The sequence below is a fragment of the Periplaneta americana genome, chromosome 9 (genome assembly GCF_040183065.1).
Source record: "Periplaneta americana isolate PAMFEO1 chromosome 9, P.americana_PAMFEO1_priV1, whole genome shotgun sequence".
In the NCBI taxonomy this organism is placed as follows: domain Eukaryota; kingdom Metazoa; phylum Arthropoda; class Insecta; order Blattodea; family Blattidae; genus Periplaneta; species Periplaneta americana.
The window spans coordinates 88,837,479-88,898,426 of NC_091125.1; the positions used below are offsets into that span (position 1 = coordinate 88,837,479).

At 35.3% G+C, this 60,948-nt stretch overlaps 3 protein-coding genes across 3 annotated transcripts; all 3 read right to left on the minus strand.

The window, feature by feature from the left end:
* Positions 1-18,078: 18,078 nt before the first annotated feature.
* LOC138705675 (uncharacterized) lies at positions 18,079-23,052 on the minus strand. Its single transcript, XM_069834255.1, has 2 exons — positions 22,804-23,052; positions 18,079-19,152 (listed from the first exon to the last, which is right to left on the minus strand). The coding sequence occupies exons 1-2, from the start codon at positions 23,035-23,037 to the stop codon at positions 18,949-18,951; spliced, it is 438 nt and encodes a 145-aa protein (XP_069690356.1). The 5' UTR covers positions 23,038-23,052; the 3' UTR covers positions 18,079-18,948.
* A 14,083-nt stretch (positions 23,053-37,135) lies between these two features.
* Positions 37,136-44,430, minus strand: LOC138705676 (uncharacterized). Its single transcript, XM_069834256.1, has 4 exons — positions 44,366-44,430; positions 44,165-44,220; positions 40,768-40,935; positions 37,136-37,471 (listed from the first exon to the last, which is right to left on the minus strand). The coding sequence occupies exons 2-4, from the start codon at positions 44,207-44,209 to the stop codon at positions 37,280-37,282; spliced, it is 405 nt and encodes a 134-aa protein (XP_069690357.1). The 5' UTR covers positions 44,210-44,220; positions 44,366-44,430; the 3' UTR covers positions 37,136-37,279.
* A 4,462-nt stretch (positions 44,431-48,892) lies between these two features.
* Positions 48,893-54,420, minus strand: LOC138705677 (uncharacterized). Its single transcript, XM_069834258.1, has 3 exons — positions 54,333-54,420; positions 51,793-51,960; positions 48,893-49,219 (listed from the first exon to the last, which is right to left on the minus strand). Exons 1-3 carry the CDS (start codon positions 54,375-54,377, stop codon positions 49,037-49,039), a joined length of 396 nt encoding a protein of 131 aa, XP_069690359.1. The 5' UTR covers positions 54,378-54,420; the 3' UTR covers positions 48,893-49,036.
* Positions 54,421-60,948: the final 6,528 nt, after the last annotated feature.

The window sequence follows — 60,948 nt, forward strand, 5'->3', positions numbered from 1 at the left end:
TAACACATTATCGATTTTTAAGATCTTAGAATGTGAATAAAAAAAGATTTTTCCGGGCTGAGAGGTCTTTCAGTCCGGACAATTCTCATTTTATTATTAATATGTTAGAAATTAGCGATAACTCTTCATTCTGAAATAGGTTTCTTACTTTATCTTCATTGCTACGAACAAGAATGGAAAATTATGATACAGCCACAGTCTAGTATATACAATCATGAAGCTCAATGCGTAGTAAATATGCATCCATAGATAGTTGCTAACCACTAGGATCGCTACTATCGCCTCATTATAGACAATGCGAAATAGTACCTGCACAGTCTACTGTTTCTAGTACCCTCATAAATTCAAGCTTCTTGACTGTATATACTAGACTGTGATACAACTTCGTAAAGATTCTCTTTCTGGCACGAGCGTCAAGTTTATGAAACGAGGCGAAGCCGAATTTCACAAAAACACGAGGACCAAAAAGATAACTTTACGAACCTGTATCATACAATGTTTTTTCTACGAAAGCGCAAATTTACATTAAATAAACATTTCAAGTTGGACAGGTTATAAGATCAGGATTTCAGGGCCGTCTAAACTTAGAACCATTAAGAAATAATTTTCCATAAAATTACAGTCTGTTTAATTCGTGATCACGATTTCATGGCCGTCTGAACCTGCCATAAAATGAACAAAGGGGTTAGAAAAAGTTGAATGCTTCACCTTGTTGCAAAGAGTACTACAAGTGGAACTTTAGAAAAATGCGGGCTAGAATGTCAAAATTAATGTTAAATGTGTTACTTATTTGTGCTACGTATAATATTTACGTCATGAAAGATCGAGATAATGCATTAATTTCTTATTGAACGAAGTTTGTACATTGAATATTGTATTTTCTTTGACAGGACGTAAAATGATTAGCAATTCATATCGTATTCACTGTATATTCAATAACTGAAAATGTACGATGTTGCAAGGCGTAGTACATACTGATTTAAATGGTACACTTAATTGTTACGACATAATGGGTTTCACCCGTTGGATTACATGTTTTTTTTTTACAGTGATGAGGCGCATTTCCACTCACGTCACCAGCAGATAAGAGACACCAAAACAAAGGGAAAACACTATATCAGTGGTACTCATTACGCGGCCCGCGGGCCGCATGCAACTCTCGAAGACATTTATTGGGCTCTTGAACTAATATTATTATTAATATTATTTTTCTGAGAATTATTTTTTTAAATTTCTGTAATAATGTACAACAGAAGAAAACTTTGGTTACCCTGCACCATTATTGACAATGAAGGTGTTCAACAACGACACGTATTTGTTTTCTTTGAAAAAGTTAGTGTCATGTCTATGTGCTTAGGGCTATTATGTCTTGATATAATAATGGGTTATAAACGTTTTTATCTTCATAGATATTACATTAGCGTGCATTCAAATTCGTATAAGAGGTATCCAAAACATTCTCAATCAAGGACAAATAAACTGAAAATTTTAAGAATGTCCATAATATCTGAACAGAAAGTAATGTATTCCCCTGTACGTAAAAAAAGAATTGACAACAAAGTATCGTACCACGAAGCAGAAATTAAGCCATTTATAAATGTGGAATTGTTAATGAGTGCCTTCTAGCTGTATATGACACTTTATTTTGACAATTTACAAATTCAAAACAGAGTACAGGTGAAATAAAACAACAATAAACCTGCTTATATTGATATGATTTTGGAGAACAGTAGCAAAGTCCGCCTTTCAACTTCAAAATATCAGTAATTATGTAAGTTTTACTTCTGTTACATTATATTTCTTTACGTGTTTATTTAACGATGCTATATCAACTACGAGGTTATTTAGCGTCGATGGGAGTGGTGATAGCGAGATGGTATTTCACGAGATGAGGTCGAGGATTCGCCGTAGATTATCTGACATTTACCTTATAGTTTGGGAAAACCTCGGAAAAAAACAAAGTAATTAACCCAAGAGGGAATCGAACCCGCGCCCGAGCTCAACTCCGGATCGCAAGCACGCGCGCCTTAACCGACGACGGTGGCTTACTTTATATTGAAATAGTAATAATAATAATAATAATAATTATTATTATTATTATTATTTTATTTTTTTTAATTATTATTTAAATCCGCTCATTTTGTTAAACTTCAGTACTGTGAAACGTATTGTGGCTCTCGGCAAATTACTATTTCTCACTTTAGGCTCTCCTCTAATTATTTCTAGTGAGTACGACTGCTCTATATGAACATGCGTCCTACTGTACCGCGTTTCAGAGTTATCATTCTAGTTCTGTTACTATAATGGTAGAAATGTTTACCCTTACAGGAGATTTATATATATATATATATATATATATATATATATATATATTTGCTTATCTAAGTACAAAGTAGTGTTAGGTATTGTAGTATATTTATTAAGAGAGAAACGTTTTCGGCATTATGTTGTCATCTTCAGATCCATAATTACACACAAAAAATTGATCATATATATATATATATATATATATATATATATATTTGCTTATCTAAGTACAAAGTAGTGTTAGGTACTGTAGTATATTTATTAATAGAGAAACGTTTTCGGCATTATGATGTCATCTTCAGATCTATAATTACACACAAAAAATTGATCATTCTAAATACATGGTTTGTCCTGAATCAATAAGTAATGCAGAAAAAGTACAAATTCATACTGTACTTTGAACTGCATGCTTTATCAAAACACAATTTTGCAATTCATTGCTCTGCTCCATATGGCGAATGTCAGTGTTTCTTCATGGCACCATGACATTTCTTAAAGAATTTTTGGAAATCTCCTGATTGCTCAAGGTTTGTGGCCCCCAAGCCCACCAGACTTATAGCCTCTAGATTTCCTTTTATGAATGTATCTAAAAGGCATTGTGTATCAAAATAAATCACGTACTTTGCAAGAACTTAAGCACTACACACAAGAGAGATTGTCTCCACAAACATACACTCCTGAGCAAGGTGTCATCCAACATGGTGAAAAGAGCTCGCACTTGCTAGAGGTCGACATTTCCTGCACGTGTTGTAAAAGATATTATTCTTTTGCAATACTATAATCAATTTCGTATTTAAATACACGTATCATTCGTTCTGATGTACATAGGCTATCGCAAGTAATTTCTGTGAAACAGTATACTTAATTATATTTTTAGTGAAAATAAAAGAGGGAGAAAACGTTGTTCATTTTGTTCATTTGTCAGCGATTGACGGTTTGATCTGAGATAGTGTTAGAAATGATAGTGGTTATAATGATAATGATTTCGTATGAGGTAGAACAGAGAACAGAGATTCATTTGAAACTCACCAGTTCAAAAAACTTCGTACATATATGTCTAAGCCTCACTTTCATTACCGTCCATGTCCTGTAACAAAAATTCGTATTAATATTTATTTCGATCACATGGCAAATCTTTGGACTCATTTCGCGGTCACCAATCCCACAGACGGTAGATAACCACATAGTTTAAACAGCGTCGTTAAATAACCGATTAAAAAAACGAAATTGAAAAGAATATGATACTTGCACTCACTCAATTTATGATGACTAGAGTAAACACGGGACGGTGGAATTTTTATGTGATTGTAAAGGAGTAGGGCGAACCCTTAGCGCTACGTACAACAGAGAGAACTTTTATTCTGGCCCCAGCTAGGTGCATTCCCAATCCACAGCGGCTGACTACACTGAGGCTCGCTGTATATCCAGGTTTAGAGCAGGCAACCCCACTCATCCCTAAAACAGCGTCTTCCGTACGTTACCAACTGCCGATCAGGAAATGCTATGGAATAATAATGGGTGGTATAGTGTTGATGTATAATGCGGGGAAACGGGAAAACCCCTAGAAAAATCCCAACTGTCACTTTTTCCGCCACAAATAGGCCCTCTAGTTTCGTAGTCAGACATGTTCGACTGATAACTTATTTCATATCCTTCTTTAACTACAGTATTTATTCAGATACAACGAATGAGGGTACGGCGCTAATTCAGAAATAGTTGATTAGAAAATGTAATAGAGAAGTTACTAATACTTGGCAGTTACCTTATACTCATCGTGGATTCTGGGTTAATGAACATGATGTACATAAGAACGAATTGTAGTCAAATAAAATGCAGTCTCGGTTCTCGGGGTGATGTTTGTATCCATGGTATGCATGTCAGTGACGCTATAATGAACGCCATTCTTGTTTCTTTGTTAGCCTACTAATAATGGAACATTCAGGACACAGGTTATCTGAAGGCACTCATTCTGAATGCATGCATTAACGTAACACCCATGCTCAAGTGTGTAGGGCCCTATATCGTGATTGGCGGGAACGCATGGCCATGTGCGTTGAAGTGGACGTTGCTCATGTCGAACACATATTGTACTTAGGCAGTGTACAGTGGTATAGAGAACAGAACTTGTTATATGTGTGGGGATTTATGCGCCACCCTGTAGAATTTCTCTATAAACTCGGTTTTTCAGTCACCTTCGGTGGTCTAGGGTTACCGTGCTATTTGACCCGAGTTTCGCGAGTTCAAATCCGATAGAAGGCCATGGATTTTAAGGGGAGAGGATTTTTTAATTTTTTTTTTCCTATTTGATGCATATTTTTAATTTTCATATGTAGAAATATCATTGTTGCAACAACTTAAATTCGAGATTAATAATTAAAAAAAAATTTTTTGGGCACAAATTTTGTAAAAGACTACCAAGATTCATAATTCACTAAAATAGGTATGTCTCAGCAATATTTTTAAAGATAAATTCAAAATTTCTCTGACAATTTTATCCTGAAAGTATGTTCTTCAAAATGTCTGAAGCATAATTTTGATATTAGTTTCCGTAATTTTACTGTAATTACATTTTACGAATGAAATGTGAAGGCATATTTTTAAAGTGCAACAAAAATAACAATTTTCTATTACTTTGTAAAATTTACTAATAGATTAAAGGATGTGTGTTCCAAATATCATACATGTACCTTTGATAATTCCAAAGGTATATAACCTTTTCTATGAGAATAAAACAAAAATTTAAACTGCAATCAGAGCTTAGTGTCTTTTAAAAACTTTGTTTATCAGAATTTAAAAAATGGCGTCACAACAGGTAATAAGACTATAAATGCGCATAAAATGTTAAGTAATACATTTTTCATATATAAAAATATATATATATATATATAAATCCATTTATTAATTCACTGGTTTTCCACCATATTTAACCATCCTTTCCCCTTGATAGAGTCGCAGCAGTTGACAAGGGCATAAATGCGCATTAAGTTATAGGTAATATATTTTATACACATCAAAGTATAATTTAAAGCGATGTTTTTTAATTCACATAAAAAACCATCCTCTCCCCTTAAGAGCGATAAAACCATTATTTTGGTTTACTTCAGAAACTAAGTAATGCTGGGAGTCTCGTGTTATAGATTTATTGCACGTAAACTAACCCTGAAAGAATTTTTTTATTTCTTCTCACCTGTGTCGAAATTTGAAACTATCAGTGGTCTAAGATGGTGTGTACATGTCCCAATCTCCATTTGTCATTTCATTTGAATAAAATCGGATAGTAATCATAGATATTGCTGCATGGGCGGAGGGGGGTATTATATCGATAGGACCAACTGTAGTAGGGAAATAAATTCTCTCGAGTGATAGAGTGCTAATGCTGTATCTGTGTATTGTGCGAGAGAAGAAAGTGTAAGGAAGATAGACGGAAGATTTTACACATGTTAACCTCAACATAATAATATATCGAAGCAAAAAAACTGTACAACCATTCTCTTCTCGTAAGAGATTTATTTTGTAATAATAATAATAATAATAATAATAATAATGATAATAACAATAATAATAATAACTTAATAGCTATTATTTATTGTAACATAACATTAATATTGAAGCGACGCTGATATAACCTCTGCAGTTGCGAGCGTCGTTAAATAAAATATAACATTTAATATTGAAGTTATATCACATGACACTCCGAGATGAAATGAACTCTGTATGTACTGTATGTTGTTTGTTATCCCATGCCATAAGAGTATACGGAGTTATTACTTAGGAAAGTGAAGATAAAAAATATACAACTTTACAAATTTTTGTAAATAATTTATTTCATTTTAGATAGGAATATATTTTATAATTTTAACCTTTTATAAATTTACACACTTTTAAATTATTATATAATAAATCCCTGGACAAAATAAGTAAATTCATGATACAGACATAAATAATTGTAGTGTAAGCAAGATCAATATTTCTTATCAAATTAGTATTCGTAATGAAAACATATTCGGTAGAACCTGGAGATGTCGTAATGGCGAGAACTGAAGGAACTGAATTGTTGAGAAACTCCTGAAAAATATCAAGAGTAAGTATGTATCACCATAATGATACTCATTTTTGTTTATGTACTACTTTTATACAAAAATATAATTTAGACTATATTTTGTCCTTACAGTCAAATTCGAAACACATTCGTGAAAAAGATGGGTGATGTGAAGAAGGAAATTGGCTGAAGGCCTAATGCATGATAGTTTAAATACGATTGGTCTGATTACCTGGTTGGGTTTTTTCCGAGGTTTTGGCGAATTCTCGGACTTCACCTCACCTCACTACATCTCGCCAAAAAAGTGTAGAATGTTGTAGAAAAATGCACAATTGTAAAAATTGTAAAAAATTTGTAAAAATTTTAATTGTAATCTTGTAAAATTTTGACTTGTTCCACATCTTAAAGCTTCATTACTAATGTAAGATCTATGGAATACAATAAATGAAATGAAAATAAAATGAACATGAAAGAGGATGAGAATGACTATGAGGAGGATGAATGTGATGATGAGGAGGAGGATGATAATGAATGATGGTGCTTAGGATTAGAAGGATGATGATGGTGATAGGAGGAGGATGAGGATGATGAGGTGAGGTTCAGGAGGAGGATAATGATAATATTTAGGAGGATGAGAATTATGAGGATGATAATGGTGGTGGTGATGATGAGGATTAGTGAGAGTGATGAGGAAGAGTAAGGTAATGAGGAAAGATGATGAAGAAGATGAAGACGAGATTCAGGAGGATGATAATATGCAGAATGATAACGAGGATGGGGATTAGAATGAGGATGATGAGGTGAGATTCAGGAGGATGGTGATGGATTTCAGGAAGATAAGGATATGATGATGATGATTAAGGCTCAGGATGATGGTGAAGAGGATGATAATGAGGGTGAGTTTGAGAGGGATAAGAATTAGAATGGTGATGAGGATTATGATGAGGGTGAGGATGAAGATGAGGTTCAGGAGGATGATCGTGAGTAGGAGGATGAGGATGAGATTCGGGAGGATGATGAGTGTGAGGTTCAGAAGACGATTATGAGTATTAAGTTCAGGAAGGTGTTGAGGAGGAGAATGATTAGTATGAAGTTCAGGAGGAGGATGAGTTATGAGATTCAGGAAGATGATGAGGATAAGGCTCAGAACGGTGATGATGGGTATGAGGTTCAGCAGGATGATGAGGATGATGAAGATTAGGATTAGGAGAATAATGATGCTGTTAATGAACTGTGAGGGTTAGAGTTAGAGTGATGAGAATGAGGAGCAAAATGGTGAAGAGAACGAGAATAAAACTAGGAAGAGAATGAATATGAGAACGACGTTGATGAGAGTTTTAGATTCAATTTAAAACATGAAGAATTGACAGAGGATTTATGAAATCTATTAGATTGCGTGAAATATATTCTACGTATGCAATTTTTAGGTGAAGTAGGGATGGATTTAAGAATTACATATGTAAGTTATACTACCAAAGACGAGGCACGTTAAGGGGACACTCAACTATATTTTGGAACTTTTTTCCTATTTGACCAATCTTTTTCAAATTTGGAGAAAAAGATTAATATATACATGGAAAGTAACATGCAAAATCTCAGTTCATTAGATCCAATACTTTTCAAAATAAAAAATATTTCAATTTTTAATCAATCATTAATTGAAGTATCACTTTTAATTATCATTTTTTATTTTTTGGCTTTGTGCATTTGACTGTGACTTCTCAATGAATAGGGGAATAATTCTGCGTATTGATTTAGTTCTGTTACGTAAATTAGTGTAGAAATTTAATTTTTCATTTCTATGACACTTTTTCTCCAATTTTTAAGTTGAGTGCCCCCTTAAATGGCACAATGGAGTGAGACGATCCGTGTTGAAAACCACGAGGCACAAAGTTCATCTTACACTTCTGTGAAAGCAAAGTAAACCTTTCCTGTAAAAATGTTAGACCTACAGGTTTCTTTCTTGTAGGTCGAATATAGGCGTTTTACGTCAAAACAAAAGCTGTGGAAGATGCCAGAGGATAACATGACATAAGCCGAAATAAGACAAATGCGAAGCCTACATGGTTTGGGTTGTCGGAGATGAACTTTCTGATCCCCATGTAAATGGCTTGTGTGTGGCACCTTTACGCCACCTTCACTGTATATTTACACAACAATTAAAGGGTGTATATTCAGTGTTCGGCGTGACCGTAAAGCTGTATGTGGAATCGATCTGGGTGATCGATGGCGCTCACACAACGGTGGTTAGTTTGATTACCGCCTTCCTTGTGACAGTCATTTGACTTACACGCCCACTAAGTGTGTTCAAGGGTTCCCTTCCAGTACCCGAACTGAAAGGGATTTCTTTCATGTGTTAAACCGAGGATAAACTGAAAGGTTCATCACAGCCAATACATGAGGCTTTGAAAAGTATGAACTACTAAGTTATTATTATAGACGCCTAAAAGACATTCTGAGATGAGTTCGATTCCACTACATTCTTAAAAGATTTGTGAACAAACGAACTTTAGAGCAGATTTTCTCGGAATACTCCACTTTTCAAATTCTTATGCCGTCATTATTATGAGCTGACCAATTCTGACCAAGAGAATCTGTAGGGCTTATTCCGTCGGTATTAATGTACCTATAAGATTTCTGTTGAAGCTAATTTAGATCCGGAGCAGGTACTCTAATATCCTCCTAAGTTTTCACATGTATTGAACCTGTTAACATTTTGACAATAAACATGATATATTGACCTTATAAATTTAGAATTTGCATCATGGAAGATTCACAGATAACACTGGTCAACAATAATTTTTTTTTAATGTACCATTTCTTCTGTTTCTTATGTAATGTAATCTCCTGGTTCCAAAAATGAAGTCAGAATTTTTCTACCGTTCACAATTTTTTTTTGTAATTTTATAAAAATTGATTTATTTTTATTGCTATATACAGTCCGTAACATGTTAATGGAAAGAAAATATTTCAAATATTTGATTTTATTGCTTTAACAATAGACCTATAATTTTATATCATTGTTGCCTGTGAAGTCAGAATTCATAAAAATAAATTTTATTCCTCATAAGACTGTGAGAGTTAGTATTAATTCTCAGCTGTGTTGGAACTTACATTCATGAAACAAGTTTCATAACCTGTGTTTTCTTTGTCCTTATTTTAAGTGTGGTAAAAGTATCTTATAAAGTGAAACATACTTCGAAATACTGTGTAAATGGCATAAACAATTTTTGTTGAGTTTGTGATTAGCTAACTTTGAATTTTATTACACTAGTTAAAAGAGCTTACGAGTGTTCTTTTGATTGCAAAATAGATGAGGACATGAACTGGACCCCTGAAATCTGTTGTGCTGCATGTGATTCTATTAAGTGGTTGGCTAAAAGGATCCCGGCATATGGCTTTTCCAGTTCCATTGATATGCCGGGAACCTAAAGATCATTCAGCACTGTTACTTTCTAGAAACCACAAATCAGAAGATTACAGAGAACTTGTCAGCGAGCTGATTCAGAACTATAACGTGATGGAGTGTCATATCTCTCAAAATAACTTCTTCAATTCTCATCTATTTTTTTCTTTCCTCAAAACCTTCGAGTAGTGAGAGACGAACTGGGGTGCGTTTTCACCAGGAATTTTCTGAAATGGAAAGGAACTACCAGGACAAATGGAGCCCAAATATTCTGTCAGACTACTGCTGGACAGTCAAAAGAGATGTTTATCCAGCGGAATATAGCCTGAAAGGTATTTCACACACATTTTAGGTAAATGAACGTATCAATACTAGAAAAGTCTGAAGTAGCCTAAATTTCATGTAATTACTCAAAAACCTTGCATGATAGAAAATTTTTTAAAAAAGATCTGAAATCAGCACGAAAAATGCTATAAGAATCACCTATTCTTCCTCTTTTAACAAAAAATATGTTTAATTCTGTAGACCAGAGTAATAGAACCTCCAAGTACCTTTTACTCAATAGGGGAGCCTCAAGATCTTGACTTCTGGAATATAAATTCTGATATTTAAAATAATGAAGATTTTTCACAACTATTCCTAAAATCACTGGATAAATAATAATAATAATAATAATAATAATAATAATAATAATAATAATAATAATAATAATAATAATAATGTTATTGAAAATACAATAGCGGTATGCAGTCTTAATCACAAGAATTCCGAAGGAACACCAGAGGCTTCACATGCAACTAAATAGTGAAAAGCTGTAAATTCTCAAATTAAAGAAGTGCATTTCCGAAATGTTTGCATTTGTATACACGAAACCATAAATATAGTCTAAATCTAAGTCTAAATTCGAAAAATTGTTACAGTAAACAAGGAAATAATTAAATCATCAGTGGATCGATAAAGATAAGAATTTTAGTGGCAAATCTCAGGATCATATATTTGATTATACATATTGATTACACACTTTTAACACTTTGTAGCACATAAGAATTTAGTTATAACAACTACTTTCAGGTGTTAAAATGAAAACTAAGTGGTAAAAGGTAGAAGAAACTATAGGAAACTAAAAAACGAACTAAGAAGAGATACTGATAAGGCGAAGAAAGACTGGATGAAACAGAAATGTAAACAAATAGAGGATTTAGAGAGAAAAGGAAGATACGATTTAATGTACCCCTAAGTAAAATGACGGACTTCACGAATACTTACTTACAAATGGCTTTTAGAAAACCCGCAGGTTCATTGCTGCCCTCACATAAGCCCGCTATCGGTCCCTATCCTGAACTAGATTAATCCAGTCTCTATCATCATATCCTACCTCCCTCAAATCCATTTTCATATCATCCTCCCATCTACGTGTCGGCCTCCCAAAAAGGTATTTTTCCCTCGGGCCTCCCAGCCAACACCCTATATACATTTCTGAATTCGCCCATATGTGCTTCATGTCCTGCCCATCTCAAACGTCTGGATTTAATGTTCCTAATTATGTCAGGTGAAGAATACAATGCGTGCAGTTCTGTGTTGTGTAATTTTCTCCATTTTCCTGTAACTTCATCCCTTTTAGCCACATATATTTTCCTAAGCACTTTATTCTCAAACACCCTTAACCTCTGTTCCTCTTTCAAAGTGAGAGTCCAAGTTTCACAACCATACAGAACAACCTGTAATATAACTGTATTATAACTTCTAACTTTCAGGTTTTTTGAGAGCAGACTAGATGACAAAACCAGACATTTCCCATATTTATTCTGCGTTTAATTTCTCCCCGAGTGTCGTTTATATTTGTTACTGTTGCTCCAAAATATGTAAATTTTTTCACCTCTTCAAAGGATAAATTTTCAATTTTTGTATTTCCATTTCGTACTATGTTCTGGTCACGAGTCATAAGAACAGGAAATCTATGTGGTTGAAAGAAGACGAAATTGGCAATGAAATAACAGACAAACAAGGAATACTGGACAGATGGACAAATATGTAGAATAGCTCTATGAGGCGGAGAATCGTAGGAGATTCTCTTGTGAAAGCATTCTGAAATAAAATTATTCTAGTCGAGCAGAGATAAAATCCATTTCTGATGTGCGTACAGCTATGAAGTAGCTTAAATTTAATACCACCGAGAGTAGAATCAAAAGAGGCGATGATTACGGACTTCAATTTTGAAGTATACGAGAAAGACGAGTAAATTTTCGTTTACACTCTCTTATTCAAGGACAATTTCCTTCTTTATGTGTCGTAAATCTCAAGATGCTAGTCTTACTACTTGCTGATGACTTATCATGGACACAACATACGATTGCGGCAGTGATTTTGTTTAATCTACGATGACTCTTTGCGTATACTTCGAAAAATTTTGTAACAATCTTTTCTGACATGGTATGTTCTTTGTTTATTCACGTTTGAAGTTAGTAATACAGTTGGCACTTAATCGGTTAAGAGGTCAGAGTATTGATTCTTCTCTGTGTCACTCATAAGTGACATATATATTCTTGAAATTGAGCTAATTTTGAACACGATTCACCGCACAGGGGGTGGAGAGGCGGTGTAGATAACCGTTGGATGGCTAGAGACGGTCACTTCATGTGTCCTTTGTAATGCATTTCTGGTAAATTTATTCATCTTTATGTAAATTAGCAATTAATTACAGAGGAAAATCCTAAACACTAAAGAAAATATTGTGTAGAGAATTTGGTTGACCAATTGCGTAGCTCAATGGTGTCACGAAATCAGCAAGGCAACTTATGCTTTGAAGTCCCGGGAATGTCGCGTGCTCCTCCGTAAAAGATTGCATATGCTGTACACAGCGTTCAGACAGGGTTGTAGAAAGTATTACCACAGTCTAGTACTTATATACAGTCACGAAGCTCAATACGTAGTAAATATGCATCCATAGATAGTTGCTAATCACTTCGATCGCTACTATCGCCTCGTTACAGACAATGCGAAATAGCACCGGCACAGTCTATTGTTCCTAGCGCCCTCACAACTCAAGCTTCATGACTGTATATACTAGGCTGTGATATTACAGTAAGGAAGAACTTGTAGGGGAAATCACAGTCATACCAAATGAGACAATTTATAAGTGCCTGCGATATGCCATGCACAATAATGATCAGCAGCAGTAAATAAATTGTAACGAATTTATAGGTATAACAACTTCTACAAAAGACAAAGATATAAGGCACAAACATTATTTGAAAATTGGAATATTTATGAAATATGATTATGTTTTCTGACTATTTATATATAAATTAACAGTACTTCACTTCTTCTAAGGGAAAACAGTATGTGCTGTACTTGAATTATATTGTCATCGCTAGGGCTCGAAGTTGATGAAATGTCATCTTTTTTCTAAGACATCACAGACAATGCAGGATGCAATATAAACTCGTTTCACTTAAACACGAACTAAAATAGCCCACTTTTATTTTGGATTTTTCTGTATTTTATTGTCTATTGGTCATTTTTTAGAAAAATATTCTACTTTTTGGTACATTTTTGCCCTTTTCTGCTTATGAACGGACATTCTTTACAGTGTAGTCGTACCTATAGCCTATTCGAGGACCTACTGCAGATTGCTTACACAATTCGAATTCGTCTTGCAGGAATTTTACCTATGGTTGCATCAATCTTGACTCCTGATCATGTGTGTTACGTGCTTCTCCCATTAAACACAACAGAACAAATACTGCAGCCGCAGTGTCCGCAGTCAGCATATTGCATCTCTCAAGTGAAGCCGTAAAAATGCCGAAAGTAAAACAAAGCAAAATTTTTTGCTACAGTTAGTGACTGAGTTTGGTGACGATGTATTTTCCACAGATGGAAGTCTACTATTTTTTTCTATTTTACCATTGCAATTATGGTCTTTTTTAATTTTAATGTTATATTTTTAGAAATGTAATATAATTTTATAAGTCATTTTTCTGTGATTTCTAGGTCATCAAGCATTGGACATAGTCATCAAGCATTGGAAGACAGAAACAAATACTGGTTCGTAAATACATATTACAAATTAAAAACAAAAAGTAGTTATTTGCTAAACTTTTATTTTATTGCTGGTTTGTTGCAATTGCAATCTGTACTTATAATATAGAAACACATTTTTTTTAATTACAAGAGTTCACATTTCTCACTTGAAGTACCTGCTGCAGACGTTTGACGTTTATTTTTAGATATAACATTATCTATATCAGGAAATATTACGTTACCAGTTGCAATCTTTAAAATTGAACATAAATGATAGTCTATCAATCGACTCTTTCATGAAAGAAAAATACTGTTACATCTATACGTACTGCCGAACATTGATATTATTTCTGAGACATTTTTTATTTTATTATTTAAAATGAAAAGTAAAACTTAAAATAATTGAGGATATCGTGATGATTTCAATGTCCTTTACTCTTTAGCATGAGGTCGAGTGATGCACTGTATTAAATTTCTATTCCCCTATGACGTCTAGCATAATACTGCTGGAAGGAGAGGGATATCAGGGGTAGAGAGCTGCAGAATCGGGCTTACAACCGGTTTTCATTCTTATTCTAATCCTTCGTTTTCCCTCCTTCCTTAACCTTTCTCCTCTCCCCCCTTCTCTAACTCGTCATTCTCCTCTCAGTCATCAGTGTTGAGTACTTTGAAAACGCAAATAAAAGAGACGACTCTAGTAGAAGGTCGGAAGGCGGAAACTTGGCAACATGTGCATCAGGCATCAGTCTTCTTAGCGCGTGGTGTATACGATTTAAGTCTTGCTTTCGCGTATTGAAGGGCATTGACAATTTATGCTGAGTCTTTCTTTTGAAGTTTTGGCATGAAATCAGCCAAGTATGGATTTCTAAAATGGTCCTCGGAAACATTTGAAACAGCTGACGATATACTGTAGAACCAGAAAGAAACGATTTTTTTGGAGTTATCCAAGACTCTGATACTTTTAGCGCTCTTCTTTTAGCTTTGAAGTTGATACATCCAGCCTTCTGAACATATCAGCTTATGCCTCTTTCAAGGTATTCTCAAAGTCACGTTGCTCACTTTGTATTGTTTACTTGAAAAGGAAAGAAACCAACAATCAAGATATTTATTATGACACTTTGAATCGAGGAGGACTTTACTGTTCCTTCAAATTTTGTACTTTACATTGCAACAATTGAAGGGCTGAGAGCCATAGTGGGCCAAATCCATTTTCAGAGTTTTGAAGCTTATCTCATCTTTTCATTGCCTGCTCAACAGATAACGTCATTTGTATGTATGTATATATGTATGTATGTATTTATGCATGCATGTATGTGTGCGTGCGTACTGTATGTATTATGTATGTATGATGTATGTATATGTAATGTCATTAATTTTTCAGGGGATTATTTTTTTTAGATATTTCAAACAAAAAGGTTTAATACAATTTTGTTAGTTTTCACTTTTCGAGATAAAAAATGGTTTTATACGAAACATTTCATAGCGTGTGTGGGAAAGCAATTGATTTAATTCCCAATTTGCTCAATCACTTTAAGAGAGCGGTGTGTATTATGATAATAGCCCTAAATGATTGAAAGAATTTTAGTTTTGTCCTTTAAATATGCAGAAATTTAATCCGAACAAACGTAGTTTTTTTAATTTCTTTGCAGAACGAAAAGTAAGTGTGTGTTTGTGTTTTTTTCTTCATCCGCACGCTCCATTACATCACATAACGCTACATGCTTTCTTATACAATTTTATACAGTCTTATAATTTATCAAAGTTAATCTTTTTAACGAATTGTACATAATCCTTGAGATATTGTGTGTGTGCGTGTGCGCGTGCGTTCTTTGATAACGTCGTCTTATATCATATGCATGAAGTAGTCTACACAAAATATACCACTCGAGCTTTCATTTACTTTGGATAAATTCAGAGCAATGCAGCAGCTCGTGAATTTATCACCGTATAGATAGCATTCACCTACTATAAAATCAGGCCAAGTTTATGCGAATTGGGGAAAAACTAAAGAACTTTGAGAAATGCACACCCACCATCATTGCCGACTATTTTCATAGCACTGTCTGATATCAAACTGCAGTCAGCTTTGGTGACCGATCGCCCGACGGTCTTCTGTCTTTACACGACCAAATTGAACGTAATTACTGGTTCGAATTTCAACTAAAGTAATCTCTATGTTGATTTTTGCCTGATGTTGAACCAAACTTGTGGCACAGTGTGTATGTGGAGCGTCCAGATCACAGGTGTTACAATCGCATAATACGGCATTTTCTTATCGCCCCGATAGAATCGACTGACAAAAGTTCTTTATGCTTATTCGAAGCTTTCCGCTCGGCTATATCATTACGCGGCGAGATCGATATGTAAGAACTTGCAATGTCCGTTATTTAACTTTTGTTGCTGAGGTGTTCGAAATAAGAAATATTTTTTTTTTCGAATGGATAAACTCTTTGATACCGACGAAAACCTACAAGATTTTCTTACGATAACGTAATACCCAGAGGATCGACTTGAAATTCTGACGAGTACAGGTGTAATGTGTGGTTGATAGAAGAGTGTTTTAGCAAGTTTTCTGGGGGGTTCTTCAGTTTCTCCTTCCTTCCATTCTAACTTCATTAACAAAACGTTCTGTGTCATGTCACAACTCGTACAAAACCAATTCCTGTAGTATTCCTACAGAAAATGTTTCTATGATCAAGTAACCGGACTTACCGCCGACGCCTGAATCATCAGATAAACTTACAAAATAAAGATGACTCCTCTTCCATTGGTTGTGGTTCAAGTGGAAGCAAAACCATAGAATTCGGATTCGAGTCGGAAATCAGATGTTTATCTTTTTTTTCCATCGGAACTAAGTGCTGGTCCTCTATTTCTCCAGTGTTGCACTAAGCGGCGATCGTACACCATGCTCATCATGTGACTGAAGAGACCCCATACTTCTAATGTCTAATCGTAGTCCATGACGATGGCAGAGGACAAAATGTCTCCATCGTTAAGAATAGATTATGGTGATGGTTGTAACTAGTTATGGTTTATTTAATGACGCTCGCAATTGCCGAGGTTATATCAGCTTCGCACACTTAAATGCCATCGATCTCGCCTGGGATCGAACCCGCAATCTCGAGCACAGAAGACCAGCACTATACCGACTGCGCTACCCAGACCGACTGGTGATTGTATTATTATTATTATTATTATTATTATTATTATTATTATTATTATTATTATTTCATCTTAAGATGGTGAAGGGATTAGAAAGGATAGATTAATACAAAAAAGAAAAGTTGAGATTAGTATGTTACATTTTCATGTAATTCAGTACATTACATTCCATAATTAAACAAATTTACATAGAACCTACAAGACTTTGCGACGTTAGAAATATTTATCGGTAAATTGGCGACTTAATATTTGTATTTGTGTGTAATTTCATATTCTAGAAATTAACTCTTCAAACGAAGGAAACAAGAATTTCAGACTCAAGACAATAAAACATTTCACTTATATCATCCATTATCTAAAATTTATATAGTATATATAGACTATATGACAAACAGCAACAATCTACTCATTCGTATTATAGGACTCTTTTAAGGGTGAGTTTTCGCAAAAATTACGGAAATTTCCGATTTTTGGAACAAAAATTGCTGAAATCAATATTTTAGATATTTTAAATTTATCACACTATTCATTAAACTAAATGAGTTATTCATAAGATTAATATTTTACTAACTGAAAAAAAAATCATTTTTATGAAACCTAATGCTGATTTTTATACACAGAAAATATTTTCAAATTGATCTCATGGCTGTGAAAGTATAGATGACACAGACTCAATGCAAAGAACTGACTTACAGTGTTACATGATGTTACCAAACGTTCAAAAATAAAATTGTTGAAATTTTACTTTTACAAGGTTTTCAACTTAAGAAAAAGAGGGAAATCGATATCTTAAATCGGGAAGCGGAAAATCACACAAATTGTATAAATTTCAGGAAATCCCGAAAAAAAATGGGAAATCTGGCAACCCTAAACTCTTCTAAATAATTTCTAATAGGTCTAAAACTAATTATGAAATAATTATCATATGTGTGCTTGAACAAACGCATGCTTACATGCATACTTGCATGCATTCGTGTATTACACTCATGCATGCATGCATGCATACATATACTCATGCATGCATGCATGCATCGATGCATACACTCACGAATGCATGCACCTATACATACACTCATAAATACGCTCATCATATATATATATATATATATATATATATATATATACTACATATGCATGTTTCTTTTTGTGCAATTGATTTAGGATAGTCCTATACGTTGCCTTGACAAATGGGTTCTATTGATGAATAATTACATGAACAGAAATTAACACATACTTTAAGTAAAATTATTTATTGTCTCGTTCATTGTTGTAGTGAGGTGATGTCTTTTTAGCGTTTGCATCAGTTTCATCAGGATTCATGGAATGTATAAACCGTAACACGTGTAGACAAAATGACGACAAATTGTTATGCATCCAAGGTGTCTGTTTGCCAGGGACTTAACGTTGCCACAATAAAATTATATTTGTGGTAAATCAGTGGTCCCAAGGCTAAGCGTTTCATACTTGACAATAGAACAAGAGACTCCCATGAGTGAAAAGGAAAGTAGGAGATATTATAGGGGCCACCCGAAAATAACCGATCTCTCCGCTATCGCTTGACTTTCAATCTATTTAGATGCGTGATTTCTGCTCCACTGTTTGAATTCTCAAAACATTTGAACAGGGAGAAAGTGAAATATAACGTGAAAGAAAATAGTGTGTACTTATTTAAAAAAAACTGTAGGTATTAGAAGCTAGTGCTGAACGATGTAAAACAGAGATATAAAAGTTACATGCTCTATTGCAATCTAACATGCGGGAGGAGTCATTGAGCAAGTAAGTTGTGCTTAGTTCTAGTTCCTTAGAGACAACTTCAGTAAGGGAAGAGTTTATATACACATTGTCTTATTTATCTGAACTGCATCATACTTCCGTCTGCTGCTAAAAGTAATATAATTTTTAGCCGATTAAATGAGCCATCCAAAATGGCCATATTAGAGTAACCTTGAATGGGTAATACAGGACTGATGTCATGAGGTTAAGATTTGAAGCTCTGCAAACCTTAGCATTAACTTCACCACTTCTTGTTGGCTAGGTAATCAACAATCAGGTCGATGATGTAGATGAAACCATTAGTTATGGCGATGCCCCCGGTCCACATCGCCATCTCGATAGTGCTGGCTGTATCCTTCATGTTATTCGCGTTTCTGAACACGTCGATGAAGATAGATCCCCCTGATATGGAGTACGTGCCACACAGGACGCCGAATAACATATTCTGTAACAAATATAAAGTGGTTCTTTGAGGTCTCGGCTGTTAAAAATAGTGATTTGCAAAACTTTTATACAAGATTAGATAGAATGATCTCCCCGGTTTGAATTGGCCGCCATGCAGGTTTCTTGATAGTTGCGCTTGAGTGGTAAGTCTATATATCTTTGGGCAGCAGAAGCCATGCCATTTCAGTTACCGTCATGGCGTGGACAGACGAACATCATGCATTTTGTTGTTGAACGTTTTTAAAGAATGGTGACTGTGATTGCAACGCTGTGAAAATTTCGTACCCATTTTAGAGTAGGTCGACACGAAAGAATTCCTGAGAAGAGAACCCTACTGATGTGGGTGAGAAATGTCAGACAAAAGGTTAAATTTTCAAACAGAAGTCGTCCGGTAGTAGATGTCGCACTTTCGGGCTCCCGAGAATATCGCAGCAGTGAGGCATGCTGTTACCACATCTCCACCACGACGTTCAGCCATTAACATGCTCTGGCATTGGGAATAACTGACCGAAGTGTGAGACAAATCTTACACCTTGACATCAAGTTCCATCCCTACAAAGTTATGGTGGTTCAGGAACTTCGGCAACGTGACTGGCTCAACCGCCAAGATGCTTGCAGACCATATTGAAAATTGTTCCAGGCGATACTGCTGTGCTCAGTAATGACTAAGCTCATTTTCATTTGTCGGGCTGCATCATCAAACAAAACATTCATATTGGTCCCCAAAAACCCTCAAGAAATGCATCAGCGACCTCTTCACAGTGATCTTGTTACTGTTTGATGTCCTGTTGCACAATTTGGGATAATAGAGCTATACTTTCTTTTGGAAGAAGGACGCACAGTCACTGTTTGAAGAGCGCATAGCTCGTGAGGGCAAGCATTTGGACAATATTATTTTTAAAACAAAGTAATGTCAAATTCTCAAACATTCTTCTGAAAGAGGTCCAAATAAAATGTTTAATAGGATCTATGTTGCTCTTGTTATTTATGTTTCTAATCGGGGAGATCTCTCTGCCGGATCCTGTATATTTAATTGTATCACAGCCAAATATTCATATAATTTTATCAAACTTGGGACACATATTTACAAAGGAGCAGAGAAGCTATATTTAGGTCTAGAATTATATTTAAATAGTTTGCATGGTTTCAAGTATGAATAAAACAAATATTAAAATTTACAAAATGTAACAGTTAGGAACAAGTAGGGGACAGTCGGGTAGTATCGGTCATCGGGTAATATCGGACAGTGAGTTTCTTTATCTACCACGCGATGATAGTACCTGATTGACATGGTTACGTTTCTGTGATGTCGCACAAAAACGTAACCATGTCATTCAGGTATTACCATATGGTGGTAGATGAAAGAAACGCACTGTCCGATACTACCCGACTCTCCCCTACCTCTTCAAATATTGTTTTAAGACACTTAGCTCTATAGCAACAAGATAATGTCATACATGTCTATGAAATCATTTAATAATGAGATGCCATAATAAAATGTGATCAAATATAGAAAATGCCTAGAGTAAATATATATTAATTTTGAAGTTGGAAGGTAATCTTTGCAAATACGCGTATGTTTTACATAATGGTACTTAGTGGTACATTATAAGCTACAATTGTCAATGAAAAATTTCAAGCCTAACCGGAACTCGAATTCGGACCACCTGCTTGACAAGCTGAAGGTCTAGACCACGTCACCGCAGCAGGTGACCTACTTGAATTTGTTTTATAAATCAAAGTTCTTCATAATTAAAAATAATATCATTGAATTTCGGTTTTGTAAATTACTTTCTATGTTATGGTTACCTATGAACCAACTGCTTTCACTTCCAATTATCGATATATTCAGGAAGACTCTGTTCCTTTATAAACTGACATTACTACAGCCACGAGGTCGCCATTACGTGCGTCTTGGCTATCGACTATTACAACAATCGATAGTCATTCCTCGCCAACTCATACATAAACCATACATAATTTTTATTACGGATGTCTGTATGTTTAATCTAAAATATGTTCTTTTAAATTTTATTTCCTTTTGTATTCATCATCATCATCGCTCTTGAAGGTGTTCTTGGTGACTCCAAGTATTTCTTGGTCATCGCAAATGTCTTTGTCCTGCTGGCTGGTATCGGCAAGCTTGTTTGAGATCCTTTCTGCACTCGTTTATTTAATGATCTTTCCAGTTTTTGTTGATGTAATTCAATTTCTTCTATTGTATTCTGAACTTATATGGTTTTCCGTATATCTGTATTTTTCTGTTTACCGAACCTATTAGGCCTAAAGCCCAGCATAGATCCCAAGCACCTCATTTTTGCAGCTTCCAGTTCTTTTGCCTCTATTTTATTTATGACCCAATTTTTGCTTGCATGTACCCATAGTTACAACAACTAATACGAACTCGTAATTTTGTGCTAGTTGAAATGTTTCAACCGAAATGTTGAATTATTCCGCTAATTCTATTAAATTTATGTAATTTTAAATCAGTGTCTCTAGAATCATTTACTGATTTTAGATTTTTCAAATAGGCTATATGAAGCTAAGTGATATATCTGAAAATCAGTTATTTTGAAAATTGTGTTTGGTACCTAATTCTACAAGATATATTTAGCGCCTGTTAAAATCTAGTATTTCGCTTAATCGAAGTTTTCACCCCTTTTATCGGTACTACCTAATATACGTCGGCGGCAGCTATTAGTGCAGACTTTATACATATTACGTCATGAACGTTTTATCCCAGCTGGCACAGCTGGTGTAGAATATTTATTAGGGAAGTGCAGACTTGCATCCTAAGTTCAATTACTGTAACACTTTCGGTATGTCATCTGTAGATGAGAATTTTAGGTGCTAAAAGTTAATATTGTTTCTCGCTATAGTTTATAAATATAAAAGCCATGCCCCCACTTCTTTGAGATGTCATTCAGTATTTTCCCTTTGGTACCGGTAAAAGTCTCTAGGGGAGAGTCGGGTAGTATCGGACATCGGGTAATATCGGACAGTGAGTTTCTTTCATCTACCACACGATGATAGTACCTGATTGACATGGTTACGTTTCTGTGATGTCGCATAGAGAAACGTAACCATGTCATTCAGGTACTACCATATGGTGGTAGATGAAAGAAACGCACTGTCCGATAGTGCCCGACTCTTCCCTAATCCTCTTAACCCCACTTACAAATTAGCGCACGGTTTACAAGATCCATTGCGCAGTCCTTCTGACTCTGTTGTGTAGTCTATTATTACATATCGGGTTCTTGTGAACTAAGCTTAAAACTCTCCTCAAGGGCACCACTTCTATTCATCTACACTCAGTGTCATTTTTAACTTTTAGCACCTAAAATTCCGGGCTCTTCTTCTGGTATATTAGGTAGGCCACAACCGCTTAACCTAAATTCATTCCATTTGCCACATTTCATCTCTATGGTAGAATTTGTTGTTTAGTCAACTGACCGAAGACAGGTCTGAACCTCACAGGTGATACCAAGAAGGCAACACATATGATGCAACTAGGCCAGGAAATAATGGAGTAGGGTGACCAGTTTCATTCCCCCTAGTTGAATTTGTAGTTTCGCGTATTAACTGTTTTTCGCTCCATGGGAAACATATTCCGCAGTATGAACCCTTAATTGTAAGATAAGTCTGTACTCACAACATAGGTGTGAGGGGGGATGTCGACAATGTGCGAGACCCATAGGATGCACGTGATGAAGAAGCATGCGGTGAGTCCAATGATCTGCGTCATGAGCTTGCCGAACATGGTACCGGCCTCACTGCGCGTCACGCCGTTGTCTTCGTTGACGTCTAAGATGCCAGTCGGTAGGTAGTCGTCGGGGAAGAAGTCGATGCGGTTCATGCCCACACGGATCTGCACTTCGGAGAACATGCCGCCCACCGCGATGCATAGTACCTGCGTACGGTAGTAACTGTGCTCAAACTGCACTTTCTGCACAGCCATGGCCGTTACTTACTCTACAGCCATACCTACTACAGTCCGCATTTCACGAGAAGATCCGCGCAAGGAATGCGAGTTTTTCCCCCCACTCTTTTAACCTATCCCCCACACGGAACCGGCTGGCCATTGACTGAGACTTGTTTGTCCCAGCCGACCAATGACACCACTCCCATCCACCTGCTCCTTCAAGAACGCTGAGTTACTGGCTTACTCTCTCCTCTTACCCCGCAAGTACCATACTCCCCTCGCAGGGATCTTCTCGTGAAATTTGGACAGTATTTACTGTAAAGCCATAGCTAGTACTTCATATACACCCATAACTAATACTTAACTGTACAGCCATACGCACTACTTTGAGACGGTTCCTCGTATAGGATAAGGAGATTTTCATTAGATTAGTATTTCGTGTTAATATTCTCATATGGATAGGATGCGCGGACGTGTAAGTTAGTTTCAAAATCTGAGACGGAAGTAACAGGTGGACAGGAAGGCCGAACCCAAGCTAGGGGGACAGGAAACATGTGTCCAGGCGTGGAGTTGACTGATGAGGGAATGTATGGACTTTGCCTGCGGGTGGTCAGTCAGATGACGCCAAGCCAGGTTCCAAAAGAGATGATCTGGTATATGTCAGAGAATAGGACGCCGGAAGTAGGAGATGTTCTAGTTAACGAACAATTTTTGAAGAACGCGTCTTAAGTGACGTAAGTGTAATCATGGCCAATCAGGATTCTTAATAGAGACACGTGATATATAGATAGGAGGGCGAAATTCTATGTTTGGTGGTTGAAAGTAGAGGATAGATTTGGCAGATAGACAGAAGGCATATACAACTCGTACGGAGAAGTTGCACTCCACATATTCTCGGCAAACCTAACTCGGCAGTATAACAATTTACGGACTTAGAATTTTTTAGTGGGTGTAGTAAGAAGTCGTGTGTTGCATTATCATTATAAGTCTGAATTCTTTCCTCTCATCACGTTATCAACTGTCCGTTATATTACTGGTGTTTTATAGTACAAATTATATAATTACGTGAAGTCAGAAATTAGTATATCAACTTGCGGGAATTGAGAGCGAGATATTATACACTTGGACGCGCATTTCTGCTAATCTGAAACGAACACTTAATAATAACAATAAACGTTTTCATAGTTCTTACCAACAACTTCTGGTGTGCGCCTACATCATTACAACCTACGAGCACGTCTCCCAAACCCCATGTCCCGACCGTTTTGCAGCTGACCTGGGAACCTCATCCTCTACCGGAGTAATCTCGAGGAGGCTGGCGCCCAAATTAATCAGTGTATATAATTAATTATTTATATCGACGTGCCATCCTCGAGATATTCTCCATATTTCGGAGCTGGCAGCCGTGGGCAACGACGACGATAGCCGACCGCTACAAAATTTGGCGCCCAACAACGATCGACCCGCATCAAATTTGGCGTCCCAACGTCGGGCACGAGATGAGCAGCGAGGCCCGAATGAACAACGAGCTACAAGATGAACACCTGATGGCGTGAGGAATCCACGGCGGGGATCGACGCGAGAGCCGACAGCCAACGCAGGGTTAATGCGGCTCGAGATGGCAACAATGACCACGGCGGGGATCGACGCGAGAGCCGACAGCCGACGCAGGGTTAATGCGGCTCGAGATGGCAACAATGACCACGGCGGGGATCGACGCGAGAGCCGACAGCCGACGCAGGGTTAATGCGGCTCGAGATGGCAACAATGACAACGGCGGGGATCGACGCGAGAGACGACAGCCGACGCAGGGTTAATGCGGCTGATGGCAACAATGATCGCAGCGGGGATCGACGCGAGAGCCGACAGCCAACGCAGTGTTAGTAGAGCAGCTTGCAGTATCATGCAGTGTCAACGACCGACAGCCACAACACCATGCAGACCCCAAACAGCTGAGAACAATGATGGACGGTGGGGGAGACGATCACCCAGGCGTAACCTAGAAGACGTCGATACGTAAGCATAAAGGGTTTCATTTCAATTGTTGTGTCCATATATATGTACATGTGTGTAATTCATTTTGGTAGGGTTTATTTTGTTTTTGAGTTTAAGGGGAATTGTTGAAGATATGTTATATATTACATGTTGCTAAGGAGCCAGACTAGAAGTAAAAAAAAAAAATGGAGACTACAGCAGGGACGAGTACTAGCCAAGATAAAGAAAGTTCGCAAGGTTCGGACAATGTCATGTCGAATAGTGTGTTAGAGCGGATATTGGAACAGATGAATCAGATGAGGAACGAAATGATAGAAACTAGTAATAAATTGAAGAGTGATTTGAAGAGTGAGATGGGTAATTTGAAGAGTGAGATGGCTGAGAATAGTAGCAAGCTAGAGAGCCATACTAGCAGGCTAGAGAGCCAGTTCGTTAATTTGAGAAATGAAGTAGCCGAGAATTATAGGAAATTGGAATCTATGCTGGTCTGGAATTGTAGTGAATTGAATAATAAGATAGCCGAGAATAGTAATGAAGTGGAAAGTAAATTAATTGAGGATACTAGTGAATTGAATAATAAGATAGCCGAGAATAGTAATGAAGTGGAAAGTAAATTAATTGAGGATATTAGTGAATTGAATAATAAGGTAGCCGAGAATAGTAATGAAGTGGAAAGTAAATTGATTGAGGATATTAGTGAATTGAATAATAAGGTAGCCGAGAATAGTAATGAAGTGGAAAGAAAATTAATTGTGGATACTAGTGAATTGAATAATGAGGTAGCCGAGAATAGTAATGAAGTGGAAAGTAAATTAATTGAGGATATTGGGGAATTGAATATTAAGGTAGCCGGAAATAATAATGAGGTGGAAAGTAAAATAAATATGGATATTAATGGATTGGACGATAATCTCGATGAGAATAATAATGAATTGCAGTATAGACTAGCCGAGGACAGTATCAGGTTAGAGAGCCAGGTGTTAGAAAGTTATAGAGCATTCAAGGAGCAAGTAAATAGAGTAATCGAAAAGTTTTATGAGTTTGGGAGCGAGAAAGAGAATGCGGAAACCATCACAAACATGGGGCGGAGGGCAGAAGAAGCCTTCCCACCCCACAGAGGGTACAAAAGCAATGACCATAATGACGGTTGGAGTAGGGATCGGCCACACAGTGCTGGCGGTCATGGTTTACAACCCTACAATAATGACACGCGATATTTTGTGAACCGATTTTCTAACAATAGGAAGCGGTACTGCAACGATCAAAGAAGTGAGTATAGGAAGGGCTATTGGAGGCCTCATTTTTCTGCAGGAGGAGAAAAAGTTAAGTGGAAGCATGCTGGTAGATTTAATGTGAGGAGTAGCGTGTCTCCACGTGTAAACTGTCAATTTAAGAATGGCACAATGACATATGAGGAAGGCCGCAGACGATCCCATTCGGAGAATGACGATCCGATTTATGATAGACATCCAGGCGACGTACCAGGTTAATAAACGAGAATTTGTGTAAAGTTGAAAATAATATGATTTTAATTATAAGAAAAATAAGAATGTGTTTGTTTTGTGCATGTAGTATTTGAGCGGTATAAGCAACTAGAACCAAGAACTGATTTCAGTGCTGAAAATTTTAACCTTGGGAAAATTTTTGTTACTTTTGTTTTCTTTTTGCCACCTTCAGAATTAGTTGTTTTTGTGTGTTTTCTTGTAGGATCACGCGATAAGTAGTATTCCCTGTGGCAATAATTTAAAGATGATATTAATAAGAATTAATAATGATTAATAATAATGATAGAATATTTTTTTTAATTAACTTCATTTATGTTCATTTATTTGTAGAGGTTGAATGATTCGATTTGAATATGTATCCATTTTTTTTAGAATCAATATTAAGTGCCAGACCATCATTTTTAGTTCGAGACATAAAGTTGTCCTCTATATTGAGGGGACGTTATTCGAGATGTGTATTCAAGGTTGCAGCTAGTGTATGAGATAGGATAAGTAGGGTCAATTAGTATTTCAGAAGTATTGTGCATCGTTTAGTATAATTTTGATTCTGGTTAATGGTTATTATTTCGGTTTTATGAATGTAGATGTGTTTTGAAGGTTGCAGATAATGTATGAAGTATGATATAAAGGGTTAATTGGTATTTTAAAATGTATTGTGCATTATTTAGCGTATTTTTTATTGTGGTTCATAATTCTTATTTCTATGTTATAAGTATAAGTATGTATCAAGGAACCGATCATGAATGTGAGTGAGAGAGCGCCATTGTATTCGGATGTGCCCTGAATGTTACGATTGGATGCTGTATATATGTCAGGTAGAAGTCAGTTAAACTGGCGTGTGAGATGTAAGCAGGCGTGAGATGTGTATATAGATTCATACATGTGAATAGTTGTAAATATGTAATAATTGTAAGTGTAAATTTGTACATTGTTAATAAGCATAGCAAAAGGTGTATCCAAGTGTGACTAATTAGGGGACACCGGAGACTAGTAGCGAAGGTATTATTTTGGGGCGTCTCATAACAACAAATATTCCCTTGGGAATATTCTTTGTTATGAGAGGGCATTTGAGACGGTTCCTCGTATAGGATAAGGAGATTTTCATTAGATTAGTATTTCGTGTTAATATTCTCATATGGATAGGATGCGCGGACGTGTAAGTTAGTTTCAAAATCTGAGACGGAAGTAACAGGTGGACAGGAAGGCCGAACCCAAGCTAGGGGGACAGGAAACATGTGTCCAGGCGTGGAGTTGACTGATGAGGGAATGTATGGACTTTGCCTGCGGGTGGTCAGTAAGATGACGCCAAGCCAGGTTCCAAAAGAGATGATCTGGTATATGTCAGAGAATAGGACGCCGGAAGTAGGAGATGTTCTAGTTAACGAACAATTTTTGAAGAACGCGTCTTAAGTGACGTAAGTGTAATCATGGCCAATCAGGATTCTTAATAGAGACACGTGATATATAGATAGGAGGGCGAAATTCTATGTTTGGTGGTTGAAAGTAGAGGATAGATTTGGCAGATAGACAGAAGGCATATACAACTCGTACGGAGAAGTTGCACTCCACATATTCTCGGCAAACCTAACTCGGCAGTATAACAATTTACGGACTTAGAATTTTTTAGTGGGTGTAGTAAGAAGTCGTGTGTTGCATTATCATTATAAGTCTGAATTCTTTCCTCTCATCACGTTATCAACTGTCCGTTATATTACTGGTGTTTTATAGTACAAATTATATAATTACGTGAAGTCAGAAATTAGTATATCAACTTGCGGGAATTGAGAGCGAGATATTATACACTTGGACGCGCATTTCTGCTAATCTGAAACGAACACTTAATAATAACAATAAACGTTTTCATAGTTCTTACCAACAACTTCTGGTGTGCGCCTACATCATTACAACCTACGAGCACGTCTCCCAAACCCCATGTCCCGACCGTTTTGCAGCTGACCTGGGAACCTCATCCTCTACCGGAGTAATCTCGAGGAGGCTGGCGCCCAAATTAATCAGTGTATATAATTAATTATTTATATCGACGTGCCATCCTCGAGATATTCTCCATATTTCGGAGCTGGCAGCCGTGGGCAACGACGACGATAGCCGACCGCTACAAAATTTGGCGCCCAACAACGATCGACCCGCATCAACTTACTGTACACTGTACAGCCGTACTTATTACTTACTGTACAGCCACATATAGTACCTACTGTACAGTTGTACCTAGTACTTAATGTACAGCCCTATATAGTGTGGAAATGAAATATCCTTGCAGATTTTCAAAGCGAATAGCTCATGTTGTATGTAACACAAAATTACAATATCATATTGGTGGAAAACTCGTAGTTTTTTTCAGAGAAAAAAATGTTTCCCCAAATGCTTAACGATCTCTTATTTATTTATTTATTTATTTATTTATTTATTTATTTATTTATTTATTTATTTATTTATTTATTTATTTATTTATTTATTTATTTATTTATTCTTCATTTATGTATTTATTTATTTATTTATTTATTTACTCCGGTGGAGTTAAGGGCATCAGGCCTTCTTTTTCATGGCACCAGAAATGCAATATAACTACAAGAAAAATTATACACCATTGCAATTAGTCTACAGTAATAACGAGTGACAGAATGAATATGACATAAAAAACAACTGAACATACAAGTATAAATTAAAAGTAATAAAAATTAGTCTAACATATTAAATGATGCAAAAGAAGAACAAACAAAGAGTAAAAACATATACAACAAATACAAACACTCAGCATCATTGTTATTAACTAATGTACAATAAGGTATTCTAGTATTCTGGCACAAAGACAAGGGAAGGGATTAATCTAACAAAAGGAAATTATTTCCAAAATACTAAAGATAAAAACTGCGGCATAAATCTAGCAACTTCACAGAAACGGATTTCGTGAGATAACTATTGCGAGTCGGATCGTGATTTTTGTCCATATCAATAGGAAATCTAATAAAGAATAATTTATCCCTCTGTCGTAATTCAATAGCGTGGACGGTTTCGTATAAATTTAATTTTAAAAACCTCTAATTTCAAGCCACTGCACGATACAAGCTGCAATCGATGCAGAGAGCAGCTAACCTACCGAGACACCGAGTTCGTTGACCTCTTACATCTGTATCACGAGTAGTGTGTGTTAGCGGCGATGTTCCCGGGCTGCTGAAATTTGAAACTTAATCTTCTAATTTAGCCTGCATTTAATCACAAAACATAATATAGGTTTTCTATTTATTTACGTGTACCCTATCGTCCCTCTCAATCTGCAAGGTTATTTACTTCCACCCCGTACAGTACCCACTGTACAGTTGTACCTAGTACTTGCTGTACACCCATATGTAGTACCTACTGCACAGTTGTACATAGTACTTGCTGTACAGACATATATAGTACTTACTGTACAGTTGTACATAGTACTTACTGTACCGTTACATCAATACCTAGTACTTATTTATAGCCATACTTAGTACACACTGAACAGCCATGCCCGATACAGTACTTACTGTACATCCACACCTAGTACTTACTGTACAGTACACCCATACCTAATAGCTGCTTCTGTACAAAGTACTAACTTTCTGTAGACTCATATCTAGTAGTATTACTTTACACTCATAAATAACACTTACTGTGCATTTGTACAGCTATAACTAATGCATTCAGCCATATTTAGTACTTATTGCTCAACCACACTCAGTAGGCCTACTTGCAGTAAGACATTCGATGCTTATTTTCTGTAATGATATTAACAGATAAATAGATATATAGTTAAAGAATACTAATTGATTTCACAAATCTCCCTTTCCTTTCTCTTTGAAGGAACACATTCTGAAATTAAATATATCTTGGAAAAGAAAATTTGGGGATCGAATTTCTTCGCATTAGTTATAATAACACGAAATGTCAAATAATTGCAGAATAAAATTACAGAATGATAGTCGTAGACATAGCAATCTCTACTCACCAGTTCAATGGATTTAAACACGAGGTTCCTCGCTTTAGACATCTCGAGCGGCCTCTGTAGAGACAAGCACTCTATTAATTGCAACAATAATAATAATTATGCGATGTGCAAGTAACACACCCTGTCCTTTGTCCAAATACGACAAAGAAGAATTATATTCACAATATTACGTATTTTGTACACTACCGGTACTCTAAATAAATTTTGTGACTTTATGTAGGTCTGCGGTAATACATTTTTTAAAATACTTGACACATTATTTTCCTTTTTTATCATTTTGAAAAATAAAAATACTGTGCTGTAATTAAAATACATACATTAGTGAGAATTTTTTCCTGCTCCAGTTTTGCAAAATACTGCGTTTGTAAATTAATATCAATCCTTCCAACCAAACAAAATTCACGGCACAGCAACTTTTCTTTTTCATTCTACATTTATTATATAACATTAAGTTACAGCTGAGACCTTTGTCAGGATATGTTGTACTCTATATGATTACAAAAGGAATGTCAACATCAGCAAAGAATTGAACATAACAGCCGTCACCGACATAGTAACAACGTACTGAAATAACTGGTTTGAACATGTAGACTATCACTGATTCCTAACAGGCTAGGTCAGAGACTTCTTCAGTTACAAGCCGGAGCCATACGTCGGCAACACTGTAATTAGCTGACAACAGGAGACCTACGATACAGAGCACGTGTTTGTGCTAATGCCGATTTTCAATGTAAATTAATGTTACAATATAAGTGTGTGTCGATGTAATTATGTTCGCGGTCCTACCAAACGTTAATTGTTGATGTATTATAAACTAAGTTCGTGTTGGAGATAAAAAGAAGGCAGTAAATGAAAATAAAATGGTTGCAGTCTTTGGAAATTATTACGGTTAATGATGACAAAGTAATTGACTATTCTTCTAATTAATATTAAATATTGTATAAATTACATTTTTATAGTCTTACTTGTGGTTTGTGGTGTATCAGAATTCTTGCCAAATTGTTGGGTCTCGCCTGCTATATCAATAAAGTTACGCCGTTGATTTTCAAGTTCATTGTAAACAGCTGTTTTGTGATCCCATAAAATAAGTTGCAGTTTTGTTGAAGATTAGGAATGCTTGCTATACGTCAGAACTACCTACAATTTGTAGATGCATACACTCACTTTGTTGGTTTTCAAGGTTCGTTTAATAATATTATTCCATTTGTGATAAATTAGTTATAAACATGTTTCTTTTCACTTCGTATTTACAGGATTTAAAGTTCACTGAATTTACGCTCATTGGCACATACTTAATAGATAATGATGTGTTTTGTTACGTATTATGTTAAAGGTATATTCCTTCATTTTTTCATAGATCTTTATACTTGGCCTAACTGTATTTACATCCTCATACTTTATTATAATATGTCAGTTTCATCTGTTTACATTTTTATATTATTTGCATAATTTACATTCTTAACTTGTTTTCTGTAGTTATGTTTCTTTAAAATTATATTTTAAAAAGTTTATAACAAATAATTTAGGATAACAGTATTGTTATAGTAACTGTTCAGGTTCAAACTAAAACTGGCTTCCTGCGCATCTGAAATACGGTATTTATAGAAAAGCACGATAATCGCATAAGATAATATTAAAATGTATCCTAGACTTTTCACGTTTACAGATGAAACACCATAAAGTCGCACAACATTGTCAACTTGCTAGCCACAAATTTGTTAATTGAATAGAACTTAAGAACGCTGCGTAGGAACTTACGTCTTTATTGCATTGTTGATTTTATTATATTCGATGCAAGGAATATATATTTTTTTTATTTACCTTTGTACTATCAATAAAAAATTGTTTTCTGTAATTATTTTAAGTGGCAGTCTTTTGTATGTAAGTAGCATACTTACGCCGTATTCTGAAGTACAGCTAATTGATTGCAGTAAAACACTATTTTCGAATCCGTAATAATTTACATCACTACTCTGAATCTTGATCTTACCTTTGTGCATAAAGTAATGTTGGAAAAATACACGTTACCTACAACGAAAGCAATGGGCACGCACAATTACATCAATATCATTTTAGAATCTCCCGCCTCCACTCAGCGTTGCTAAACCTACCCATGCTCCGGTTTGTAACTAAAGAAGGCTCTGGGTAGGTATATTGAAGTGGAAGGAGGGATATTTGAAAAACTGCTTACAAACTGAGGTGTTTTGTTTTATGATTAATACAATATTTTGAATTATTATTTCTATATAGAGTGTTAGTTGGAAGGCCGAGGGAAAAAGATCTTTGGGAAGGCCGAGGGAAAAAGACCTTTGGGGAGGCCGAGATGTAGGTGGGAGGATAATATTAAAAATGGAGGATGGGAGGATAATATTAAAATCTTGCTCAGGATAGAGACCGATGGCGGGCCAATATGAGGGCGACAATGAACCTCCGGGTTCCTTAAAAACCATAAGTAAGTAAGTATATATTAAGTGAATAATTCCTAGTTTACTCGCAAAATCACTGCTACTTTCGTAGGATTCAATCAGCTGTAACTCCTTAAAGGTTGATGATCGGATCCATGTTTATATGACATTTTATGCTCAAAATGACCTATAGAACGGATTATTCCTAAAGCGCGGTTCATCAGTCGCGAATCACCTCCTATATATTTTGAATACATTTACTCGTATTTCTCACAACTAAACTGATTTATAAAGAATAAGCTATATGAAAACAAATCGTGCGGAATAGTGTATTATATTGCCTTCTTTTTTAATTTAAATGTATCTACGTTCTCACAAATAACTTGAAATACTTTACATTTATTTTAGAAAACTTAATAGATTAAAAAAAAATGTGACAGAGAATTTATAAGAACACTTGGATTAGACCTACGTCAAACATCTTTATTCTTGGTTTGTAATTTTTTGATTAGGTAAGTATGGATTAAATAATTAGGCCTATATAAATTTTATGAGTACACGATGATGGTAATAGAAAGATAAATGGCAGGAGAAACAATTAAAATATTATGCGATCGCACGTCCTAGCAAGGGAATTTAGGACTTGAGGAAGAATCCGATGATGTTTGGGTAAAGGGAGATAAGTCATAAAAATTAAATTTAAACTTCAGACCCTTTTGCAAATAATTTTCTACACAAATAAAATACATAAAATGTTAGCATTATTCTGTTTTTTTTTTTTTTTTGCACACCCGCTTATAGAATTCAACTTGTATATTCACTTGAAGAACAAAACTCCATTTGTACAAAAAATGACTTAACTTCCTTCATCGAGTCTACGTGAGCTCCAAGCCTGCTGGCCACTTGTCTCACTCTGTTTTTCATCGTTCCGTTGAACGAACTTTGGAGAATTTTGAAGGAAAAAAACCTAAAATGAACGTTGGGTAACCTGTAATAGCTACCACTTAAGGAGAAGGAATATCGCAAGCACGATCAGTATCACGGCTGAGCAGAGTTTTCTAAGGTATTAAAAACTTTTAATCTATTCAATATTGAATCCATAAATCATTATGATTATTAAATTATATCAAATTTCATTTTTATTAAGCAAACATTTAAATAGGAAATGATGTACGAGAATTGTTTGAAAAGTTCACAGCCTGACGTAGATATTAAACTAGGATTATTCTGAAACAACCTTTATTTCTCAACATAATCCCCTGAAATTCACACACTTGGTCCTCCGGTGATGCAATGCTCCATCCTTGTACACAGATTCCTCGAGGTCTAGAAAAAAAAATCTTCTGCTGCAATAACCTCTTAATTTTATGAAAATTTCTTCCCAGTCAAATGCGTTTTGAGTTTTGGGAAAAGAAAGAAGCCTGAGGGTACGAGCTCTGATTAGTAAGAGAATTGTAGGACCCATGTTTAATAGACATTTTTTTCTTGTTTTGATGCATACTATCACATCCTAAAACATTGGATACTTTTTTAACACACTGTATAAGCAAATTTGTTTATTGTTTTATAATATATTAGACATTAAAAATGAGATTATTTTAATTAGCCTGCAGGCATGTACTAAATAATAAATAAATAAATCCAAAAGATCTCTGAAGAACTTATTATATTTTATAGATATAACACGAATTATGCCAATTAGCTGCATGAATTCAAATAAGAGTGAAATTCAGGTTGCATTTTATAATGTGAAGTAGTTTCTTATTTGCTGCGGTTAAATTTCAAGACATTCATTGTAGAATTTCTTATATAAAGTTAAACTCTTGCATTTTTTATTGAGAAGTTATATTATTTAAAATATATTTAAATTGGTAACTGCGACACGTCCAATTATTTTATCGCGATGTTTATTCCATACGATAATGTCCAAAAGAGATAAATAAGCAAAACTTTGTTACAAGCAGGATTTTTATATCAAACAATTATTGAAGTTTATCTGTTAGTATCATATTTTCTCGTACCAGTTTCTAATTCCACCTACCTCAACAATCAGTCACTTTTGGGGGGATAGACACAAATTCAACAAAGCACTATCAAACACTTCCAAGTTTTCCGTATAGAATGTTGTATGGGAATGGCGGTGCTTCCCCTCCAAAGACCCCTACAATGTTGTCGCAATTGTCTCTATGGAAACTTGTATTAGTTCATATCGACGTGTGTACACTAGGCCGATACAATAGAAAACTTTGTATATACGCAAAATATTGCAACACAAGAAACGACGGGGAAAAATGCCCGATGCTAATTATATTCACAGCTGATATCGATATTACTAGAAATGGGAGAACTGTCGTAAAGTAAATTCCTTCACAGCTACTTAATACTAGTATTGACACAATGATACTTCCTTCTAGTCCAGAAATGTTATCATCGTATCATTTTAGAAAATATTTAGTCCTCAGACTTAAAGGAATTAATCTTTGATATGAGCAATCAATATATATGTTTATATTTTAAAGATTGTTTTATTGTTCTTTTATCTTTCATTCTAGTATAATGGTAAATTCAGATGTTTCTGAATTCAATATCTTAGTTAAATTTAATGTAAACTGTATTTTAATTAATCCATGTAGCTAATAATTTCAGTAGACTATGGTAGAAGTCAAATTAAGTCCGAAATGTTTATATTATTTTTTTAATTTCAGAGTTTCTGTGTAAGTAAACAGTAACAAAACAGAGCAAATTTAAAATATTTTTCCTTGACAGCATGTATAACAGAAATTTAACTTCTTAAGCCGTAAATGTGTAGTTACATTTTTAAATGTTTTTGTATACGATATATTAAGGTTAAATATAACACTATTATAGTCAGTACCCTTCAGATTTAAAAAAAAATTAACAATTGGTATATGATAGCTAAAATAAAATATGAAAAATGAAGCGGAAAAAGACTATTTTTTTTTTCAAATATTTTATAAGCACTTTTACTTTTTATTTTAATAAGTTGTGTTATAACTGACAAGTTAGTGTAAAATACAGTATGTGCCAGGATCCTCACAATCTTCTTTCATCTTCCTGTTAGCTCCAATATGAATTTTTAGTGGAAGTTGAGAGGAATAGAAATCTAAATTATTTAAATTAAATTATATGGATTTAGAAGGAAGATGGGGGAATATGTTACTCACGGTCCATACTTTCGTCACTGTATACTTCTAAAGGCTGTGTGATGTATTTTGTCTCCCTGTGAAAAGAGAGAGAAAGGAGATATGTCTTACTTCGTCTATGTTGTTATGGCGATGGGGGAGTGGAGCGGTGCCGTCCATCCACCCAGTGGCGGAAGGGACTAGTTGATACATTCTGTAGCGCAAAATAAAATAACAAAATATCTCTCTTCATACTGTGTAGTTCCGTCACTGAGCTTGTCTTTCAAGAAACTGAGTTCCGGCAGCCTGTACAATGAAAGATTTTGAAAGGAATCCTGAAAATTTGCAACCCTCCTATAATCTTCACCCTCATTTGAAGGAACTTGGTTTTATTGCTACTGAGACAAGATAAACCTTACCAGGTATAGTCACTCTCTTCATTGATGGTAGAACACAGTTTCGAGCTCTCGCTCACGCCTGCTCCATGAAGTATGAACCGTATGATCACGGGATGATAACACTTCACCGCAATCCAATGAAGCGGTCATGATACCAGGTGTTTTTATTTATTCACGGAGTTGTTATTAAAATTTTTTTAGGCATTTTGTACTTGAAATTTCGAAAATCATAATGTCCTAAGTTCGATATAATTGGATTGAAGTTTTCACTAGTTTGAAGGTAGAAAGTGCTGGCTGTAGTTGAATCTCTTGTGTGATATACTTAAGACCAAGATCTTCATGTATTTGAACAATGCGAATGTCGTAATCTCCTCCAGAAATTAATCTTCCAACTTCATTTTGAAGGACTTGTAGTCTTTGGAGATATGTATACTTCTAGGCTCATCAAGTAGTTAGTTATTTTTATTTAAAACAGATGCCAGCAAGATCGATTTCTACATTAGCGCCTCTTGTTTTTGAAATGGCAAAGTTCTTAAGTTTCGCATCCTATTAGTATTCATCCATAAAACAATGCTCAAACTGTACGAAAATAAATATATACATAGGAAAGGACTTGAGCATCATTTAATAATTTATTGAACATTGTACACACAAATGTAACTTAACAAAAGGTCAAGCTTGAAAACTGTTTTCAGTCAGCCAAACTGCAAAATTTATCTCTATAATGTCATACCAGAAGAAATGTGAGAAACAAAACACCAGACAATCTTTAAGCATCCAGGTAGTCCAACACAGCATCGACTATGAACACAATTGCTGTGATGAGACCGAAGGATCCAGCAGATAGGTTGAGTTCGCGTATAGATGATTGAAGGCCTGGGAATTCGTTCTTGAAATCTTCCACCAAGACACTGCCGCCTCCGATCATCCACGCGGCACACAATACGCAGACCAGTATGTTCTGAAACGGATTAGCTAGCTAGTGAGTGAGTGACAGCACTAATTACATCAACACTACCGTTCAAAAATTAATGTTTGCCTCTACTTTTTCCTTTATAAATATAGGATGTCCGGGCTAAAGGTAAACTACGGCGTATAATGTGAGAATAATATACATTATAATCTTGTAACGGAAAACGCAATCGGTAGGGAATGTTTCCGAGATTTATTCAATCACACTTTCAACGTGATTGTTGCGTCATCTGCCGCTCAAGCTCAGGAAGAAAATGAGGACAGGTTATGCATCAGTCGTTTTCTTGTCAGTCGAAATGTGGATTCCACAGCATAAAGTGCAGTGCATGCTGATTTCAATCGATATGGTGAATCATCTCAGCACCGAAATCAACTCTTGTGGCGATCGTCTGTGTTAAGGCGATAAAAGAGTTGGAGTTCATAAGCTTGCAGACGAAGACGCTTGTGAAGAATGTCGTGAACTGTTGAATGAGGAACTTGCAATTTCCTACTAGCCAGTCTAATTGACTCACGTGGACTTCTAGCGAATGACAGGCCTAGATGATCCACAGTCTACTTGATCACATGTTCTTAGGATGTTTCCCTGTTTTCGAAATCAGGCTTTCAATCTCTCGTAAATTTGTCTCACTTGTAAATGGATTTGCTTGTGGAAGGATCCACATTCCATTCCTTTCGTTGATCCTGCTGATAACAAGTAACTGATTAAATTCTGCACGCACTGAATTTTACGCTGTGGTGTCCACATCTCGACCGAAGAGGAAATGGCTAATCCATAATCTGTCCTCGTTCCGTTTTTGCGTTGCGCGGCAGGTGACGTAACAATCACTTTACAAGTGTAGCAGAACAAATCTCGGAGAGAGTTTCTATCGATTGCGCTTTACATTACACAATTATAACGTACAATAATAATTATCATATTATACGCTGTTATTTATGTTTATCTTTACCTCGGACACACTGTAGTATATAAATTATTAGCTTTAAAATACTTGTCACATTCTTAAGAAGAAGAAATCTTTTCAACATTGTTGAAGTTTACTGTCTCTACTATACCATCTTAAATTGTCATTAAAGTTATGTAGAAATCCAATTTTAAAAAGGTCATTTCCATGAACTACGTACAAATGAAATGTTTCCGCTGCCTTTCAGTTGAAATAGGATTTTCATTAATGACTTGAGAAAGTTAATATTCACTTAGGAAATATTGAACACACAACTATTTTAACTGATGGATTTGAAACAATGCGTGTACGAGATTTATAAAGTTGCCATATTCAAGTCCAAATACACCCCGATTTATCATCACTCCAAAAAGAGTAAGATATATACCTAATAATTATAAATTGCACTTTGTCTATTTTTATTTACAATGTTATAGGCTGGAACGATATAAATATCTTCCATATGCTTGATTTTCGATTACTATAGGTGTTACCAGTATTTGTAAGACCAAATGCTCTACCAGTGACACATTCGATTCTAGCCTTCAGCTATCTCAAAAGCAGCCATTTTGAAATTTTAAATGGAAAGGGGGCCATGTAGGTACTCAAAATCATGTGAAATTTTCTGGAAAAAAAAAACAGTAGTGGAATCTATTTTGAGATATCACTAATCATTTTCAAGTTATTTAAAGATAACTGTCATAACGACACAAACATTAGTTATTGCATCTACAGATATTTAGTAACATGGTATAATACAAAGGAGGCTTGGGAAAAGGTATTTTATGCAATTTTCCTCTTGGTCCTTCAAGGAGTTTATTAGGCAGTGCATTGAAGACCATTATAAATGAATAGACAATGAAAGTAATAGACGGTAAATGGAAATCCAGTTTGTGCCTTGCATTGAAATTATTAATGTTCCTATTAGTACTAAAAGTATCTTGATTTGTAACAGAAAACTCATCAGGTAAAGTTATATTTCTAAATTTTGGAAAATGTTTTTTACATAATGTCATTTTATTCACACCTGTCAAAAATGTGTTTAGGTTCAGATGAGTTAAAATCCATATTTCATCACAAAATGAAAGTATACCATTTAAAGATGTTTGCTGCTTATATCGCCAATAGGAGGTAAGAATATTAATGCGAACCAGGCAGAGCTCAATCTGTGAGTATTAACTTATATTTATTTATTTCGATTGCTGCTTCAAGAACAATGGCAGGATTGATACCGCTATGCGTGGACAAAAGTGTTGTTGTTTTTGTTGTTGTAGTTGTTGTTGTCGTCGTCGTTGTTATTGTTGTTGTTGTTTTCTAATGCCAGGTGTTTGACAATAAAGTCATTTGACCTCTTGCACTCCCAATATTTTACAAAGATATTGTCATGTCCAGCCATTGAAGCACAGATTTTGAGGTGTTCTGAATCCATTTCTTGATTTGAGTTGCACAATGGACAGTTAGGGGACTGATATATTCCAATTCTATAATTTCTATTTTATACTGTATTGAAAAATTTTAAAGAGAGTTATTAACAAGTGAGGTTTCCAATACCAATACCCACTAAATTTATTTTTTGCATTTTTTCGGGAAACGAAAAAAAAAAAGTTTTCTTGTAAAAATTTCAATGCTGACGAGACGTCTTGTTGTTAATGTCTCAGACAAAGAACTGTTGTTCCCATATCAAATGAATGAAAATGATTTCATAAAAATAACACGGAAAGCTTAAGTTTTATTATGGATACAGTGACTTTTATATATAGGATACAGTGAAATAAGGAACACAACAAAGTGAATGTGGTGGCTTTTGGAATTGTAAACAAAACTTAATAGATGTCGGCTTCCTGGACAAAGTATTTTAATACTCTGGAACACAATTTAAATAATACTATATCAACAGGTTTCAGAAGTAAGTGGGTCACACTCTAAAATCCTTTTCTTTTCCTTCCTTTGGGTTATTTTGAAGCCTGTTTGTCTTCTTCATCATTGTTTTTTAAAAGATTGACATAGATGTCAAGGTCTTCCTGGATTTTCAGTTTTGAAAGCAGCTTAGTAATGTCACACAGTTTCTGTTTTTGACCGGAACCTCTACTTTCTCTGTACCTACTACCAGATTTCTTGTTCCTTTACCTTTCCTAGAAATAGCTCTGTATGTTCCTATGATGACATTGAATTTCTACCACCAAATTTTGCATAAAAAAATCTTCCGTCCCAAAACAAAATGCTAAATTCTAGCGTTAAAAGTACTATGAAATTCTAAATTTTATATTTCAATTAGCTAAAATCTTCTGTCTCTAGATGAATGTGTGTACCTCAGTATATTTATCTACTGCTGTTTAATACTTACGACCACCTCATCCACTGGCTTCTTGAGAACAATGCCTAAGAGCAAGATGGCGGTGATCCAAGGGAATGCGAACATGCTCACATATGACGCTGCTGTTCGACCAATCAAATACCTTGCATCCTTCTCCAAAGCAGCCGTGTATAGACATAAGTAAAACAAGGCGAACACCTGTGCACATACGTATAATGATCCATCTAAGTGACAGCAGGAACAGTTACAATAAGTTCAAAAGACAATAATTGATGTCTCAGCAGTTGGAACAGAGTTTGATTCCTGACCAGTGTTGCCAAGTCAGCGGTTTTGTAGCTAAATCTGGTGTTTTCAGGACTATGGTCAGCTACAGAATTTTACCGTCAGCGGCTAGCTGTTTATTTGGCGTTTTTTTTATGATTCCGGCAAAGGGAGACGATATTTTTAAGTTTGTTTTCTGTAAAGATGTTAGGCCTACATTGTTTTTATATGCACTTTCCGACAACAACATTAGTTAATCATAAACCAGAGATTAATGTGATATTATCACAATTTTTCATTGTGCGAGTATAAAATATCAATGTTTTATGATAACTCGATTTCGTACAACCATGTCCATTTCCTGCCTCATCCATTATTGTACAAATAAGGTATGCCACATTCGTTAAACTCTTAGTCTAATCATGTAGGCATTGTTTTTGTAAATGAATTGATATGTTTAATCATAAAGTGTAGTTAATGAACTGAATTATTAGTTTCATTTATGATAATTTATATTATGATTCATTCATTCATCCATTCATAGTGTTCTGCCCATGGGCAGGTCTTTCACAGCAAACCCAGCATTCTCCAGCCTTTCCCACTTTCTACCTTTCTCTTTGACTCATAATTATGATCCATACATTTTAATGTCGTCTTGTATTATATATTATTTAATTTATCATTCCGCATTGTAGTTTTTGTAACACAGACATACTTAAAACTTAAAACCAGACTCACTGTTGGCAGACACGTCTCCAGCTCAGTGTGAAATCAGATTTCGAACGGATTGGTGTGTCCAATATATTTTCTTGACCTACTAAATTCAATTTTGAATAAATATGCCGCGTAAAACTCCACGCGTACAAAAGTTTAGAGATGTGTGGGGGAAAGAAAAAAAAATGTGTTGAAAGAGTGGGTGGAAGAAGTGCCGTGATAGTTCGAAAGCTCCATGTAAATGATGTAAGGTGATATTGAATGCAAAATATTCAGATTTAATTGTCCATACGATTTTGCATAGAACATAGAGCCTACGAGGTGATGCACACTTTCCATAATTTAGTCTACATTTTATAAAATTCTCCAGTTCCTAAAACTGTGTAGTTTGTATTTCAAATTTGGAAGTGATGTGTTATGAAAAATCTGGAGTTTTTCAAGTACAGTTTAGCGATTTTTTTAAGCTTGTGCAGCGGTAAATGGAATTCTGAGTTGGCAACACTGTTCCTGACATTATTTATTTATTGTTGGAAGTGAGACTGATAGGGACACATTTTACATAATAAAAATAAAAACAATAAATGGTGGGTGGATGAGTGTGAGAATGAGTGTGAATTAAAGATTGCAAAAAGTGGCGGTGAATGTGAATGAGTGAGTGAGTGAGTGAGCGAGTGAGTGAATAGAGAAATTAAAAAAAAAAAAAAAGAGAAATGTGATGGGATTTATGACACTCCTTGGATTGTGTGAAACGTCTTTATTGTTGGTATGAAATCTCACAGATTTTAGATATTTTTCGTATCGCAGTCTATCGTATACGTAACAAATGCAACCAAATTTATTGTTAATAGAATGTCCATTAAAATAAATAAAAAGTGATTTATAATATTCTCTGCACTCCCTTTCACATTTTTTCTACTCTTTTTGGAACGTTTTGGTTTCATATCTTTTTGATATTTATATATTGTAATTTGATTCTTCTACTTTTTGTTACTTAATTTTATTTTGAGTACCTACTCAATTTCCCTAGTATAAGTGGAGCCGTTTAGCTTGCACTTGCACTGCCAACTGTTACCGTATCAGCGTATGACGTCATAACTTCCAGTTCCATTTATATACATTTCATTTGGAAACTGCCACCTATCGGCTGCTGCATTAACAAAAGTGATAGTGTTGCCTATATAATCAACTTTAGCAACTTCGAGGTACTTCATCTCACACAGAAGTGTCACATATTTTCCAAGCTCGTAGGCCAAATATAGGCGTTTCACGTTAAAAGGAAAACAAGTGAATGAGAGAAAAGAAACATAAATACAAAGAAATTAACAATTTCAGCAAAGAAAAAAGATAGGAACATTACTATAATACGAAAATAAATTGAAGATGAAGATACGTAGACGAAAGAAAAGTGTTAACAAAGAAGAAAGGAAAGATAATACTAACTAAAACTGAAGGAAGGAGAAAAATATTGAAAAGTGGAAAGAATATAAGGAATAAAATAAGGAGAAAATTGTAGGAAGAAAAAAAAATGAAAGAATAGTATGAAGTACTTAGTGTGATGCAACAGAAAATAAAGGAAAGAGTGACCATGAAATAAGTACCGTCAACGCGGGCTACTTGGACCCTTAAGGTGTTACTTGAACCCAGAAGAAAAAAACGTTTACTTACCATTGGAGTAACTTAGGTGAAAATATTTGTACAGATGAAAGTTTGCAGAGAAAAAATGCCACTACTTTCGATACCAAACTGTTATTTTACATCGACGAAAACATTTTTTTCTTCTGGGTTCAAGTAACACCTTAAGGGTCAAAGTAGCCCGCGTTGACGGTAATTAAATACAGAAATAATGGAAGATGGAAAAGAAAGATAGGAAGAATTAAAGAAAGAAAGAGAGAGAATTTCAAGGAGTAAGAGATACTAGAAGTGATTGTGAAAATAAAAAAGTGGAATAAATAAAGGATGAAAGAAAAAAGGAAAGAAAGATAGGGTTGCCCTAACAAGAAATGAAATTAATTGAAAATGAGGGAACCTATGAAAATAATGAAATGAAATTAAAATGGAACTATGGAACCGGTATAGCATTGTGGCACGGCTTCTAGGAACACAAAATATAGCAAAAAAGAATAATCTGCTGCATGGGGACTATCTATATATTATGAAAACTACCAAAGCGGAACACAGTAACCCTCCTTTAGAGATTGAATTGTGGTACAGAGCAAAAAAAAACAAGGTAGAATCGTTTATAAACAGTCGCAATATCCGACAGTTCTATTTTTAGTCGTGTAACAATTAAAAGCATACGTACATCCGTCGAAATGTTGTCAGAATTATGCAATGGAGTGAAATAGAGAAGAAATAGTAATTTAGTATGAACTACAAACAGTACTACAAGTTACATAATCAAGTCATATTATGAGGACCATATACTAATCTAATAACAATCTAATATTCTTACCACTTCTGCCACTTTCAAGATCAGCATTATTCCATGCTTGTCCATGATTTTCGGTTCTGTAACAGTAAAACAGCCAAATTAAGCTTATATTATAATATAATATAATATTACATTATATTATATTATATTATATTATATTATATTATATTATATTATATTATATTATATTATATTATATTATATTATATTACATTACATTACATTGTGTTGTGTTGTATCGTATCGTCAAATAAATATCATGTCATATTCACTGCCTGCTGGATCACGTTGAGACAAACGATCCAAACATGGCCTATTTTGTTGCATAATCCAGTAAGCACTTACAACGGCTTTGCTTCTAGTAAATACAAGCTAACAGCTTTTCCTTATTTCTCGGTGATGATGATGATGATGATAATAATAATAATAATAATAATAATAATAATAATAATGTTTATGCATTATGTATAATAAATTATATTATAAAATTACGTATCATATTTGTTTAATAAACAATATACAAGTCTATGGTTTTACTTCTCATAGGAGATTTGTTTTTCCGTTTTCAATGCTATCAAATCATTACATATTTCAAATGTTGATGGGATTAACGTCTCAACTATCATTATAAAGGACTATAGAGTCTATAAATTACAGGTGAGGGATTTACTTCATCGATAAAATTTATTTGCAAAGAAATGAATTTATATTTCGAACATATAAGAAAATTCTATGCTATTATTGTTGTTGTTTAGTGAACTGTCCGAAGATAGGTTTGAACCTCAAGTGATATCAACGAAGCACCATTAATGAGGCAACTAGGCCAGGAGATAATGGGGTACGGTGGCCAGTTACTTTCCTCTAGATTTATTAACAGTACGTTAATGGTAGTCATGGTTGAATCCAACCAATCAGAAGGAGTATGCTAGTGTGCTCATTGTCTCAACTTACATTCATTTATTACCAAGGGACTGTAATAGCACAGTCTAGTATATACAGTCACAAAGCTTGAGTTGTGAGGGTGCTAGGAACAATAGACTGTGCCGGCACTATTTCGCATTGTCTGTAATGAGGCGATATTAGCGATCCTAATGGTCAGGAACTATCTATGGATGCATATTTACTACGTATTGAGCTTCGTGACTGTATTTACTAGACTGTGGTAATAGCATTCACGGTAGGGGCAAAATAAATTTTTTCATTACTCTCACATAAGCGTTGATTGAGCAGGCAGTGTAAGCTGCCATATTATGAGATCCAGCAGACAGTGATTGTATTATTCAAAAGAAAGTAAACACAGTTAATTCAAATGAAGTCTTAAAATACCTCGGTAGAAGAATTTTGGTGATTTGCTTTTAGACGAATCGTAACCAAAATTCTGAATCCGTGACAAATAATACTGGCTATTTCTGTCGGTATAACAAGTATAAACAATATAAATGTGATGTGAGTTCCTAACAGAATATTGTAGTGTGTAACGTACTCTTCCTAGTTACATCACGTGAGACTCACTGTTTTCAAATATATATATCGAACATAGAAAATTCTACGCTATTTATTGATTTAGCGGTTAAGTTAGAAATTGGAATAATTCTTTTCGGGTTCTCATACAGGTAAATTGGATAGTTGCTTCCAAGCTTTCCCAGGGATTGAAGAAGCTGGCAGAGCTATAGTCATCGAAAGCTTGGAAACAATTATCCAACTTACCTGGCTGAGAAGCCGACAAGAATTATTCCATATACAATGCCGGGAAATCCTCAAGTCCTACACGTTAGAAATTGTTATGAAATTGCACGTAAATATATTAGCATCTTTTTACCTTTCGAAACTTCTTTATATTAGGCTGAAATTGGCAGCTGTTTTTATTTCCATCATGTTCATTACAAAACTATGAAAACTTGTGGAAGTGTTGTTGTTGTTTTCTAATGCCAGGCGTTTGACAATGAAGTCATTTGACCTCTTGCACTCCTATATTTTTCAAAGATATTATCATGGTCAGCCACTGAAGCACAGATTTTGAGGTGTTCCGAATCCATTTCTTGGTTTGAGTTGCACAATGGGCAGTTAGGGGACTGATATATTCCAATTCTATGCAGGTGTTTAGCCAAACAATCATGGCCTGTTGCCAATCTAAATGCAGCTACAGACGATTTTCGTTGTAAATCGGGAATTAACTGTGGATTATGATGAAGAGAGTTCCATTTTTTCCCTTGAGATTGTGTTATCAAATTTTGTTTGTTGAAGTCTAAGTATGTAGATTTAATAAATCTTTTCACAGAGTAATAGGTAGATTTAGTAACAGGTCTGTAAGTAGCAGTGCTGCCCTTCTTTGTTAGTGCATCCGCATTCTCGTTTCCCAGGATTCCATTGGAATACAATTCTTTTATTGAGTGATATTAATTGAGAGAGCATTTTAGTTATTTCTGTAGAAGTGTAAGAGCATGTATAACAGCCTGTCTCTCGAACAATATAATTATTGTCTTTATTGGAGAATCTCGCATTTTTATGTTACTGTATCCATTAACGGAGACAAAACATTTCGTGAAATAATATTCGTATTTTCAATGGTTCAGCAATCTCGTAAAGCCTTTCTTTCTTCTTCTATTTTCTTTATTTTTTTAATTACCGTTTTACATTCTCATTATAATATAGGAAATCAAAAAGTAAATGTTATATTACTTGCCTCGTTTGTGGCTAGGCTCACTTGGAGTAAATAGGAAAAGCACGTTACACACTAATGTATTCTGGTAGGAACTCGTATCAGAAATAGTGATATTTAGGTATTTTGTTTATACTTTTATTGCTGCTGTTATACCGACAGAAATAGCCAGTCTTATTTGTTACGGATTCAGAATTTTGATTAAGATTCGTCTAATAGCAAATCACCAAAATTCTTCTATCTAGGTATTTTAGGACTTCATTTGAATTAACTGTGTTTACTTTATTTTGAATAATACAAAAAATGTTTTCCTCAGTGTTATAAAGTTGTGTTTAATTATAATATGTAGAATAAATTGATGTAGGACTATGAAACTTTTTTTATCATTATTTTGACGCCTAATACGTAATACAGGGTTATTTTTTCACGTAAAATCGTTTTCCAATTTATACGAAATTATTGGGATTATCTTACAACTTATTAGTGATAGAACACGAAATATAATATTTTTATCACGATTTTTTCTAAATTAATGCGAAATTCTGTGATGTAGGCTAAGTTACGCGTCAACTGCAACACATAACAAGTAAACAGCGAATAACTATGACACAGCACTAAGATACAAGACATAATTAAGACACGGGGCACGATCCACGCCGCCTTTTATTGTACACAGTAGACGGAATCTAGAACACGGTTAACTTGAAACCACATGTCACTCTACCATCGGGCACTAAGTTTCGCTCCCTGGTAATCCTTCTTACCATTAGTTACGCTTGTTGTATGTGACGTTCCAACAGCTCTATCTCAACACCCATTGAAAATTGGGCACATGATCGATATGAGCTTTTTCTTACTCAGAATATTCCTGACTACAGATCGAGAGGCGAGACCTGGCATATGAGCTACGCGAGAGGGAAAAGCATGGGAGATCAGAAACAAAGTTTGTTTCGGTTGGTTAATATTATACGATCTACTGACAAAGAAATTCAATTCAGACTAAAACCTTAGGGCCGTATTCATAGACATTTTTATCGCGGGATTTTGGTGGATAATCAGCGTTTTTCGTATTCATAAACCAGTGTTAGCGATATGATATGATTTGAATTCTGTACAAGTAACCAGTGGATAGCCGGGGCTAGCTTAGTACGCTCGTAGCGCGTGCTGCGAAATATCTATGAATAGTACCCTTATTTTCCCTCTCCATACCTACTGGTGACTTAGCCATTGCGCGTGAAAAGGTCACAGAACAGGTCTTGCCTCCTCTACTATACTACTCCGCCTAAAATATTTATGCCTGCACTTCTTCTGAATTAACATGTATAAGATGTTTCATACGTAGTAAATAAATATATTTAGGAAATTATGTTTTTCGCGAAATACATACACATCCAGCTAAACTGTTAACGTTTTCTGCACTAAAGGTTTAACCTAACCATAACACATATAAATGCACAACCACATGGGAACAATAAATGAGACAAATAATATAATACGGTAATGAGGATAAGAAAATAGAAAAATTAGTGAATACTAGTCAGAGATAAAAAGGTTTAAAGATAAACAGAAAATTAGGGATAACAGTAATGAAAAATGATAATGATAGTAGTAGAGATGGATGAGTAGATGTAGACGAGAATGTTTCTATATAAGAGAAAGGTAGACAGTATTGTATAGTATTCGGGAATGGAATTGAGGGGAGGAGATAAAGAAGGTAAAGAGTTGAAAATACTGTACATCAGAAATGATGGAGGAAGAAATAGAGTTTAACTTTAGGTAATTGGAAGATATGGTGAGATATAGGCCTAGATGATAGAAGAAATATATTAGGATATGTGATCGAATATAATCAAGGGTAGTGGTGGACCGTATGCAGAAATGTGAGGAAACCATTACCTGAAAGCCGTATGATAATAATAAATATGAATATGAATATAAATGCACAATCACTTCGCAGTAATATGATTATTGATTATATCTGGTATCTTTCCAGATAGATAAACTGAATGACAAAATGAACGACTGACATACACCTAAAGTGGATGTTACTGTACTAAATTAATAAACACACATATTTACAGTATTTTGAAATTTAATAATTGATTGATAAACATTCACATTTTATTTAGAAAAGTAACCTAATTGCATGCAAGCTTCGCTTTTAGTCATTCACTTGGTAATTTGTATCCATAACAATGTTTTATAAATATGGAAAAATAAAAGATGTAACATGTTCATTTGTCGAAAAAAGATATAATGGCATCAGCAAGGCACAAGACTCCTGTAATAATTCCAAAGGCTCCAGCAGAGTAATAGTAGTCTCTGGTGCCGATTCGAAATCCTTTTTGCTCATCGTCTATAATAACGGCGCCGCCGGAGACCAGCATAAGACAGCTGAGCACGTACACCAGCACGGTCTGCAACCAAGCATTTAGTATTCATTGCTACATACAATACAAAATAAATATACAGAGTGTTCTGCTTGGGAAGACATCAAATAAAAACGTGTTAAAATGAGAACTATTGCTATTTAATGTTAAAAAAAACTTGTACATGCATTCTAGAAGAATGGGAGTTTTGTCCAAATTAGATCTCAACGTGTCCACCATTTCCAACACGACACAGTTCATATCTTGAGGCTAATTCCTCCCACGTGAGGTGTAACACTTCAGGAGTAACTTTCTCAAAAGATGAGAAAAATCTTTGCTCTGAGATCATACATGTTATTCTTCACGAAATCCCACAGAAATAAATCCGTGGTGTCAGGTCTGGGGAATTTGGAGGCCACATAATAAATTGGCCTTCCTCGACCACACCAATTGTTACTAAATGTGTCCTCCAGATAATCACGGACGTCAGTTGCCCAGTGAGGTAGTGCACCATCCTGTTGGAACACGATACCCATGTTATGGTTCGAAAAAGTTTTTCGACATGCCCAGGAATGGTCCTGATCGAACTGTTTCCTCTGTGAAGATGAACAGCCCGTATAGATTATAGTGACCTACCGCGCATCAACATTTACTTTAGGACTAGCCCATTCCAGTTCATATGAAACTTGTATCTAGGAGCCCTCCGAACACCATACTCTCGTTGAAATCGCCGTAGAACAGACGTTACACTTTCAAATTTAGCAAACCACAAGACACATTTCGCTCGTTTTTGTGCAGTAAACTGCATTTCGTTCATTCGGCCATTGCTGAGCAACTTCTTTTGTTGTTATCTAAGAAAACATTTGTACTGTCTATTGTAATTGGGGCTTTGCTCTGTTATAGACATAAATAAATAAATAAATTGCTTTATAGCGCCACATTGGCAATGACAAAAGTGTGCAATATTCCTTGCATTTGCGGGCGGATGTCGTTACATTGGCGGGTGGATGCTCTACTTTGTCCCAAATTGCTTAAATTTACTTCGAAACCACATATAGTAACAATGGAATTTTATTCAAGGTGGAGCATCCACCCGCCACTGTAAATTAATATTGCACACTTTTATCACTGTCAGTATGATGCTCAGACGCTAAATAACCAAAGATGTTGATAAAGCGTCGTAAAATAACCTACTAAAAAAAGTATGATGCTGTAAACCAATTTTAAATATTTTTATCACAGCCACAACACATTTCAATTTTTATTGCACTTTATATGAAATTATTCATTCTATCAATAGCCTCTAAACACACACCTTCATCTCAAACAGCAGAAATAACTAAAATGCTCTCTCAATTAATATCACTCAATAAAAGAATTATATTCCAATAGATACCATCCCATTGTGGAATCCTGGGAAACGAGAATGCGGATGCATTAGCAAAGAAGGGCAGCACTGCTACTTACAGACCTGTTACTAAATCTACCTATTACTCTGTGAAAAGATTTATTAAATCTACATACTTAGACTTCAACAAACAAAATTTGATAACACAATCTCAAAGGAAAAAATTGGAACTCTCTGCATCATAATCCACAGTTAATTCCCGATTTACCACGAAAATCGTCTGTAGCTGCATTTAGGTTGGCAACAGGCCATGATTGTTTGGCCAAACACCTGCTTAGAATTGGAATATATCAGTCCCCTAACTGCCCATTGTGCAACTCAAACCAAGAAATGGATTCGGAACACCTCAAAATCTATGCTTCAGTGGCTGACCATGATAATATCTTTGAAAAATATAGGAGTGAAAGAGGTCAAATGACTTCATTGTCAAACGCCTGGCATTAGAAAACAACAACAACAACAACAACATTTCTTGATGCACAAAAAACACACTTAACGAACTACATGTAATTATGAGTAGTGGAGACAGAGTCGCCCGCCATCACGTTTCACTTCTTCCACTAGATGTCTCCCGACACGGCATATAGGAAGGAGGACAGCATTTGGAAACAAAATGACCCTAAACGTGAAGAATGTTACTACAGGTTTGTAGTATTATGTGACAGGTTAGATTAGGTGTGTATTATGTGATAGGTTAGATTAGGTGTGTAATATTATGTGACAGGTTAGAGTATGTGTGTATTATGTGACAGATTAGGTTAGGTAGGTTACATTAGGTATGTAATATTATGTGAGAGGTGTTGTCGACATTGAAAACTGCTTTATTCCCTGCCACAAATTAAGTCATATTCAGGAAATATGGCGGTGTTTTTCATTTACGCACGACGAATTTGGTATTAAGTTAAGTAAGATATGTATTTTGGACGGGCTAGGCCGGCATATAACTCTCCCAGCGATCACATCCAATTTACACCACTCCATACTATAAATCCTAGGAATTTTGAAGGTATTTCAGCGATTTCTCTAGTGGTTAGTTCACAGGTAACCTTCACCGAAAGTTTTATACAACCCTTTGTTTCATTTGCAAATACCCGTGTTATTTCTACATTTTTTTGTCTTTCATTTGATCCTCTGTCGAATATGTTTAATTTGGTTGGATAACTCCGTTACGAGTTTCTGGAAGAACTCGTGTAACAAGGCCATTAAAACTTACAACAACTTTGTCCACTTCTTTCTTGAGCAGGAATACAATGAGGAAAATAGCGAGGATCCATGCATATGCGTAAGCCGTCACGAATTTAATTGTTGTTCGAAAAACGTTCTTCGCTCCCGCCTTATCCAAAGCTGCGTAGTATAATATGCCGCAAACAATTACCAGCACCTGCGATGAGGAAAAGTTCAGCTGAGGAAAACCAACATACTTGAAAGCAACTTGCACTTTATACCATATATTTTTTTTAACTTTACTTTTTAAGTAAAGTTCTCACAAGTAGAATTGTCAGCGATAATTTTTTAATAAATAAATAAAAGAACGCAAGTTTTGACTAATTGAAATAGCGTGACTATCTTTATCTGAAAAATAAAATGAGAAATCAACACGAGACGGTACGTTTATGGTCTAGTCGAGTTTTCTCAAACTACTGAGAGTCTACAAATGTTTGAAGCGGTTTCATTATTTTTTCTTAATTAGTAAAAACATGGTGATCATGTTTGGTGTTATAAATAACATTTCTCAAAGTTTTGTTTGGATAAACATAATTACATTTCCATCTGCGGCCGCGAGAGCACTAGTTGTAAGATGACGACAAACAGTGAGAAAGCATATACCATCATCTAATTTTATTCGAGTCAATGTCACAGCAGTTCGGAGGCACGTTAGACAGTCTAAAAGGAACATTACCTGGAGTAAGGAGGATATTATCGATAGAAACAATGTGTTCCCTGAAGTGGACTATATATTTTTGCGTGGAAAGTCATCCGTACATTGTTTTCAGATGGTTGGAAATGATGAACTTATAAATTTTCTAACAGAAAGATCAAGCAACGAAATTCCATACAGATCCAGGCAGCGCCAACGCCATTCGACGATGGTATGAAAAGTTAAACATCTACGTGGTGCCTATATAAAGGAAAATCAGTGGATCGTCCTCATGTGTTGAACACGAACGTTCGTAACTTCCTAAACACTAAACTACGAAACCAATGGATTGGTCGTATCGGGAATGATGGTCACGAACTGCCGTCACGGTCTCCACGTTCTCCCGACTTAACTCTCGTGACTTTTTGTTTGGGTTATTTAAGGGATTCAGTATTTGTTTCACTATTACCGGTTGATCTACCAGAACTCCGTGCTTGCATCATTAACGCCTTTGTTGAAATTGACAGAGAAACACGCTAAATCGAGTTTTGGACGAACTTGATTACAGAGTTGATGTGTGCGAAGTCACTAGAAGGGCACATATACAGCATTTGTAAAGCGTCAGAAAAATTTGGAGAGTTTTTCTGTAGAGTTTGTACAGCTTTGTGATCATAATTATGTTAAATAATATATACTGTAGTCTACCTATAGTGGTTTTTTAACCGCCGCAATCACTTGTAGACACCTCGCATGTTATGCGTTCGTACGCATGCTGGTTGAAAAAAGCGAGAAAAATAAAATAAATTCATACAATTCCTGGACTCAAATAAGTAAAACAAAAGAATTAGTGTTTGATAAAGTGAGACGTACATTATAATGTTTCACACGTTTCTCAATCAATTCAGTTTCTTCAACAGTTTATGAATGCTGTTATTGTTTGTACATTCAGTGAAAAAAAAAATCGAGCCACTTTAATTTCAGTATACTTTATTGAAATTTGGAAAAATATAAAGTCAGCATCATTGAAATACTGATAATATTCTTTGTTCCCAAAATTTACCAGCTTTTTTTGATGGTGCAAAACTGAAAAGCTTTTGCGAGATTTGCAACAATGGGAAACAATAAACAGTTGTTAATTATGGAAGCGATCGGTCTCGAGTTTCTGTGTTTACTAGTGATGAGATAAACTGCTCTTTTGTGATAACTGTTCTATCTGTGATCGCTCATTTATGATCACGGTGATCTTAGGCAGTGAAAAAGTGATAAACAGTGATTGGAATTGCGAACTTGTTCGAGATTGAACACTAAACATTCCGTTCTTCCCCGCTCATCAGAGCGTCTCACTGCAATGTTTCAATGCTCTCGATATTTCGCACATGGTAGGAGAGGGCGAGAAAATGTCGAGGTTATGTTAGGTTAGGTTAGGTTAGGTTAGGTTACTTCACAGAAGCCAAGTGCAAGCACTATCTGAGATGTAAATATAGGCGTTTCATCATTTTAAAAAGATTAAAGATTTGAAAGTCAATATTCATTCATTCATTCAATATATTGCTATAGACAAACTCAACACTTGTTGTCTGGCTACCCAATAATATGTTTGTCCAGTTGATCTTGTCCAGTATTCCTGAAGTGAAATATTATATAGGAAAAAATCGTAAAATAATAATTTTGACATAATTCACACATCACTCAGAAGATGAATGAAACATTGCCCAAAGCTCCCTAGTTTACAAGTCATCTAGTTGCTAGTCACTAGTGTGTAGGGTGGACTTGAAGTTTGAGACACGGCCTTAGTGCAACGATGCGCGCTGCAACCGCTCTCAAATTACAAATGGATCTCTGTGCAATACCGTTATTATCACTTTAGCTTTGTTATTATTGATTCTAAGACTTACCAACTCCACTGCCTTGAATATAATTCTTCTCGTCCTTTTATCCATAACTTTCAGCTACTGTAACAGCAGAAACTTCTTTAAGTCTGATATAAACCCAAACATTCTGATTAATACTACAGGGACATCATTTTATTTTTACTAACATTTCTAATATTAACCTGGCTATACCTTTGGCTTAAAGGTTGTGAACCGGAAACACCGTTTGCTACCCTCTTCCACGACTGGAGTTCGATGATACTGGCGTAAGATACAAACAAATCACTTTACTAGGTATAGGAGGGATGAAAAGTAGTTCATCCATATACGTAAAGTAGGAAATATCGCGATTTTGAGTTTGATAATTTTCATTAGGTTTTTCTTTAATCAAAATACAGTAAAGTATTAACAATAAGTGTTTTTACTCTCGAACTGAGCTGTCCATGTGGACGTATTCATTATGCAGTGCATATTATACTTTCTACAGCACATTAGCCTACAATATAGAGAATGAAGTTAAATTGAAAAATAATCATAATAAGGATATTTAAACACATATTTGAAAATGATGGCCGTTCATTTCGATACAGGCTTCAGTTCTTTTTTGCATATTATCGCACATAGACAATTATACCTAATTCCAATTACCAATTTCGTCTTTCGTACTACTAACTCATGTTGAAATAATTGTTTACCTACTCTATAAAAGAGTACCTTACGTATTGTAAATTCAATCTTCATTTCTGCCCGATCCGAAAAGATAAAATTATTCAGACATGCTATTTACTGTCCGTCCAAGTGGTTTTGTCGTAGAAAGGGGGGGGGAGGAATCACGTGACAGTTAATTACTTAACGAGGGGTTTTTATTTAAGTTATTTTAAACTGTTGTATAATATTACGTAGACGTCCAATTCCTAACAGAAATTAATGTTTTCAGAAAAGAGCTAAGACAGCCCGCCACAAAGGGACGGGCAGAAGAGGGTAGGAGAAACCGGGATGCGACGAAGGCAAACGGACGACAGTATCTGTGCGAGAATATGATTCAATATTGAAATCGAACATATTTCTGGAACGTAGTATACTCACTAACTCAGTACTGTTTGTGTTTACTATGACCGTAAGGCGATTGACTGTATACGCTTGGTTCTGTGTGAAGAACGGTTGGAAGTTTACTAGTAGAGGGGGTGGGATTGAAGTACATTCAAAAACTCAGGTACAATAAAAATTGAAGTAAAAATAAAATGATTTCCCTGTATAAAAAGGCGATATTATAGCATTAGCATTCAACGAAAAATTTTCATATACGAAATGTTGATCATTTGAATGTTAATTGATGCTATGTGCACTAATTTAAGAACCGTGCTTGATATATCACCATTTTTATTCGAAAACATCAGAGCAATAACATTGGCAGACCACAAGAATTCTGAATTACAGAAAACAGAAATTTCTGAGTGTATGAAAAATGGTGAATGATACACGAATCTTGAAAAATGATAGCAAACTTCTAGGTAAAACTCAATATTGTCATCATGCCCATAAAACATTAATCACATAAACTACATATTGTGACAATAATTATATATTATAAGTTTCTTATCAAACAAATAAAGTGTATAGCAAATTAAAATATTAAGATTTAAAAATAAAGATGATAATTCAAAATGCTCAGGATGTCTTTGATAATGCTATGATGATAAGAATAAAAATGTATATTAATAATTCATGGTTTCTTTCTGTCACAATACCGGATTGGAAATTAACATACCATGATTCATCACTACCTTAATAAATATTAATCAAAATTTAAAATCAGATACATGAACACAAACCTTCTACAACACACGACCGGAACTCAACAATAGTAAAAATGGCCTACTGAAGTACTCAAAGATACTAAACACAGATGTTAAAGCGTGTATAAATAAGAACTTACCGGTAATAATTAATGAAGGCAGTGTTAAAAGTGAGGTTAGTATTATCAAAGTATTTGTATTATCACAGTCTAGTATATAATAATAATTTTGTTTACTTATTATTCTTTATGAATTGATTAGTAGGCCGATCTTTCGAACCCTTATTTAGGGCGGCTTTTTTCTACAAATTAGTAAACTGCCTCACATTGAGGGTACCCTTACGAACAATAGACTGTGCCGGTACTATTTCGCATTGTCTGTGATGAGGCGATAGCAGCGATCCTAGTGGTTAGCAACTATCTATGTATGCATATTCCCTACGTATTGAGCTTCGTGACTGTATATACTAGACTGTGGTATTGTCAGGACGAATAGAACCATGGAAGTGCGTACACTATTTCTTCTATTCGTCCTGGTATTATGTTAGACTATAAATGTGGAACAGATGCATTATAGAAGCCACTCTAAATATAAAAATATGCAAAGCCGCAAAAAAAGGTGAACGGAAGTAGCGTTTCTATCAATTAAATTATCGATGTATATCGTTTTTATTATGTTGCCAACCAACCAATATGTTGAAAATTAGTTTTATCCTAATCATGGCGGCAATTTCGAATGCTATAGTTAAATAAAAAAAAATAAATCAAATTTTCCCTGTTGGCTTAAAATGTAAGCCTAGAAATGGAAATTATGGAATTATAAATAAAATCTTTTTACTTACTTCATCCATGAATACAGTTATCGTCGGTTTCTTGGTAAAAGTGACCAAGTCCAAAATGCAAAATTGTTGGGAAAAGGCATTTAAAGGTTTAATGATCCATCCAAAGATAACTGTACTTCTTTAGATGTTAGTAATAAATTATTTTGAAGGTAAATGTGCTATATTATTAGTTTTTAATATAAAATTATGCCTTAGATTTTCATAATGCTTGGAAGCCTTGGAATGTCACTTGGTCACTTTTACCAAGAAACCGACGATATGTCCTATGGTTTTTATGTGATTGTGGTTTACTTAGGAGTGTAATGTTCTGCGAAACACGTAATTCTGGGAGAAGTTTGAAGAAAAGTGAACGAGATGGACTCGTGTGGAGATGTCACAGGAAAATACATGGTATTAAATGATAAACTATCCTCTGATTGAGGTTCTGGCTGATTATGTACATCTACGAGTATTATCAGGCAGTACATCTCACTTGACAGTCGGCCTCGGTAGCTTAGTTGGTATAGCGCTGGCCTTCTATGCTCGAGGTTGCGGGTTCGATCCCGGCACAGGTCGATGGCATTTAAGTGTACTTAAATGCGACAGGCTCACGTCCGTAGATTTACTGGCATGTAAAAGAACTCCTGCGGGATAAAATTCCGGCGCAAAGGCGACGCTGTATAATCTCTGCAGTTGCAAGCGTCGTTAAATAAACTATAATTATAATTGTTATAATTATTTCACTTGATATGTGTGAGAGGAAGAACAATATTGTTTGTATACATCTGAAGTCTGACTAGTGTAATATGTAGCTAATCGGCGATGTACGTATCTCATCCCATACGTTCTTTCTCCATATTACATTGCTGTAATTTTAATTTAATAAATTATAAATCTCTTCATACTGCTGGACTTAATAAAACAAGCTTTGTGTCATCCTTCGTGCTATTTCATTATACCTTTAATATTACTAGAGGCCTTGCAATTGATATATTTGCCATGCGTGGCCATGACATTTTTCATTTCGATCGTGGACCATTCGGAAATCTGTTTAGAATTATCTGGCCAGAATCCTGAACGGAATCCGGTCGTGCGGACAGAGACGATACGACCAAGAGGGCGATGTTCTATTTAAAATAATGCAAAGAATAAAAATCCGGATGTGTCGAACGAATTTTTTCCGGTAAGTGAGAGCCTAGCTTTAGGGAAAGGAATAAAAGAAAGTTGAAAAAAAATACCCCGTTGGCCTTCTATGACATAATATCCGCAAACGCTTTTTTTTTTCAGGCTTCAAATACGGGACATCTCATAGAATACGGGGCACCTGGCAACCCTTTATGAGTAAGTTGATCTACTTACTTTTAAAATGCTGTTGTGTCGTAACAATGTAGAATTTCAACCAACCTTCACTCTCACTCTTTTCTCATTTTCTTCATCTGCCGTCAGATGATCAAAAAGAGATCTGGACGGATGATTTGGATGAACACATTCCAGATATTTCTTGGTGTCAGGAGCTTTAGCAGGCTTTATTTTCAGTTCGCCTGTAATAGCCGAGGAAGATTACGTATGTCTGGCTTGTTCTTGCATATACTAAATATGTCTTTCTGTAACTCGGAATATGTCAAAGCTACGTATTATACGAGTAAAATGTTCTTTGTATTGAATACCTTTTTAATCGGCACGGCGCGCCTTGGGACTTGAATGATTTTCAAACAGTACATAAAAATCGAAACCTTAAGATAAAATACTTGATTCTTTAGCTCAATTGATTTGATTGATCGAATGATTTATTTATTTATTTATTTATTTATTTATTTATTTATTTATTTATTTATTTATTTATTTATTTATTTATCTATTTATTTATTTATGTGTCGATTGGGATCTGATTGGATTGATTTGATTTATTTCATGAGAACTGGATCCAGGACGGATCCTTGCACTTGGGCCGTTTAGGCCCTATTTGCGATTACTGTCTAAGTCCAACAGATATCCCGGGTGGCATTCGTGAATTTGAGGCTGAAAGGCAGGTCGTCCTTCCTGAAACCTGCAGGTAAGGTCCGATCTACTGACGAGTTCGAACCCAGAGCCCGACCTTAGAACCGAGATCAACGTCGGAAACCCTTACTATCCCTAGACAACACCCCTACCTATTTTTACTGTTACATATGATATATAGAGTGAAGAGGAAGTAGAGAATGTTGGTGGAATGAAAGAGGGAATCTGGAGTACTCCGGGAAAAGCAATTACAAAGAAAACGAAGTAGCCGTTATATTCTTATAGCTAGTATGTCAAAGTCAATGATTTGTTAGCTCAATCATTTAAATTGTGCCCGCCTCTAAATAGTCACTTCTAACATCATGAAATCGATTTTAGAAAGCGTAGGGGGCTCAATTCGGGGTATTTACATTAGTACTTATACCTAAGCTGGATCACGACTGTGTTAGTAGCCTGCAGAATTATGATATGCTCCATTTGACTTTTGGATAAAATTGCGAATTGGGAAGTACAGTCTTAGAAAAAAAGGTTTGTCTCACAGTTTAAGTCCCAGAAAGGAGGCAGTGCGGATGATCAGACATACAACGATACAAAACTATATTTTATTACCTCCACTAGTTCTTTTTTCTAACACTGCACAGTACACTCAAATTATGATTTTACATTCTTTTCATTCACTCCTTCGTCGGCTATGACATGGTCTTGATCCGGCCGTGTCTATGGCTCAAGTAACACTGGTCAACAATGATTTTGTTAAATGTAAAATTTCTGCTGTTTCTTATGTACTGTACTCCAACCACGAGAAAGTCTTTGGGGACTGAGACGAAGCGGGGTAATGCTGTGAATGAATGTTGATGTCATAAGATGTCACACACGTGGGTACTCGTATCTGTACTGCCTAGCTCTCACAGCACAAACAATAACATTGATACACACACATATTGATACTACCCTAGTTACAAAATTAGATCACAGTTAATTTCCTGGTCTTTTAATCTCTCCATACAGGAAATAACATATGCAGGAGAGCGCATGATTTTTAAACTGATGTTATAACGGTAATATTATCTATCTACTTCGCTCCAATAGATGACACAATAGTAAGCACATTCCTTTCATGGTTGATCTCCTGGTTGGAGAACAGTAATTTCATCTGCTGATTTCAAAAATAAAGTCAGAATTTTTCTACCACCCACCTTTTTTGTAATTTTAGAACAATTGGTTTATTTTTATTGCTATAGGTAATAGTCTTTAACATACTAATGGAAAGAAAGTATTTCATTTCATTGCTTTAACAATTCACCTATAACTTTAGATAATTTTATTGTTGCCTGTGAAGTCAGAATTCATAAAAGCGAATTTTATTCCTCATTAGACTGTAAAAATTAATATTAATTCTCAGTTGAGTTGGTGTTTAAATGAAACAAGTTTCATAACCTGTATTTTCTTTGTCGTAATTTTAATTATGGTAAAAGTATCTTGTAAAGTGAAACGTATCTCGAAATATTGTGTAAATCATATAAGCAATTTTTGTTACGTTTGTGGTTAGTTAACTTTGAAAGCACACAGGCGAATTTTTGCTACACTAGTTAAAAGAGCTTACGAGTGTTATTTTGATGGTAAAATAGAGGAGAATAGGACTGGGCCCCTGAAATCTGTTGTGCTCCACATAATTCTGTTGGCTGAAAGGATCCCGTCATATGCCTTTTCCAGTTTCAACGATATGCTGGGAACCTAAGTATCATTTAACAAACTGTTACTTTCTATGAACCACAAAACAGAAGATTACAGAGAACTTGTCAGCGGTTTGATTCAGAACTATAACGTGATGGAGTGATGTAATATGTCTCTCAAAATAACTTCTTGGATTCTTATCTATTTTTCCCCCTAAAACCTTCGTGGGGAGCGTTTTCTTGAGGATTTTTCTGAAAAGGAAAGGTGCTACCAGGAAAAAAATGGAATTCAAATATTCTGGCATTGTATTGCTGGACACTTAAAAGGGTTTTTTTTTCTCAAGCCAAGTATA

Excerpts from the sequence above, each read along its gene's own strand:
- LOC138705675 (XM_069834255.1), bottom strand. The coding sequence starts at position 23,037 with ATGTTCTCCGAAGTGCAGATCCGTGTGGGCATGAACCGCATCGACTTC. Across the intron at positions 19,153-22,803 it reads TCCCCCCTCACACCTATGTT|AATATGTTATTCGGCGTCCT; the intron begins GTGAGTACAGAC and ends TATTTGTTACAG.
- LOC138705676 (XM_069834256.1), bottom strand. The coding sequence starts at position 44,209 with ATGGACAAGCATGGAATAATGCTGATCTTGAAAGTGGCAGAAGTG. Across the intron at positions 40,936-44,164 it reads TCTTGAAAGTGGCAGAAGTG|GTGTTCGCCTTGTTTTACTT; the intron begins GTAAGAATATTA and ends GTATGTGCACAG. Across the intron at positions 37,472-40,767 it reads AGCCAGTGGATGAGGTGGTC|AACATACTGGTCTGCGTATT; the intron begins GTAAGTATTAAA and ends AATCCGTTTCAG.
- LOC138705677 (XM_069834258.1), bottom strand. The coding sequence starts at position 54,377 with ATGGATAAAAGGACGAGAAGAATTATATTCAAGGCAGTGGAGTTG. Across the intron at positions 51,961-54,332 it reads TATTCAAGGCAGTGGAGTTG|GTGCTGGTAATTGTTTGCGG; the intron begins GTAAGTCTTAGA and ends TCCTCATCGCAG. Across the intron at positions 49,220-51,792 it reads AAGAAGTGGACAAAGTTGTT|ACCGTGCTGGTGTACGTGCT; the intron begins GTAAGTTTTAAT and ends GCTTGGTTGCAG.